General features: G+C 44.9%; 1 long non-coding RNA gene across 1 annotated transcript; it reads right to left on the minus strand.

Moving 5' to 3' along the window:
* Window positions 1–23,472: 23,472 nt before the first annotated feature.
* LOC125426884 lies at window positions 23,473–44,020 on the minus strand. The gene is made up of 3 exons (XR_007243590.1): window positions 43,891–44,020; window positions 25,432–25,595; window positions 23,473–23,488 (listed from the first exon to the last, which is right to left on the minus strand). It is a non-coding gene; the product is annotated as an uncharacterized LOC125426884 (long non-coding RNA).
* Between the last annotated feature and the right edge of the window lie 28,069 nt (window positions 44,021–72,089).

The raw sequence follows: 72,089 nt of genomic DNA on the forward strand, positions 1-72,089 counted from the left end.
ACCTTTCATCAGCATCTGCTTAGAAACCCCAAGAAGTTTGCTCACACTTTGAGCAAAAGAATGTTGGGGAAGAGAATATTCATTTTTTAAAAAACTACCTATGTATGGTGCCGATAATGCATGTGAAGCACGAGAAGGTATATCTTTGTCCTGAGAAGCTTCCAGTTTGAATGCCATTAGACAGACAATAAAAGGGAGGGGAGAGAAACGGAGATGGGTGAACGTAGAAAGAATGCTCGTTTGATCAGGCTATAATGGTAACCGATCCAACTTTCTCTCTGGAACTGTTTCTCGTAGGGCAAAATTGAGTAGGACTCTATACCATTTTACGCACCTGCTTCTATATAAATGCAACCATAAACGAGGTGGGAAGAATAGCTTTTGTTAGCTGATGTTGCCCAAAACTAGTGATGCCAGTGGGAGAAGGAATAGCAGAGCGGATGGAGATCAATACAAGACTCAGAAATAAGCTTTTTATTGTGTTTCATTGAAGCATCCCTTTTCTGCAGCCTTCAGTACAGTAGATCATATCATCTTGTTGAGAGGTTTGGAGGCCGAAGTAGGTGTCAGTGGATGTGCGCTGAGCTGGTTCAAGTAAGTCCTCATGGACTGGACTCAAAGGATTGCTATCGGAAACAGTTATCATCAGAGTGGGACCTAACCTGTGACATTCCACAAGGCACAATTCTATCTCTATGCTTTTCACTCTCCATGTAAACCCTTAAGACCAGGGGTAGGGAACCTGCGGCTCTCCAGATGTTCAGGAACTACAATTCCATCAGCTTAAGACAAATCATTCATAGCTTTGGGGTTGGTTGTCATCAATATGCAGATGATACCCAGCATTATATATCCTTCGTCAAGTCTCTTGGTGATGCGATAGAGGTCCTGCTGTGGTAAACTGGCTAACAGCGAACAAATTGAAACGTAACCCTGAAAGGTGGAGAAATTGAAGTACATTATGCTCCCCGCTTCTGATGGAGTTCAGCTGACCCTTGCCGACTTGGTTAAGAGCCTTGGGGTTGTACTGAACCATGCCATCGCTGGAGAAGCAAGTTAATTCAGTTGCAAAAAAGTATGTCTCCCAACTCAGCCTAGCCTATAAGATGTCCCCTTACCTTCATATGACTGATCTGACCACCTGGATCCACATCACAGTGCCATCCTGACTAGACTACTGTAATGCACCGTACACTGAACACCCCTCAAAATCAACTCAGACATTCCAGGAACTGCAGAACAACCCGGCTCAGCTATTATCGGGACTGTACCTTGCCTCACCAAAAGATAGGACCCCTCCCCGCAGGTACCTACACAACAGCTTCACTTATCTGAGCAAGGTGTTCTGCAGGTGCTAACCTACAAATGGGCAAAATCAGCAACTGCCTGTGCATGCCTTTTCTCCATTGTGGCCCCCACCTTACAGAGTGGCCTTCCTGAGGAGGCCAGGAGGCTCCCGATCTCTGGTACGCTTTGCAGCACTGAATTATTCAAGAGAGGTTTTTCTTTGCAGACAGTGGAGCTACACTAAATGCTTAGATACATTTTAGGGACTTTGTTTAGTTTACTTTGTTTGGGCTAGTTAGGATCCTGCTATGAATTTTTTGTATCATTTAATGTATCATGTTAAGGTTTCAGTTCTGTTCCTAATCCTACTGTATTGTTTATTGAACACCTCATCCTGTTGACTGTATTGACTCATTCTGTGTAATACACTTTGAGTCCAAGTGAGAAGGAAGAGAAGAAGAAGAGTCTGGATTTATACCCCACTTTTCTCAAAGCAGCTTACAAACTCCTTCCCTTCCACTCCCCACAACAGACACCTTGTGAGGTAGGTTCCAACCAACTGTGACTCGCCCAAGATCACCCAGCAGGCTTCATGTGGAGGAGTGGGGAAACAAATCCAGTCCACCATATAAGAATCCATTGTTCCTGTGGAGGAGTGGGGAATCAAACCCAGTTCTCCAGATTACAGTCTACCTGCTCTTAACCACTACGCCACACAGGTCTCTTGAGCTGGGTAAAAAGCTGTTGTATAGATCACTGCTGGTAGTCAGCGGCATAGCACCTATGGGGCGGGGCGCACACGATGCCCTGGGCAGAGCTGTGGTGGAGGTGTGGCTGGGCCATGGAAGGGGCGTGACAGGGGCGTTCCGGGGCAGCAGCAGGGGCTCGGGGTCAGGCATGCCCCGGGCACAGTTTCCCCTCACTCCACCTCTGCTGGTAGTGAATGTTATGATTAGATTGTTTTACATAATGATTAAGCTCTATAAAGAAATGGGGAATAGAAATTCTGGAAATGAAGGATATGACTATTTCAAAGTTAAGCCCTTTGAGTAATGTTGAGGAGTCCATGAGGCTTACAGAGATGTTTAAGTTTATTTGGGTTGTGACCCTGCAGTTCAAGCAGCATGAGATTCTCTTGCAGCTGCTTTCTTTCATTTCTCATTTCTTGTCTCAGGTACAGGGTGGCAGATGCCTTGGGTTGAGTTTCCAGCACCATATTAAGGAGTCTAACTCTCAGCCATGAATGTGGGCTTCTGGGAACAATGCAGGAATCCAGAGTTGACCAATAAATGGCTTGAGATATACATGGTATAGAGACCTGTCAGCTAAAAGCAACCTATAGGCTCCATACGCAAAAGTGAACAGTGATGCAGTCTCAGTGTCTCTTCTCCTGCTCTTAAATTTCCTTCCAAAAAGTGAGCATCCTTATAAAGCAAGTTTGCTCATTTTATTTATGCAAAAATTTAGTGTCCGGGGAATCAGTATGCCATTAGTCTAATTATCCATGCATGACATATACAATTTGATCCTTTCAAAATGAAATTACTTCAATAAGCAAGAAAAGGAAGTTGATTAAAATATGTAAAAATATTTCCCAAAACAGGATATGTTATGACACTACCCTTCTGTCATTCTTCCTTCTATTCTTGCCTTTTTTTTCCTCTTCTTTCTTTAATACAGTTATAATTCTGAGTTCTGTACTAACTTTCCCTTTTTGTAGCTAGAAGAAGAGCGTAGCTTTGCTTTAAATGCTGACTGCCCTGATTTGCCCTGATTTGAATAGGCCCTGTGGTCTTGTAACTGTGAACGCTAAGTATCTCATTCCCACGAGAAAGGGTTGCAGCAGAACTTTATTCCAGCTACTGATACCTGCTAATGTGGGGCAAATGGGAGAAAGTAGGGCTCATTCCGCACTTGCAGAATAATGCATTTTCAAACTGCTTTCAGTGCTCTTTGAAGCTGTGCGGAATAGCGAAATCCACTTGCAAACAGTTGTGAAAGTGGTTTGAAAACACATTAATTTGCATGTGCGGAAGGGGCCAAGGTTGGAAAAAGATAAAAAAATAGTGCAAATGCAAATGTCCTGCAGCCAGGTTCCTGTGCTCCTTGCTCCCAGTGCCTAAATAACGGTCATCTTTTTAGTTACTATATTTGCAGAAATTCAGTGAAGCTTTCACAGGACTTGGGGTTATATAATTTCATACTGACAATAGTCCAGGCAATTAATCATGAAGACTCATGAAGCTGCCTTATAGCAGAGCAGAACCTCCGTCCATCAAGGCCATTATTGGTCTTTTCCTTACGCTTACAACGTTTGTAGTCCACGAATGCCTTGATTTTTCCATGGAGTTCTGCACAGTTTTTCCCCTGTTTTGTTCTGGAAACATTTCCAACAAGCTTTTGCTTCATTGTTTTTTAAAACACTTTTGCCACAACGTTTTCCCCTGAAACGTTCTTGAGCTAGCTTCCCTTACTCTGCGATCACATGGATATGATATTTTATTTCCTATCAAAAAGCCTGGCCGTTATCTATACTCACTGTGTGGTTGCCCACCCTCCCCCTCTGCACTTGGTCTGACTTCTTTCGCATCCCTCACCTTACTCCTTTCCCCCCTTTCCTTAATTTTTACCATTTCTTGCGTTTTTTTTTGGGGGGGGTTCAGATCATCAAATCAACAAAGCTGTACAGCATCACTAGAGCTCATGCATGGAAAACAACAACAAAAATGGCCACCAGAGTACAATGCTCTGAGGAGGGGAGCGTGGACAAACGTTGCAGACAACAATGGGATCGAAAACACCTTTAAAATGGGGTAAATGTAGTATGCAGAAAAAGCAATTGTCTAGTCAAACTGGAAGTAGTTCTCCAGGATTTCAAGTTAAAACCTTTCACATCACCTATTGCCTGGTCCTTTTAACTGTAGGTGCCAGGGATTGAACCTGGGACCTTCTGCATGCAAAGCAGAGGCTCCTTCACTGAGCCATAGCCAGAGGCATAGCTGGGCCAGAGTGCGCCCGGTGCGAGCCCCAAGGTCTCATGGGAAATGTAGTTCCCAACAGGCCATTTTCAGCCTGAAGAGAACAGGCTGCTTCTCCAGCCTGCACTGTTTATGGAAGTGGGGGGGACACACCAAGGGGGGCACCATGTGGGCAGGGGCACCGTGAGGGCGGGGGCAATTTTCTTCCGGCCCCCCAGGCGCGCACCCGGTGCAACACACACACACCGGCCCCCTGGTAGCTTCACCTCTGGCCATAGCCCCTCTCCACTTCATCAAGTATGCAGTACCATCCCAAGCAGAGTTATATTCGTCTTAAGTATATAGATTTCAGTGGACTTACAAGGGCGTAATTCTGGTTAAGATTGCACCATTGACCGCTGGAATTTTCAGATAAAGGCTTGGATGGGAGCAAATTAGCAACATTTTCACAGGCTGACTTTTGATGGCAGGCTAGAGTCACTTTGCTTTATTTATCATTATTTATTTCTTGCATTCATTTATACCCCTTTCTCTCCAGTGGGGACCCAAAGCAGCTTTACATTGTTCTGCTCCATTTTATTCTCACCAGTTCAAAGAGATTCATGCTGTGTAGCTGAAATTGTGACGAGTTGTTGATGCTCAACAAACTGAAGGTGGACATCCAGGTTTTTAAAACCTTTTCCACAGTTATTTAGTTGCCATGTCGTCCTTTTCTGCTTCTCCCCAAAAAGCAACATTTCTCTTTCGCTGTAAGATTCACCGACCTCCTACAGTGGCCTTCAGCACAGAACAAAAACTCTGAGTGCCTCAGAGACTGTATGCTGACTAGGGAAGAGGCTGTCAAAACAGTCAGCTCCTTGGTCTGCTGATCTTTGACAGCTCGGAGTTCCAGACAAACTCTAAGGATACCGGAAGAGGGAAACAAAACTTATAGATGGCGTTATAATGTGGCTTTTAAATAAGGCACGGGTGTGGGGTTTTTTTTTTAGCAAAATAGTTCAAAAGCATATTATTAAAACTATTTCTTGATTTCATTCCTGTCAGAATGAAAATAAAGGCAGAACCTTTCATTCACTATCTTTGATGATCATTTATTATTTGCTGTTATCATGTATCTCGGGGCCAAATATGCCCCACCCTGCACAGATTAAAAAATCTACCAGGGGGCACACAGGGCTTAGATATTTCCGCAAGCCCAGAAGAACCTTCAGCTTTACAGAAAATGCCTTATTAAAAATACTTTGAGTGTGAAATAGGCCAAAATTATGACGATCAATGAAATATAGCAGGCAGCTGACAATTATGAAAACATGTAAAATACAAAAACACAACACTGAGAGACCGTAAATCATCAACATTTAACAACTTCTCACTATAAAATGACAATTCCACATGAAAACAAACCAAGCACAATAAAAATCTAAGCAGTTTCCGGTTTGTTTTCAAAGGCACCCCTCCAGAGAGCATGCAACCAGAATGTTACCAAAGCATGAGTAACTGACATGGGATCTGCTGCTTCCAGGACCAGTCACAGTTAGTAGGCCGACTTAAACGGGGAGGGGAGCATCTCTGAATGCCTCTGCTACCTGTTTCTCAAGCAGCAGGGTAAAATTCAGGGGTACCCTGCACTGCAAAGCTGCTTCTTAAAGGAGAAAAGGGTGTAACTTCCAGTTTGCTTTCACCCTCAGTCAACAGTACTGTCATTTCATCTCAATTCAGCCTTATTTTGTTTCCCCACAACCAACCCCCCAGACACTGGGCTAGTCTCTACTCTTCCTTGGATTTGGATGGAAAACAGATTAGTTTTGTACACCAAGGTCCGTTCCTCATGGGCCTTTGCAGGGGCGGCACATATATGATGCCGGTGGAGCCCCAGGACTGTTCGCACACTCCCGTGCAGGTGGTCCCAGAGCCGCTGCAGCCCACAGAGGTGTCTTCGCATGAAGGTGCCTCCATTGTGTTTGTAAACTTGCCTTCTCTTGTATTGTCAAAGACTTTCACGGCCGGATTCAGCTGGCCGTGGTGGGTTTTCCGGGCTGTGTGGCTGTGGTCTGGTAGGTCTTGTTCCTAATGTTTCATCTGCATCTCTGGCTGGCATCTTCGTGATACATCTCTGAAGATGCCAGCCACAGATGCAGATGAAATGTTAGGAACAAGAACTACCAGATCATGGCCACACACCCCAGAAAGCCCACAACAACCAGTTACCTTCTCTTCCCTGGGCAACTCCACAGAGACGAGGGGATGCGCCCCTGTGGCCAAGGCAACGCCTTGGGGGTCAGAGGACAGGAGGTGTGTCCCCTTGTCCCTGTGGAGCTGCATAGGGAAGAGAAGGAAAGTTGGCAAACAAAATGAAGGCGGCGCCTCTGACCCAATACAGTTCACTCTACATCGGGTTGCAAACAGTGTTTTTAAAAAGATCCGCTCGTTGAGTGAGTTTCAAAAACAGTGTTTCCCCACCAGTTGTGGGAGGACAATCACGGTGTTGCCTTGTTGCAGAGGCAGCAGCTCTGCAAACTGCGCCCCTGAGGCACGGTTTTTGGCCCATGCGGAGTGGGCCCAAGTCTCTGGATGAACTCTCCCAGTGGTTTAATGTAGATATTAAAAAGCAAGGAAATGAAGACTGCATCCTATGGTGATCTTATTTTTATTTGTTTGTTTTTTCACCATCAAGTCACATCTGGCTTATTTTCAAGGCAGGAGATATTCAGAGGTTGTTTGCCATTGCCTGCCTCTGTGTCATCACTCTGGTATTTCTTGGAGGTCACCCATCCAAATGCTTGCCGGGTCAACCCTTCCGATATCTGATGCGATCAGGGTAGTTTGGGGTCCCCAGGCAAAGGAGATACTGTTGTAGCTACATCAGGACAATAGTCTTCCAGAGATACTTCCTATCCATTGAAGGATGATCCAGCAGTTCCTTCCCCACAGACAAACAGGAAGCTGCACTGAAGGTAACCCTGGAGTTGAACACACACACACCCTCAAGCACCTTGCCCAGAAAAGGTAGATTTGACATGGCAGAAAGTAATTAGATCACAGGGTGCAAGTTGGGCTCTTTAATACAGGTCTAATAAATCATTACGATTTTGGAAAAGACTCCCCTTGCAAAGAAGCATTGATTATGTGTCTTACCCATCTTCACCTCTAACTGAAAATCCTACATTAATCAAGCTGGCCATCACATGGATGTTTGCTGACATATTTTGGCAATGTTCTCAAGGATAATAAATAATAAATACATGATCTGCTGACAAGTTGGGAAATTATGGAGATTCCTGGCATTTATAGAAGATGTTCTACAAAATATCTTTTGTATATGGGAAAATTGGTCTCCGAGGGGTTTTCTGTTCGTTCGTTTGCTTGTTTGTCAACCCTTTTATGCTACTGAGGCAAGGAATTGTTAATTAGGAGTGATTGTTTTCAGAGACATTTTGAGGAAGGGATAGGTATAAGCCATCTGTGGTCTGGAGGAGATACTCTCTGCCCTCAAAATATGTTGAGAAGTTAATTTCACGCAGGGAAAACTGGCTAAACAACTCGGGTAGGAAAACACTGTTGTGACATATTTGACTTTAACTGCTATGCCCTTTGGGGAAATCAAAAAAGGGAAACAAAAAAGAAGGGGAGCTAGGATGATTAATTTTATTATTAATTAGGCTGTTACATTTATTTGTACAGAGATTGATGTGCATGTGATAATAAAGTCATGTAAGACAGCAAATCTTTTGCCCTAAGGCATGAACAATCTAAATGTGATCGGAAGACAGCGAAAAACTCAAGTATGGCTATGCGGTAGAAAAAGGTCTTTTTGCTATACTTAGGGTTTCCAACTCTGAGTTTGGAAATTCCTGAGATTTTGGGGTGTAGTCTGAGAGGGAAGGGAGGGGTTTGGAGAGGGGAGGGACTTAATGTCAGGGTATAAAGTCACAACTCCATCCTCCGAAGCCACCATTTCCTACAGGGGAACTGATCTCTACAGTCTAGGAGCTTTCCAGGCCTTTCCAGGCCTGATCTCTACAATCTAGGAGCTTTCCAGTGTTCACAGCTGCCAGCTGATGGTGGGCCGTCTCCCACTGATTCCTGCCACTGCCCACCAACACTCACCTGTTTGGCAGGCAGAAGCAAGCCAGCTGAAAGTGGGGGAGCAATCAGTGCATGCATGATGACATCACTTCCAGAACATCGTGGAAACCATAGAATTTTGGGGGCAAGTGCTAGTGTTCTCCCGTCCTACCCAGTGTAATGCCAGCGCTTCTGCATTGTGCTGGAAGTGACATCATTGTACTCGCATGTCAATCACGACTCCCTGTACCTTCCCCCGCCCAAGATCTCCTGATAACTGCCAGGAGGGATTTGGCAATCCTACCCCACCTGGAGGCCACCAACCCGACCAGATCTACGAGGGGAGTTGGGGGTGCAATGATGGAGAGGAATGGGATGGAGGTTTAGAATGCTGAGTGGAAGCGGCATTTGGAGGCTGAAGAAAGAGAAAGGCAGAAGACGGTAGGAGAGGCAATTGAAAGGGGAAGTAGGCGAATGGAAACAAAGGCCAAACAAGGAGCTGGGACTGAGAGAACAGCAGGAGGACAGCCATGTCCACACCATCTCTATCCACATCAGGGTCCAAATGCCAGTCATATCGTTTGCCTGCTTATTCAAGTTAAGGAGCTTTACTCAAGGGAGCATGGGCTTAACCAGGAAAGGGGATGGGTGCAAGGAATGGCTTGGTGCCCATCCCTTCCTTCCAGGTACCATCTCCCCAGCATCATTTTGCTTCACCTTTATCTCATTTCACAGCCTCACTTGATTTAATGCAATCCATGGAGGCCTAAAAAAGCAAGCAGCCGAGAAAACAGATACATCCAATGGTAGCAGAAATAGACAGACAGGCAGGCAGGCAGGCAGGCAGGCAGGCAGGCAGGCAGGCAGGCAGGCAGGCAGGCGACACTGATTAAAGGAGGAAAGCATAAGTGATGGGAAGAAAGGCCAAAATAGAAATGGAATGCACAGGAGCATTTTTAGTGGGGCAAATGGATAGCTGTGGAAATAAGTAAGGTGTTTTGAAGCTTCGGAAGCAGAATGAAGGTCATCCTTTGTCTTTTAGTCATTGGAGTGTTTTGAAGGTGGGGAATTATAAGACACATTCAGAATCTACTGTATTATTTAGTTTAAGTCCTGCACCTAAATACTACCCACACCTACTCCTGAGCACTTCAATATGGATTTCAATAGGCAAGCCCTTGAAGGCAATGGAATCCCATGTGTGATCTGACACAATGCCACAAGCCCATGGTATTGCTTACTGGAGGTCATATATATACTTTATGATTATATTTTTGCTCGCAGATATGCATTCCTAGTATTTTTGCCTGGACATTCTATACTATAGGATGACAGCTTTAAATTTTTCTGTACTCTGTAATCTGCCTTCCGTCACAATGAGAAAGATGGCAAGAAATAAACTAAATAACTAATGTCCCACTTTCTCTAGCCCAGTAATAAAGCATGTAGGAAAACTGGTTCTCTCTGTCTCACCTTACTGCTCCATCTATACACGATGGAGGAAGCCCTCCTGCCGTAATTCAGCCACTTCTGCAAATGAACATTCTCGTCACAGCAGTTTTCGGTATAAGAACATGCAATGTATCAAGTAGCAGTCCTCTAGATGCTTTCAGTTCCAAGCTGTGTTAAACTGGCTTAGGCTACATCATGACACAAACAAGACTGGAGAAGTCAATCAAATACAAAATCACTGAAAATGTCTGTTTAGTTCCAAAGGCACTGCTGATGAACTGCTGTCTCTCCCTAAGGAAATGTGATGCACCTAGAAATGTAAGGCATGCATATGACCAACACACATTTATGGGACTATTGTTCAAAGACACAAATGTGCCCTCTTTGACTCATCCGGCAGGAATGAAATAAGGTTTCCAAGGAAGCACATATGTTCCATTGTTAGTGTTTGATTTCTGCTACAATAGCCTCATGTGATTGCTTTCCCTCAGCTTTTAACCTCTGTTAACTCTGTGCTCCTTGATAATAGGCATTACAAGAAGATGAGGTGAATTTGTGGGGAGGGAAAAAAACTGGATAATTTATATAGCATCCAAGTGTAGAAAAGGAAGCTGAACATGATCCTGTGACTCCCTTCCACCACCTTCATCCAACAGAGATTTAGGTCAAGAAAGAAAGGCTTTTCTTCATCAGAAAAGGTCATTCTCCACTGGAGGAAGTCTTTCTCTATTAGTGGAAGATGTAGCTTAAAAAGTCCTAGGAGCCAGAACAGCACAAGAAGATCAAAGGATTCAAGCCTGAGAATTGTATCATATATATGTCATATCCCAACCACACTGCAATCCTTGAACATAAATTCCCATATTTTTAAAAGGAGAAATGTAGAACCCTCACACAAAGATATATACCAAAGTACAGATTGAGAATTTGACAACTTTAGATGTGGAAATACCTTCAGGGCTTATAATGTCAGGGAATTAGTAATATATGCCCCATTAACTGGAGAAAGCAAATGATCTATCATCCTGCTTAAGAAGCAAACTTATCAAGAGCTAAGCAAACTAAACAACTTCTCAAGGGCCTCCAGTCTATTATTTTTTTTATTATTATGAGTATTTAATTTTGTTTACTATCACAGCTGCCAGTTCTTTAGCTGGTTGTGGACCTTTCATTACAATTCGAGCCCATACCAGAGGCCTAGGACATTGTAATGTATCAGCATAGTATTTGAGTGGATCCCAGCAGGACTGCCTTTTGAATCTGAAAGATGTTGATTTTGTCAATTTGAAGGTGTTTCAAGTGCAGCTATATTATTTTTAGAAGGGTGCCCTGGGTGCCTTCAGGTGTTTTGTACCGTAGCCGCTGAATCTCTATCTTCAACTAATGATATTTAGTGACATCATTTTTCCCCTTTTTTTTCATTTCAATTATATTTGTACCCCACCCTATGCCTGAAGGGCTCAGAGCGGCTAACAACATGATAAACAATACATTTCAACAATATAGCAATAACAAACAGTAACAGTAATAAAGTACATAAGACTAAATAGAACCAATTTCAGATGGCGACTACGCATTTCTGGCTATACAAGTTATAAGAACAAAAACAGCAGCATTAACAGACAATTCAAGTATCAACTAAATCCATACAATATCTAATACGTCAATATAAATCAATACATTAGCAACATCAGAGTAGCAATTATGATGATGATGCAGCAGAACTTTCTACATGAACACGTGAGGAACACCATATGAGCCAAACACCTGAAGGGTGTGTGTCTCTCCTCCCAAAATTATACCAGAAAGTCCACTGTTGAGTGTATGTAAAGTGCCACCATTTGGAAGCCAACTCATGAGGACCCATAGGGGTTTTTCAGCCAAGAGACTAACAGAGGTGGTTTGCTATTGCCTTCCTCTGCATGGCACCCCTGCAATTCCTTGATGGTCTCCCACCCAAACACTAACCAGGGCCAACTCTGCTTAGCTTCTGAGATCTGATGAGACTGGGCTAGCTTGGACTATTCAGAACATGACATGTCCATTGTTACAAGGCTCTACTCATCCTTGACAGCAAATTTCCAGAAGTATCAGATCAGCATATCCATTTTTGAAGGGAAAGCTGTCCAAATAGTGCAGAAGCATAGAGGGAAAGAAACTTGAAACTAGATAAATTCCTAACAGAAACAAGGCCTCCGTTTAGATTTCTTGATTTCCTATTACTTTACATTTTTAAAAAGTCAGAGTAGGTGATCCCAAATGTATGCTGCAAATTATATGAGCCAATTCCAATGAGTTCTTTCCACCGTGAACAGTCTTTTCTCCCAGGTCTCTGCGTACCTCATAATGTGGGACAGAGCAGTCATCTGATCCAGAAGCAAACAGTATCTTGCTGTGCTGCTGAGCCTCTTCTACTACTACTGCTTGCCTTGTCATGACTTTTCATATTATTGGGAAATGTAATTGCCTTCTTCTACTGCGTTTGGGACTTAGCAGAGGCCACCCAGGGAGTTGCCTTGGGAAAATTATTATCCTTAACATCCCGTTACTGCAGTGGAATGTCAACTCAGTCTCCTGAGCTCAAGCCAAACCCTCCGCAGCTCAAACCAGGGTCGAATTCAGTATTCGGCACAAGGTGCCTGCGAACAGGGAGACAGGCTAACCGTAGCCAGCAAGTTGTTTTCATGGTACAAGCTGCACGCAGCTAGTACTGCCTTACGCCTCTGACTTGCATGCATGTTTTACATGGCTATAGAAGGAGCAATCAGTCAGCTCCCAGGAATCTTAGCAACAGCAGCCGCGTCCTTTGGAAAGGCTTGCTTGCAGCAGCTGAAGCAGTGATGAGTCAGCAGCCTGGTTCTCTCTGGTTGCTTGCTGATCCCTGGCAAGGCTGTGAACCCAAGCCTTGACTCCCTTGTTTGGATCAGTGATTTCTTGCTGGCACCAGCAAAAAGAATTCCTGAATCCTGCTGGCCTTGGCATGGGAGAGCGACCAAAAGGAACTGACAGGTGCAGTCAAGAAGCTTCCCCCCCCCCCCCAAAAAAACTTGTTGGCTTAAAAACAAACTCAAATAATTAAAAACATAATTAAAAAAACCCTAATTGATGGTATCAACTGATTATAGAGCAATAACAGAGTTCAGTACCAGCAGCCATGGAGTGAGAAAGGTTTGTCCTCAGGCCTTTGTACAGGAAAACAACTCAGTGGGTTTCAGGATACGTTTGGGGCATGCCGTGACATCACCAGAGGATTTGTTTATTTGGTGAAAGTCTAAAACTGCAGGCTTTGGTTTTAGGCATTCAGATTTCTCCTTGTTTAAAACAGTGCAGTGAACTGGGCTGGTCTCAAGTCAATGTCTCCTTTGAGAATTTCACCTCCGAATTCAGCTGGAACATTTGATTCACACTGATGCTGGCAGAGGACATTTTCACAAGCAATCAGTTTTACTTATGCTTCTCTCTGCATGGGAACGTAATAGTAAATCTGCTTCAGTAAATCTGTTAGTCTTTGAAGTGCCCCCAGGATTCCTTTTGGGACTTGCTTCGACAGATTAGGATGGCTACCCCAGTGGAAATTGCTACCTTTTTGACCTCACCATTTGCAGTTTTTTTTCTCTGTGCCTGCATATGTGTGTGTGTGTGTGTGTGTGTGTGAGTGAGAGACAGAGACAGAGACAGAGAGAGAGGTGGTCATAATCTTTAAAGTGCCACAGAACATTTAATGCAACTATTTGCAACATGGATATATGTCATGCACAGTAACAGGCTGCTACTTATAAATAGCTATGTGGAAATAATTACTCTCCAAAGTATTGCTTGTGTTAACATCATTTGACATTTCTAGTATATTTCATACTACCATTGCACTAACAAGAAAAACTGAAGGCCAAATTGCACATTACATACAGTTAAATGGGTTTTTTTCCTAATTGATTTCTTCAAAAAAAGAGCACTTACTGGATCTTGAGTATAGTAGAGGAAAGGTGTCATAACCCTTCCCGTGGCATCCACTGGTTCACCCAAAACTATCTTACCTCCAAGTTGCTTCCCAACTATGGGAGTCCCTCCTGGTTGCCATCCTCCAGAAGAGGACTAGAGAGCTCCTGGAATTATTGCTAATCCCTAGACAGTATTGATCAGGGGTCTGCAACCTGCGGCTCTCCAGATGTTCATGGACTACAAATCCCATCAGCCCCTGCCAGCATGGCGGGGCCAATTGTTGATAGATATGAACAAGCCTCCCATAGAGTCGGAAGAGGTCTGCAGACCTGCCTCGAGCATAGATCATGTCACCAGGGGGAAATGATTGCTTTAGAACACAGGCGTCAAACTCGTGGTCCTCCAGATGTTATGAACTGGCAGGGGATGATGGGAACTGTAGTCCATAACATCTGGAGGGCCATGAGTTTGACACCTGTGCTTTAGAAGGTAGAACTGATGACATTATAGTCCACTAAGTTTCTGCCCTTCCCCAAGCTCCACCCCTAAATCTCCACGATCGTCCCACCCTGGAGTTGGCAATTCACTTCTCTCTTTTCCACCCTCTTTCCACCAGCAGTCCTCCATTCAAAATTCCCGCCTCCTGCAAGTGCTTTTCCTAAAAAATAATAATAATAATCCAGAGAGGGGAAAATCATTGACTTTCAGACAACAAATATTTTGACCCTGAGACTCAGTAATTTGCCTCAGTGTGATAAGTGACAGTAGATGCATAAGAGGAGGGACTCTGCTGCAGTTGAGGGGTGCAAGCTTTACATCTGGGTGGGTCTCAGGTTCAATCCTGGCCATGCTTAATACAGTAGGTAACAGATGTTGAGATTCACCTCTCTTCAGTTAAAACCCAGGGAGTAGTAGCCAGCTGAGGCAAGGCTGGGCTAAATAGGCCAATGGTGTGACTCGGAGCAAGGCAGCTCTGTTTGTCTGAGCTCACACACTTGTGCTCTGGGCAAACAAAACTTTTTAAAAACCTAGAAGACTGATTTCATACTCACATGTTAGACTCCACCATTCAACTGTAAGCATACAAAGAAAGGGCAAGGAAAAGTCCCATTACAATGATTGGACAGTGACCTCACAGAATGGTTATAGGATGCTGAAGTTCACGCTGAAGTAACTCCTTGTTTGTTTCCCCACTCTTCCACATGAAGCCTGCTGGGTGACCTTGGGCTAGTCACGGTTATCTCAGAACTCTGTCAGCCCCACCCACCTCATAAGGTGCCTGTTGTGGGGAGAGGAGGGGAAGGAGTTTGTCAGCCACTTTGAGACTTCTCATAATTGAGAAAAACAGGATATACATTCGAACTCTTCTTCTTGAATATGCTGAATCAGGTGGATTTTGAACCCATCTCTGCCTGCCTGCCTGCCTGCCTGCCTGCCTGCCTGTCTCTTAGGATTTAGTGGAGAGGCTGTAGTTCCGTAATAGAGCATCTGCTTGGCATGCGGAAGGCCTCAGGTTCAATTCCCTGGCACCTCCAGTTAAAAGGATCTGGTGGTACATGACGTAAAAAACCTCTACATGAGACCCTGACGAGCCACTGCCAATCTAAGCAGACCAACCTTGGTGGATCAGTAGTCTGATTCAGAATAAGACAGCTTCATGTGTGTGATCAGGAGATTTGTCCCGGATAATGATTGCATGATTTATTTACAACGGCATTTGGTGAGAATTGGAGCACTCCATATGCTAATGTGTTTCTCTCAGTTTTTAAAGGATGCTTCCATATTCATAGTGCTGCCGCTGAACACAAACAGGAGGAAATCTAATCTCCATGCTTGTGGCTCCCCGAACTAGGAAAACCGATGAGGCCTCTGGGGAATCCAAAACTGAACCATCAGGGATTTTCATGACTGTATTTCTTTATAGAAAGGTTCAGCACATGTAGCTTATTTGTGCTATGTCTGGCTCTTTGTCAGGCGCTCCCTTTCCCAAATCCCCTCTGAAACAAAAACATGGATGTGCAGAATCTGCCTTCTCAGCAGCAACGGTGGCCCCACCACACCATCTCAAGCCCGCTTCCTCAGAGCGGGAAATGAGTAAAACATAAATGGTTTGGAAAGAGCCAGGAGGGGCCTTTCTATCCCCCCAGCTCCTGGCAATGGCCGTGTATAGTTACAGTTTAATCTTGGAAATGTCAGACAGCTGTTCCCGGTTGCTAGGAGACCGGCGCACATTATGCAGATGTCGGGGACCTCAAATGTCTGCCGGAAATTGCAGCCTGCGTTGTGCGAGGAGAGGCACACATTTCCCTGTCTGGGGAGCCCAGCAGGAACCCACATTCTTCCCCACACACGCATACCCCCCAATCCTGAAGAGGTTGGGGGAAGGGGTGGCTACCCAGCCAGTACATTTTGAACAAGAAAAGTGCATACAAAGAATCCAGAATCAAAGGTGAATCCTGGCTGACTGCACAAAAGAAAAGCAAACTGGCTGATGTTCTGCCCTGTTCTGCCCAGGAACTAACTTCTTGAGCACATCTGCAGTCATCTTCATAAATGATTATTGAATTGCTTTTTTTGTATTTCCAGTATGTGCAACATGATTTTAAAGCCTACATCGGCTGGCATGTGCAGTGGGCTTTAAAATAGCTGGCTTTTAGCTGCTTAGCATTACTTACCCTAAGTGATAGAGCATTAAAAACTGGTCAGACCTGTGAAAAATCCCTAGTGGAAACCCTGCCCTGCCCAGTATGAGAACAGGAGCATCCCCCAGTGTTCATAGGCTGGGCTTTACCAGCTGCATATTTCTTCGTGGGGAATGCATGACTTGTGAACATCTAAAAATGTACCCTCTCAGCAGACACAATTAGAGAACTAGACCTTTAAAGGAGGAAAAGGACCGTGAAATGGCAGAGCATTGGTGGGAGGGAGACAATTGGTGCTTGAGTGCGGTCTTGTGGAAAAAGTCATTCCCTAAAATGTTTAATTTTACAGACACTGAGATAGATATTGGGTAAAGACACAGATAATTGTTTTCCTCGCCACTGCTGATGTCACAAGCTCAGAGTATGAAATTCAGCCAGGCACATTCCAGGCAGCACTCTGGGTATATATTACATTTTCAAGTGATCAGTAAGTGGGCTACCCCTTCCTCTGGTGAGAAGGAAAGCATCAAAATCTCCTGGAACAACTGAGTAACAACAGTGCATTTGCTGCACGCACACACACAAAGGTTGCAAATGGAACAAAATTAGTACAACAGGGAAAGAAACACAAAGATGCTAGTAAACCTTGTTTGTTTGTTTAAATCCAGTGTTGTGATATATTCCAATTGCATGGATACTGAGAACCATGTCTGTTCACGTATATGTGAATGAAATTAAACATGTAATGGAGTGTAACCATATAATAAAAGAATTGAAATTATTTAGCTCAACCTCCTGCCAAGAAAGAAGATCATGAACACAGAGAAAAAGAGAGAGAGAGAGAGAGAGAGAGAGAGAGAGAGAGAGAGAGAGAGAGAGATCCAATACTGCCAAACTAGCAATAACAAGCAAATCAGAAGATTCCAAGTAGAAGCTATCCCAGTTATGTTAGAAATTCCACCCTCAGGCTGGCCTGGTCCAGCAAGTCAAGACCCACCCTTGGTGGTGGTGTGAGCATACAGTGTCCCCACAGGGTAGAAAGGCAGAAGGGCAGACGATGCAGGTTGTCTCTAAGCAGCTCTTCAATGAAGGGACAGGATTTTGGAAGTAGAAAAGTGAGAGGCTTGGAAAAGCAGAGCCAAAGGTTTTATATGTTGCCTGGTTTAGAAGTTTTAATGAGATTGAAGGAGTTCCAAAACAGCAAGTGCGTAAGGCTCAGGTGAAAGGAGGAGGTCTCTGTCCAGTGATTTCAGTGGTGGAGGAGCAATCCTTGGGAATCAAATTGAATTTAATTTCTGTCTTGCCAGGATGCTATTTTTATCCTATTTTTCCATTGGGCACTTACTACTGGAGCCAAATTCTGTTGGTAGCATTTTTGGAATCTTAGCAAAATTCATGTTCTGATTGGGGGAAATTCAGAATTCTGTCTGTTATTGGTTGGTTTAGATATTTGTAAAGGTAAAGTAGAAGTTTATGACCAAAATGGTCATAAAGAAGTAAGGAGCATTATGGGGGCAGATGGAGTGATGGGGAAGATGGGATGATTGAATTTCCTGGGCGTGATGACTGAAGGGCAAACCTATTTAGCACAGGCTAGGAGATGCCTGAGGATGTGGAATGGTAGTATAATCTGATCTCATCAAATCTTGGAAGCTAAGCTGGGTTGGTACTCAGTTGGGAGACCACCAAGGAAGACTTTGCAGAGGGAGGTGATGGCAAACTATCCCTGCTTCTCATTTGCCTTGAAAACCTTTTAGGGGCCACCCTAAGTTGGCTGTGACTTGATGGCACATTACGCCCACACAGGAATTGCCTGCCCTACCCTTGTCAGATCTCAAAATGGTCAGCCCTGGTTAGTACTTGGATGAGAGACCACCAAGGAAGTCCAGGGTCACTATGCAAAGGGCAGTAATGGCAATCCACCTTTGTACATTTCTTGCCTTGCAAGCCTTATGGGGTCATAAGTCAACTGTGATTTGATAGCACGACATATGTGGGAAATGACCCTGTTTTCACTTGTAATTGGGTTTCCATGGATAGCTGTATTATAAGGCAAATTCCTGGATAGTTCTAGGAAGTGGATTATTGTTCTGCAAAAACTTGATCATTAAGTATGGCCCAAACCTTCAGGAAGCTGAAAAATGGAACCATTGACAGGGGAGTGTCCAAACCCCCAGGGATACCTGGTTGTTTCATTGTTAGTTTAGTTCCCTTTGTAGCATGATCTTAATTTCTCAGCTTTAAAATAAAACATGGAGTCTCTCTTGCAATCCCAGACAGTATATGGCCTAAAAAGTCACAGATGTGACCCAAAAATGGCTCTCAACCCAGGACTGCTTGTGGGCATTGCACAGAGATTATCTTGCTCAAACTGAGCATATGAAGTTACACCAAATCTCAGACAACTCTCCAAGATCTCAGACAGAAAGGTCTTTCCCAACACCTGCTCCCAGAAACTCTTTTACTGGAGATACCTAGACCTGGGACCTTCTACATGCAAAACAGGGACTCTTAATACAGACCTATTGCTTCATGGATGGCACAGAAGCACAATATAGTATTCTGGTATGATTCACAACAAAGCAGCCTAGAGACTTCCTAGCTATTTAGCGACTAATCGGGCAGGAGTGGGAGAGTTTACTGACCAAAGTCTCTTGAATGTGACCCAAAACGATAAGCTATGTCTAAAACAACCAGAGCAGTCAAAGGGTTTTTACACAGTCATGGGAATGCTTCACATAATAACTAGGATTTGTCATAATTTATTAATCTTTCCTTTAGTGTCTTTTGGATATTTCCCCCAAAATATTCAAACTTGAATTGCTTTTTTCTTACTTACAATCCCCCCTAAGCGCTGCTCTATGCTTTCTATGGGAGTTTAGTACCAAAGGCTTGGATCCAGTGCTATGTTTCTGTGGGTGGATGAAGGTTTGTGTTATGCAACTTTCTTCCCTCCCCACTTGTACTGCAGCCTGAAACATCCCCTCTCCAATTTCTGTTAACTGGCAGGAACAGCATTTCAGGCTGAAATGGGGGAGGGGGAGAAAGTCATACTCTGCAGGGGGAAATACTTCCAGCCATGGAAAAATTACACTGGATCCAAGCCAAAGTCACTCCCTCTTCTTTATTACATTCAGTTTACAGACAAATCACAGTTCTTCAGCCTAGCCTAATATTGAAGACCTGAGTCTTTTGTCTCCCTCCCTGCTTATAAGAAAACCCTTATTGTTTTACACTAAGAGTCCCTCAACCCCAGTATCTTGCATTTGGCCTAGGTTTATTGGAGAAAATATAAGAAGCTTTGAAAAGCACAGCATAAAATATTGGGATCCTGTACTCTCTATATGGTCCAAGGGGCGCTGAGCACCAGACACAACAGCAGGCTGAAATGCAGAGGAGTATTTGTTGCTAAAATCTCCCCCGGTTCTTTTTGCCACCACAGCCTAGCCTTGGTAGAAGGCCACCCCAGGCCCAAGCTTAGGAACCAAGACGCAACCACTACCCACGCATAAGTAGCTAAAATAGCACCTACACCTCCCCTCCTCCCCCAAGCTATGAAAATTCATCTTTCACATCTGCTGAGTACTGTGCCAATATCATGCCAAGGTAATTGTAACTGGGGGAGAGGAAGAAGAATAAATGGGGCCAGGTAAACAGCAGCAGCCGCAGTTGCCATGGAGACTAGAATGAGCAAGAGAAGTGAGCAGATTAATCGATAGGCCCGCACCTCATCTGGCTGCCATCCACGTGCTGCTACGAAGGGAAAGGAAAATCAAAAAGCCACAAGCAGGCTGGTTGCGGCCTGAGTTTCAATATGCGGCATCCTTGGCGCAATCAATACTTGGTTGGTAGGAAGTAATTGGCCGTCTCCCATTGTGCCCAGGCAAAGAAGAGAAAGAGATGTCCCCTAACCCTTTTTCACATGTTCCCTGCTGCAATTTATCAATGGGTTTACTGATCTGGTTGATTTGCTTGTTTGCTTAAAATCTGCCCTTCTCTCCCTCCAGCTTCCATCCTTTTCAGCCGAGCTGATGACTTCTGTGTTTAAGATAAGCATGTGCTGTAATTGCTAATTATCCACTACTATGCTGTGATTATTATTCAGGTTATTGCTATTAGTATTACTCTGTTTTTATTCATTGCCAGCATAGTGTTATGATCCAAGTGTCTGGGTAACATATGGGAGACTTAGGCGTTTTCCGGACGGACATAATATCCCAAGGAAAAACCGGGATCATATATACCAGGTTGTTTCTATCTCGGTTTCTCCCTTCGCATGGCTGCCCATCAGCGTATTCAGGCTGGGAGGAAGAACTCCAGGTGATTATGCATGCCCCCGGTTTAGTTTCATTTTCCACGCCAACACTGCCTCGCATGCGCGAACTGTCCCGTTTTTCTGACGTTCTGATTGGATGCAGACGACAAGGCGGGAAAAATAAACTGGTCCGTCTCCCATGGTGTTTGCATGGAAGTGGGAGCAGCACGAGTTTTTTAAAAGAACCGGCAATTTATCATTTTTTGGAAACCCAAGGTAAGGGAAATCTCATGGGGCAGGCCCAAGAGACCCAGAAGTCATGCAGAAGTCATGGCCGAACAGGGATGTTTCACCTCCTTATCTCAGGATATTGGGTCAGTACAGAAAATGCCCTAGAGTCAAATCCTCACCCTGGTATAGAAGTTTGATAGGCCAGTCACACACTCTCAGCCTAACCTACCTCATAGGGTTGTTGTGAGGATAAAATGAAGGAGAGGAGAATGATGCAAGCCGCTTCAGGTCCCCACTGGGGAGAATCTAGTAAATAAAGTCAATGAAAAAAATTAAGAGATATTCATCTAATGTGGACCAGATGCTCAAAGGCACAGTGACGTGAGGGAAAATGCCCTCTGGGATTCTGACAAGGGACCCTTTTTCTGTTTTTGCTAGGGTTCTGTGTTTCCATTATTCTAAGATGTGTGGAGATTCCCCATTTTAGTTCACAGACTTATGTAGACAGCATGTCTCCATGTTCCTAGCTGCATTGGGAAAAGAGGTGCTCACTGGGATTCTGAGAACCAGCAGGTGAACAAAAAAGAGAGGTCTAAAACTGCACAAAGTTGTGCGTGACAGGCCTTCACAAGAAATATGTGTCACCTTGCTGATGCCAATAATGTTCATTTAGCCATTTGGACTAGTCAAAAGGAAAATGAGAACTGGAATAACCCCTTTGATTTGAATAATTGGGTCTGTTGAATTATCATATCCAGCACCCCAAAGACCTGCATTTGGAAAATGTCTTCGAGTAGAGCTGTCTTGAAGGTGGAAGCTCAGAATTAGAAGAGTATCATTTGAATAGTAGGCTGTGATGCAGCAAAGAAGCCTCGCTTTATGATTAATGGATGCCATTAATTCCGGAGAGACGCAGTCATTGCCAAGCAGTAAAAACTCAGGAGAAAGACCAGACACCAGTCACTGTCTAGTGAATGAATAAGCTCGGATGCAGGTGAATTTTCGTACTGTAGCCAATTGACTTGCTGAGGAGAAAGGAAGGTTACTCAAGACATACAGCTGGTCACCCCGAAGTGAGCGAGCTGGGTATACAATATTTTTTTTTACAGAATAAATGGTGATAGCATTTGCAGGCAGTCTAGCAAATTGATAGCGTACAAGATTGCAAACTTAAGCACTTTGAGGGAAGGAACTGCCAGGGCACCCACAGCATAACATCAGCCATCACGTACTTATGTAGAAATGGATAAAAGTGTTCATAGGACTGGAATGAGCCCTGAATACAACTTGTCAATGCCCTTGTACCTCTTTTATGTAGCACAAATATGCCTAATAAAGGTCTTTGTAGTGTATTGTACCTTTTTTTTAACACATCATGAATAGTCTGAAAAAATAATTGAAGTTTCCCTTCCTTTACACCCCAAAATGAGCTTTTGGTCAGTGGAAATATTAACAGTTCCACAGAAGAGCGACAGCCTGCTTTGAGAAGCTCATTCATTGCAATGGGTGTACAAGAATCAGGGACAAGTTGTGATTAGCCACCACAGCTCAAGCAAAATCCAAAAAAAGAATAAAATCCATGCAATACCTTTTTATTAAGGCCAGCTGAAATTACACAAAACTGCAATAAATTGATGTTACACAGGCTTTTGGGGGAGGGGTGTTGTTCAATATGAGCTATGGCACTGGACTGCAAAGATACCCCTTCCTTCCCCCACCTACAGCAGCATTCTTATCATGCCAGACTTTTGCTGTGCATGAATGAGCTCCCTACAGGAAATGAGTCCACCCTTCTCACGAAAAGCCCATCATAAAGAGAAACTGACTGAACTGGTGTTTCGAAGCACAGAGAAAGAAGACTATGGGACGAGCCGTCCCATTTGGATTTCATTCATTTGCTCTAAACAGCTTATAAATCTCGGTTTCCCTGACTCACCCTTTCCAATTAAAAAAAAGTTTGCATTGTTTTAGTCTGCTGAGCGTAGGGGATTCCTTCAGTCCATACAACATGGGTGTGGGAGGAGAAGTCACCCTCAAATTGCAGTATGTTCAGCATTGCTGAGGCACTAAAGCTTCAAGCACATCAGCTTATGACTCGAATGAAATGCTGTATTGATTTTTTTGCTAAAAAAGCTCAGAAAGGCCATCACTATGTGATTCTGTGGGGTACGTATTTTTCAAACCTAGAGCTCTGCCTGCACAGTTGAATTGGTCTCTTTTTCTTCCTTATTGGCCTCCTGCCTTATTTATAAGTGAACAAGCACCACATTGTTGTTATTTGGCTCCTTGCTGGATATTCACGTATTTCAGTTATCCTTAAAAGCCACATTAGTAGCACAGAACTAGAGACTTTCCAAGACTATTGCAAAAAAATGGTTAAAGTTCAGGAAGAGGAATCGTCTGAGCAATACCCCAACAGCAGTCCTTGTCCTATGGGGCAAAGGTACGTGCATGGTGCCTATCCTCGGCACTGTGCAGCAGCAGTGGCCCCAGGGGCAAAATAACCAGCTGCTGATGTCATTATTAAAAGCACAGACAGGACTGATTTTAAGGCAACAGATGTACTTCCCACCTGGCTCCTGACTAGATGTTATACAACCTACCTTGTACTTGCTGTTGCTGCCTTCGCTTCTTTGACCCTGCAGGGAAAAAACAGGATTTTTATTTGGTACTCCCATCATGGTATCTGTTTAAGTCATGTTGCCTAGAGGCCTTTGCATCCCTTTGATTGTCTCTCCTCATATCTGTCCTGTAAGAACAAAGAGAAACCCTGCTGGATTGAACCCAAGGTCTGCCTAATTCAGGATTCTGTTTCAAACTGTAGTCAACACAAGGCATCTGGGAAGCTTACAAACGGAGCATGATGACCAGTGGTTTGTCCCCAGCATCTGGTTTTCCAGAGCTGGACTATACATGGAGATTTCATATAGCTATCAAGGGCAATAACCACTTGATAAGCATATTATTCCTGAATTGGTCTAATTTCTTTTTCAAATCCATCTGAACGATTGGCCATTACATCATGTGGCAGTAAATTTCGTTAGTTAATTATCAGACAATTAGTATTGTGTTGAGGTCAGTTAAAAGGTTTAACTCAATTTAGGGTTTAACTCTGCTTAGGATGGTGCTGAGTAGCTATTGTGATCCTAGAACCATTCCGGTCCTGGCACCTGGACTAGCCAGGCTTTCTGAAGCTTGACATGGAAAGCTGAGGCGGGGGGGCGGGGGGGGTGTCATTTCCTGGATCTTACATGGCTACCAGGCACTATTCACAGAAAGAGTTCCAGAAAACTTCACAAAGGTCTGATCCCCACATAACATTCCAGTAGGGAAGTTTTCAAAGTTTTTAAAAGTCTGAACAAAAGCAAGGAAATAAGTGGTGCAGAGTGAAACAAATTCTTGATTTTACATTTTTTTTCGTTTCCCTCTGCAGCATTTGTCTTCTTGTCTTTGTTTTGCCTTGGTGAGGCCCTCCTTTTCTTCTTTTTTGAAAAAGCTGTCCTTAAAAGTAACGTAGCCTGTATCTGCCGGGATTACAGTCTGCACAGAGGGCCAGTTCTTGCAGGATGTGAAAAGAGAGTGCTCATATCTCCCATGGAGGAAGATGGAAGTGCTTCAGAGATATCTGCAGCCTCCATCCTTCCTTATGGGAGAAGAGTGTAATTTGCTCTTTTGCATTCAACAGAAAACAATGGGAAGTTGAAGGGTAAGCACGCTTCCCTAGTCCCTTTTCACCAGAGTGTCAAGCAGGGTAAGAAAAGAGTTGCAAGGAGAGGTCAGTAGTGAAGAAAGGATTTCTGACTGACAAATGAAGGATTGCTCAGGAGACTGCCAGACAAGACCTTCCCCTAGTGACTGAGAAGGGAAGTGGAGAGGGGGAAACCACTTCAAGCAAAGAGGGCGGGCCCAGCAGGGAGTCTGTGTGCAGCTCACGGTTGTTATGTCATATTGAATATATCCAACCATAGGCCTTTGAGCCTTGCCATACATTTTTGCCCTCCTCTCTTTTGTCTGAAATATACTTGCTTAATACCATGCTGAACCGCAGTAGTTAAACTGTTAGTGGAAGACCCAGATTTAAATCCCCACTCTGTCAGGAATCTGAGGGGGTGATCTTGGGGCCAGTTGCTCTTTCTTAGCATAACCCACCTCACAGGATTATTGTAAGGCTAACAGGAAGGAAGGAAGGAAGGAAGGAAGGAAGGAAGGAAGGAAGGAAGGAAGGAAGGAAGGAAGGAAGGAAGGAAGGAAGGAAGGAAGGAAGGAATGTGCACCACACTGAAATACTGGGAGGGCAAATGAGATAAAAATGAGGTAGGTGGCTGGATGCTCTGCTCATCTTCTTGGTGTATATATAACATATAGCATATAACATTACGGACTTTGTGTACCCTCCCCTTTTCAGTATGGAGGTTGAGGTGAAAAAGCAGCGGTCTCCATGAAGCAAAACTACCCATGAAAAGATACTGGAGAACAGCCATCAATGTGAGCATCAGGGAGCAGGAAAAGTGAAGACTAGCATCAGCATAGAACAGTCACATCTAACCACACTGAAATATGGATGGGTTTTAAGCAGTCCTACCGTTTCCATGGAAACAGCATGTGTGAGATCTGCCTTTGAGAGACTTCCAAAGGTGAAGAGCAGGCACACACTTGCCTCATGGGGTTCCATGCTACTATGCAGGCTCCAGCATAGCCAGTTTTCCTCAGTGGAAACGGAGAAGGCTCTGCCAAGTTATCTTCTTCCTAAAATCGAGAAAATGCTTCTTTCATTCAGCTCTCCCCCCCCTTTTTTTGTTTCTTGTGTCTCTCCATAAAATAGAAGGATTCTGAAAAATATGTCGACCTGGTTCGTGCATGATGCCAACTGAGACAAAAGCACTGTTCTGTGGGACTTTGTCCTCCCACGGGGTTGCCACCCATAGTATACAACACACCTAACCCTGTGTAGTACTCACACATCGCTCTTGGGCAGCACAAGTCAAACGACACACTGTGCAAGCACAAAGACCCATGGGAAAATACTCTTGCCTCACCAGGCCTCAATTTCAGGCATAGGGGTAGAAACTAAAATGTCTTCCCTCTATGCCCAGCTCTTTCCTCATATCTTTCTTTACAGGGCCTTCCCCCACTTCAGTTGACATTTCAGAAAATTCTTTTCCCATCTGACACTCAGAAGATATCAAAGTTCAGTCTCTCTGCTGTGGTACATTTTATTTCTGTAACAGGATGCGTAGCCTGAAAATCCACCCTTATGACCTCAAGTGTACGAGCAATATAGCTGTAGAGTGATGCTTTGTGTCCTTGCGATGTGGTGTTACATTGAGTCTGAACCAAGATATAATTCCTCTAAATGAATGAATGAATAATTTTTTTAAATGGCATGTCTTCACACAAGCAGCAGCAAACTCACATTTCTTTCACAGTGCGCCATCAGCTGAGCAGCAGATTTATTACTTGTATTTGCAAACATGTATTACATTCCCACGCTAAAGATTCTGTTTATTCAGATATTTCTATTCCCCTTTTCTGCCCAGTGGGGGTACAGAATGACATACAACATAGCCCTTCCTCATTTGTTTTCTCCTTACAGCAACCCTGTGAGGTAGATTAGGCCCCAGCATAATTTAACGAACTTCTCCAGCAAAATGTGGATTGCAACCTGGGTCTCCCAGGGGCTAGTCTGATCAGATCTCACATGTGCATTTTACGGAGTTATACGTGACACAGTCCTCAACAGTTGGGAAAGAGTACTTTGTTCATACTCAGAGACACTGCTCAGCAACTCTACAAATGAAGGGAAACAGAGGCACATAATGGCAGAACTTCCAGAATTTAACACTGGCATTTGAAATGTCCCCAGGTTTCCCAAATGGGAAATGTTGGCTCAGACAAAGCACAAAATGTTTTTTTTTATTTTCTACTTTTCTCACAATGTAGTTTGATGGACTAAATCTAAATGCTGTTTTCTCCAGGGGAAATATACTTCAAAAGGAGTATACAGGATGAACCAAGAAGAATCCTGTTTTCCGGTCCCTGTCTCTGGTAAATCAGAGCCCCCATTTTGTCTTTTTGGACAAAATGCTGTTCACAGATTGAGCTCTGTCTTCGTAGTCTGTAACAGTGAAATCTTTGAGCAGGAAATGAGTGCATCTTGTTTGTGTGTGCTTTTTATTTATTTAAAATGCCTATCCTGCATTTCCCAACCAGTGCAAGTCTTCAAGGTGGTTTACAAAACACAGGATGATTTTTGCACCATTGACACTGCTGAGTAAATTAACACAGCAGCACATAACTGACAGAGTGGAGCCTTCCACACAATATGTTAATGCTATGACTTTGGGCATGAGATTAGGGACTAGAATTTACAAGTATGTCTCTATTCACGCCTGTGAAATGTTGGGGGTGGGAAAGATTTAACCTGTCTGAAAGATGTTCTATAATATATTGATATTTTTGTAAAATATTTCTAGAAAAGTTGCTGACGGGGAGCTAATTTACGCCAGAGCAAAACACGTTTTTGGTCACCTTGGTTTACTCAAAGTCACCAAGCGAATTAAAAGAAAAGATTTTTGCTGAAGCATAAACCTCTCCCAACCCTCAGTGAAGGGAGGGTCTAGTCTGCATTGTTGTGCAATAAACTACACACTTCTTAGAACAGAATGACCTGGCATCCCCTACTAAATTTCATCACAGCGTATATTTATACTGTGTTTAAAGAGAGTTTGCATGTAACAGATTAGGGATTTTGAGAATGTATTACAAAGACAAAAGGTACAGCTGGCCAGGCTTGATGGGACCTAAAAAGGTTGTTTCATTCTGTAAATACACACACACACACACACACACACACATATGTACATTTATGTACATATTATGTATATTAATTAAATAAAGCATAGCTATACATACACATACACAAACAGGGAGCAGAGCTAATAAGATTTAGTAAAGGAATGCCAAACAAAACAGTTTGGTACTCTAAAGGTACTACAGCACCGCTGCAGAAAACTAGCTTTGTGTATTGTCAAACGCTTTCAGAGCCAGAATCAACTGGCCATTGTGAGTTTTCCAGGCTGTGTGGCCATGGTCTGGTAGCTTTTGCCCCAAACACTTTGCCTGCATCTGTGGCATCTTCAGAGGCATGTCATGGTAAAATGTCTTCTCTCCATGGCAAGAAGATGCCAGCCATAGATGCAGGTGAAGTATTAGGGGCAAAAACTACCAGACCGTGGTCACATAGCCTGGAAAACGCACAACAGGGAATACCTTAGTTTTGTTGAGGGGAGCTAATTGCTGCTACTTTGCTTATCTAGAAAGGGTTGCCAACCTCCAAGTGGAGTTTAGCATTCTCCCAGAATTTCAACTGATCTCCAGGCGACAGAGATCAGTTGCCCTGGACAAGATGGCACTTCAGACTCTGTGGCATCACATTCCTACTGAGCTCCCTCCCTATCCTACACTCTGCCCTCCTCAGCACAACCCCCAATCAGAGGCAGATTGGGCATTAAGGAAGAGACCCAGTAGCCCTATGGCCTAATGAGCTGATCTCCCCACTGGGGCTACCCTAACCCTGGGGTGACACACACACCCCCACCAGGGCTAGCCATCTCAAAGAGAGGCGCAGGCATAAGCTGGAGATACTGGGAAGGAGGGCTCACAATGGCAAGGGACGTGCCCACCTTTGCTCTCCCTAGTCTTGTCAAGGGATGGAATGTGTCCATCAGGCCTGGCAAAGGCTGCTTAGCCTCACTGCAGGGCAACTTCAAGGGCCCATGCAGTCTCATCCCACCAAGCCTGGGCCAGGCACCCCGTGTTCTAGGCTAGTGATGGCGAACCTTTTCAAGACCAAGTGCCCAAACTGCAACCCAAAACCCACTTATTTATCCCAAAGTGCCAACATGGCAATTCAACCTGAATACTGAAGTTTTAGTATCGAAAAAACGGTTGGCTCCAAGGCACGCGTCACTCGGGCATAAGCTTGGTGGTAGTCGGTGGCTTTGCTTTGAAGCAACTGTGCAATGCTTCGAACGGGTGAATCATGACCCTAGGAGGGTTTACTCAGAAGCAAACCCCACTGCCAGCAACCGAGCTTACTCCCAGGTAAAGGATCATGCTTTCATTCTTCCCATGAAAATCAGTAGGGTTTAACAGCGCTTAACAGGGTTACCTACACGGCTTCTCAAAACTAGGTCTTAAGTTTAATGCTAATAATCTCCCTGAAATAATTACACTATTGTCACATGATGAACTCTGTGCACGCGTGCCCACAGAGAGGGCTCTGAGTGCCACCTCTGGCACCCGTGCCATAGGCTCGCCACCACTGTTCTAGGCTAGCTTGGCATGCTGTCACTTCCTCCTTTTGGTGGGCAAGGTGGGTGGCCAAGACAAGGTGGGCACAGCCTCCTTGTCCATGGCTGTTCGTTCCCCAATATGCTCCTGCCCGCAAATCTCTAGGGATTTCCCAAGCTGAAGTTGGCAACCTTATCTCCAGCCAGGGTCTGGTCTGCTTGAAGCACTGGGGCCACATTGTACACAAATGAGAAAAAGAGGTTGTGCAACCAAAGTATCAACAATACACAATTTGCACAAAAACGGCTTGCAGTCCACAATCAAGTTATCTAACAGTTTACTAGTTAGTAATGTGAACCAAGTTATCTAACAGTTTACTAGTTTACTAGTTAGTAATGTGAACCAGGTCTACCATGGGACTATAGTACAAATCATGCCTCTACATCATATATGTGAATTGATACAGTATACATCATCAACAAGCTTCTCTAATCTGAAAGTGGGGTGCTGTCTGGTTTCCGGGCTGTATGGCTGTGTTCTAGCAGCATTCTCTCCTGACGTTTCACCTGCATCTGTGGCTGGCATCTTCAGAGGATCTGATGCCAGCCACAGATGCAGGCAAAATGTCAGGAGAGAATGCTGCTAGAACACGGCCATACAGATCAGAAACCACACAGCACCCCAGTGATTCCAGCCGTGAAAGCCTTCGACAATATATTAATCTAAAAGTGGTTAGTGGGTAAACTAGTAAACTGTTAGATTACTCGGCCTTTGGACTGCAAGCCATTTTTGTGCAAATTGTGTATTGTTGAAGTACTGAGGCTATAGGAAGAGCTAAAATCTACAGTGCTTCTTAGCATAACCTACCTGCTAAAAATTGGAGTTCAACAGCTGCTGGATGATGCCCAGAATTGTGCCCTGCAGTCCACTGGAGTGTCCAAAATCCGGCTGGCACTTGAACAAATCTGCCAAACCATTCAGATTATAAAGCTGTGTGTTCCTGCATGGAAGGGGGTCGGACTTAATGGCCATGGTCTCTTCTAACTCCATGTTTCTATGATTCTAAAGCTCAGCTATGTGGGCAAGGACTCTCTCTTTAATTGCCCTTGATGAGCCTCTGAGCTTTTAAAAAAACTTTGCAGGAGTACATCTTCTCTGAAATGTCCCCCTCTTCTTGTCCAGTTGTGAGCAGAGGAGTATTACCACAAGCAGGGCTTCTGCCCTGGTACAGGTGGAGAAATCTGGGTTACACACCTTTAAAAGTTGTGAGTCTTCAGAACAGCATTTACCACTTCTGCCAACTTCAAAATGTAAGGGTGAATTGGGACTTAAAACCTAATAAATAAACATTTCAGCCATGTAGTTTTATCTTGAAGTGTGTGGAAATCCGTTAGATGTCTGAGCTCAGCAAATCAACCGGGCCCCATCCATATTTCATCTTTACTTTGTGAGCTGAAGCAGCAGCAAGCAAAAAAGGGGGGGGGGGAGGGAGAGAGACAGTTAATTGGAAATGTTGCGTCTGCTGGATATGCAAAAGGCATAAATATTTATACCCTGAAGGCTGACTTTTGGGTTTGCTCCTAAGGAGTAAGAGAGAATTAGATTTTGAAGAGGAAGGGTTTTTTCCCCCTTTCCTTTCTCTTCCTATCAGTAAACGTGAGCAGTTTTTTTATCCCCTTAAATAGGAGAACTCTGGCCTTGTGTTCCTTTTGCTTTATTTATTCAATCCTTCCGACTTCAGTAGGAACTGCATATCCTGCTTAGGGTCTTTCAGAGATTGAATGCCTTGGTTCCTCATTATGGAGTGAGAATGAGAGCACCGTGCCTGATGGGGACAGGTAAGAATCATTAGTAAATATAAAGCTGGCAAGATGGACTTAGCAATGGCTCAAAAATACCTGCTTTTTTACAAAAAAAATCCATTTTCAACTAGCATACAGGTTTGTCTTTGAGGACTGAGCAGCTTAGGGAAAAACAATAGTTGTATATGTATGTGTGTGTGTATATTTACACACACACATATATACACATACATACACACATATATACACACATATAATATATAATAGTTATGTATATATAATACACACACACACATCCCTAGCAATAAGCTGGTTTTGTTTCATTTCGTAAAGAAAAAAGGAAATCAGCCAGCCCAAGATATTTAGCCGCAGCCAAACTTCAAGAGAGAACACAGACTTGTGGGAAATGTGCTATCACCCAAAAACTGATTCAAAGCTGGTATCTTCTGCCTTACTTCTAGATTTGTGGAAATGAGCATACTGTGTTGATGTCCACAGTGTAGAATGGGAGGTTGCCTTCCTTCCCACAATCTAAGAAATCAAGGAACACCCAGCTCTGCATTGTGACTGGTGTCTCTGATCACATGTGAGTTACTTATATGAATGTTATGCTACTAGGTTCAGTTCAGACTTCAGGTCTGATTGATCAGTGTGATCATCAGAACGCAGGCCACTAAATATGGTTGAGAGCCAGGTTCAGTTCTCCACTCCTCCACATGAAGCCTGCTGCATGATGTTGGGCCAGTCACAGTTCTCTCCGAACTCTCTCAGTCCATATGGAGGCAGGCAATGTCAAACCACTTCACAAAGTCCCTTGCCTTGAAAACCCTATGGGATCACCACAAGTCAGCTGTAACTTGATGACACTTTCCAACAAGTGATGACAAATCACAAAACTAACTTTGGTTAAACCACGGTTTTGCATCATGAACTGTCAGTGTAAATTACTCCTCTTGCTGCATTGTAATGAATTCCAGAAGTAGTTGTGTTAGTCTGCTGAATGAAACAACAAGAACCAAGACTCTTATGGCATCTGTAAGGCTAATGTATTGTGATCAAAACTTTCATCAACTTTGTCTAATGCATATACGGACAGGGGTGTCGCACCAACAGGGAGGAGTGGGGTACGATGCCCCAGACGGAGCTGTGGCGGAGGCATGGCCAGGCTGCGGAGGGGGCATGGCGGGGGTGTTCCAGGGGCATTCCAGGGTGGGGCAAGGGCAGGCAGCGGCGCAGCAGGGGTGCAGTGCGAGCGCCCCAGGTGGAGTTTCCCCTTGCTCTACCTCTGCATACGGACTTGAGTTTTATCCAGAGGCATCCCAGATTTACTGGATGTCTTGCAATGAGCTTTGGAGTCCATTGTTAACTTCTCTCTGTCCTCACACAGTATTTGAAATCTAGAGCCACAGTCATTCTTAAAGATACCAATAAGATTCAGGGGGAAGTGCTGCAGGAGCCTAACTAACATGGCTACTCTGGAATTATCTTTCGCTGAAACATTGAGATGGCCAACAATTGAATAAAAGCAGCATTCTAAAGTGCTGACATTGAAACAATAAAAAAAAGTCTTAGAGAAAGATCGGCAACACAAAAGGGCTACCTTCAGTTAAGGTTTCCAGTCTGTAAGCAGGGGACTACAACTGATTTCCAGGCTATGGTCATGGTCATCAGTTCCCCTGGAGGAAGTGACCGTTTGGGATGGCAGATTCTGTGACATCACATCTGTATCCTGTCTTCAGGCACTGCATCCAAATCTCAAAAAAAATTCCAAGCTGAGCTTGGGAACCATGCTTTTAGTGCAGAGTTACTCTAGTTTAAGCCCACAACAGGTTTATACTGGAGTGTCTCTGTATAGATCTTACTGAGGACTTTGCATATACCAAGCTCTGCACCAGTCCTGAGTAGGGTTCTGAGCATCTGTTCAGGATTGTTTTCTTACACTGAAATCCTAATCATACCCTTTTATTGACTTTATTGCCCTAGAAGGGCATAACTGCTTGGAATGGTCTTTTAGAATACCAGACAGAAATGTATAATCATATGCCTCCATCCCCAGCAATTTCCAAGACAAGTTGGCTTTACACTTCTCTCTAAAAGCCAGTGTTAAAAGTTACATCTCCTGGAAGATCATTCCACAACCTCAGAAGTACAGATATAGAGATTCTGTCCCTTGATGCAGGAACTGAATACAGCTTCAAAAGGAACGAGTGATTTCCTCGTTTCTCATTTCTCCCAGTTCACCTTGACAATCCTGTTTTGCTTTGTTTCTCCCTTGTGCCTATTAACTTCATCTTCACGCAATTTGTTTTCAGGCTGCGATTTTTTTCCCTGTTAAATGCACACATTTTAAATGTTTCTTTTTATTATTGGTACATAAAAATGCTGTACGATGTACCAATGATAGAATGGTGCACAGCATTAAAATGATGCAGAAGAAAAAAACTAATTAGGAATACTAGCAATAAAAAATAGGCGTAACAAATAGGGTCGCAGCAACAGCGTACGGAACCAAAAATAAATAGAAAATAACATATTCCTGCATCCTACAGGGAACTCAAAGTAGGGTCCAGTGAGAAGCAGCGGAAGGGGCACGTTCACACAGAGAGAAACATTCTCACAGACTTCTTTGAATGAATATGATTTTCTTCTTTGCGGCATTAATTTGTCTGGCAATTTTTGGCATGCAAAGGTTTTCAGCCCACTCACATTTCACTCATACCAACAGCTGTGCTGCTTCCTTTTAGGATGCCCCTTAATGAAGCTTCGGATTTTGGAACACAAATTTTCACAGTATTGAGCAGCGCATATTTGAAAGCATAGCTGAATGTGCAGTGAACTCAGCATGGAAGGTACCCGGATCAGGAGGGTTCCTCCTTAGTAGCATACTTTTTCACTGGAGAATTAAGAGGTTTTTTTCTTTATTTCTTTTCATTGGGGACAGCAGACAGTCCTGACTGTGTGTGAAATTACCTCCCTAGGCTTAATGCAAAATATGAAGGAAATTTCAGTTATGCTGTATAAGCATGGCTGTCTATGAGATCCTGTCATCTTTCTTTTCCTTTGTTCCACCTTTTTTCAAAAGCTGTAGAAATTCAGGGCAAGATTCTAATTTTTATATTTTAAAAAAATCTTCCTATGGGATTATTTCTTTGGTTCTCACTTTTCTTTCTGTTTCCATAGCAACCACAGCTGGCTCATGTGTGGTTGCCATGGTAACCCCAATGCCCTTCCTCCCCCTTGCTTCTTTAAAGGATGCAATGAAATAGGAATTAGATTAGCATCCCTTGCGCTCTGTGTGGAGCAAAACCTGTCCTGAATGTTATGGGGCTGAGGTAAGATACTCTTGACAGCAACCAGACCCTTTCCTGCATTTAATTTCTGTTCTCAGTCACAAAAAACAGGCTATTACGCCTTCTTGCAAACAGAAGCACTAGCTGAGAAATGGAACAATTGAATTTTAGCACTTGGAATTGGTAGTAAACAGGATTGCAAGAAGGACCAATACTATTTTGTTCTCTCTCTCTCTCTCTCTCTCTCTCTCTCTCTCTCTCTCTCTCTCTCTCTCTCTGTGTGTGTGTGTGTGTGTGTGTGTGTGTGTGTGTGTGTGTGTGTGTGTGTGTGTGTGTGTCCCTACAACTTAATGGATGGCCTTAACCAGTGGACAACAGGGACAGCTACCCTGGCCCATGCTGGGGGGTCCCTGACCAGCTACTACCTTGCCCCCCCAGACACAGTGGGAGCAGGCTTGGTGTCAGGGGCCACTCACACCCACTCCATCTTCCTGAGACAGCATGGAAGAGGGAGGGAAGTGTGGCAGAGGGCTCAGAGAGAGGGTGGAAATTATTCCAGAGCACCATGCTGGATTTTTGCTAGGTCCCCCAGAATCACTAAAACCAGAAAGATAGAAAAGACTACATTTTCATGAATTTTAGTGGTAACTAAAAAGAAGGGTGTGCACCAAGTATTCTGCAGTCTCCACCATCAGCATTCCTGTGGTGGCCAAACTGTGGGGTATTTAATCTTAACCATGACAGTTCACACAGAGAGGGATACTTTTAAAAAATGACACCCATACTGTAAACCACAGTCTGCTGGACTTAATCTGGGATATCTACTCACCTCTCCTGTGGCCCAAGTCACTAATGACCTCTATACTATAAGTCAGCCACTCAGGAAGGGGCTCTGGCTCAGTGGTACGGCATCTGTTTTACATGCAACAGATTCCATTCCCAGCATCTCCAGTTATAAGAATCAGGTAGCAGATAACATGTAAGATAACCACCTGAGACCCTGGAGAGCAGCTGCCAGTCAGAGTAGAGGATACAGACCTGGACAGGTGTTTGATTTAGTATAAGCATGCTACATGAATTCACCAGCTGAGAAACCAAGCTCTCACCCCCGCTCCAGCAGTGCAGCCCTATGCACAGTTGAGGTCAAAGGGCTTAGATTGAAGCAAGTCTGTATCCCCACCCTTTCCCCTTTTCTGCCCCCCCCCCTTTCTCCTTTGTTCCCCCATTTACTGGGATATTGATGTATGCTACACCTTGGTAGGACTGTGACGTCTGCCTCTTGGATCTGCTGAAATGAGTGAATTGCTGGAATGTTTTAATATTTTTAGGTGTTTTGTTTGTGTGTATTTTAAATTATGTTGGTAAGTTGCCCTGAGCCCAAAAGGGGAGGGGCAGCCTATTAAGTCTAATAAATTAAACCAATAGGATTGTACCGCAACTCTCCTGCCTCTTCCCACCACTGCAAATTTAGCCCACCACTAAATTTAACAATGGGACAATTGCTTCCACACGGGGGGGAGGGGGGCATGTTGCCAACCAGCTTGGTCAGGTGAGCAGCCCCCACTCAACTGGAAACAGCAACCCTCAAACCAGCTGTCCATTTCATACCAGCCCACTTTGGTATGGAAAGCAAGTGAGAAAGCATGCACTGGAGAAAGCTACACAGAAAACATGCCAAAGTGGCTCAGAGAACATACTAAAGTTAGCTCCTTCTGCTCTGACAAGGCTTTGCATGCTTCCTGACAGAAGCCAAGGGGAAAAAACCTGCTCAGAATGCTAGAGGGAGACAGTGAAGGGACCTCTTTTCCTTTCCTTACTTGCTTTGCTGATCCTTACTGCACAAATCTTATTAGTTTTGAGGTCAAGCCAATAGACCCGCTGGCATTGTGGTGCTTTCGTTCTGTGTTTTTCGTGTCTGGAGTGCCAACTGTTTTCAGGGGTGGGTGTGTATCTGGCCCCTATGCATCTTCTCATTCTCTATTGATTCCCATTTACCTGAATCCTTTCATGAGCTCTCATCAGAAGATAAGAAGAGTCCTGCTGGGTCAGACCAAAAGCCTGCCTTTTGTCTGTCCCAAATCTACCACCAATCAATGTTATTGTCTGATTCTCAGTACTAAGCTTAAGAGGGTGGGAGAAAGAGAGCTCTATCCACTTTCTTGATGCAGTGCATAATTATATCAGTTTCTCCACCCGCCCCCATTTCTCCTCCCATCTCATTCATGTTCTTATCCCATCAGACCAGAAGACTGTTAATTTCCTTCCAGCCCCAATTCCTGTGCCTTTAACAGCAATCTGATATACAGAAAGTTAGCAGTGCGAAACTTTTCCTATCACGTTATCACCAAGTTGGAGAGCTAATGCTTAATTAGAGACTTGCTTAATTTCCCTCCAATGCTATGGAACAGTCTCCCAAAGGACATTAGCAGATTTGCATCCCTTCTGCAGTTTCAGAGGGGGTGTAAAACTGAACTTTTTTGACTTAGATGGTTGTGTTTTTAACACTTGACTCTGAAGGGCAACCATTTGGTTGCCATTTTCTTTTCTTTTCTTCTGGCTGTTTTAATGCTGGGGTGCTGAAGATGCCAGCCACAGATGCCAGTGAAACGTCAGGAGAGAATGCTGCTAGAACACGGCCATACAGCCCGGAAACCACACAGCACCCCAGTGATTCCGGCCGTGAAAGCCTTCAACAATACACTGCTTTAATGCTATTCGTTGTTGGTTTTGTGGTGTATTGGTTTTACCTTGGACTACAGTTTTCTGGTGGAAAGGCAGGCCTATGAACTTTTTAAAAAGTACTCTCTGTGCATCAGTCTGCTATTAAAAGGCAAGATCAGAGTCTGAAAAAATTTACCAATCCTGACAGTGTGAAGAAGAAGAAGAAGGAGGAGGAGGAGGAGGAGGAGGAGGAGGAGGAGGAGGAGGAGGAGGAGGAGGAGGAGGAGGAGAAGAAGAAGAAGCAGCAGCAGCAGCAGCAGCTATGCCTAGCACCTCCATTTTTCTAAGTCTAATGAGATGTGGCCTTTTCCGATTCCTGCTTTGAAATGAGGCAAAAGGAAAGCCCAAGAACTGAAATCATATAGGGAGAATGACAGGGGCGGAGCAAGGGGGAACTGCACCTGGGGCACGCGTGCGACCCGTGCTCCTGCTGCAGCCCCGCCCACCCCGGAACGCCCCCAGAATGCCCCGGGCACGCCCATTGCACACACACACACCGCCTCGTTGGCGCTATGCCACTGGCACATGACCACACATAAAGCTGCCTTGTACAAAATCAGATCATCAATCCATTAAAGTCCCTATTGTCTAACCAGACTGGCAGCCACGCTCCAGAGTCTCAAGCAGGAATCTTTCACCTCACCTACTGCCTGTTTTTTTTCAACTGGCTGTGGCCATGGGTTGAAACTGGGAGCTTCTGCGTGCAAAGCAGAGGCTGTTCCCCTGAGCCACAGTCCCTCCACACACCACCCACTTGCCATTCTAGTCAGCATCGTGGCCTTGCCAAAGGACTCACTTCATCCTAGTGTCCTTCAGGAGAAGGCCAGATTTTTCTTGAGGCAAAGGATAGCTGCAGGATCTTAGCCAGTAGCCAGTGGCAAGGACAGCTTGCCTGGGATTGGTCTCCATGACATCTACAAGTCTCATTTTCACTGGGATTCCGTTCCATTGTCTTAATAACATCCTCGTTTTTAGACTCTCAATATCAAAAGTTTCCTTAGATATTCCTTCCCTCCTGTTTATTGGTGGTGCAAGATGAAGACAAGCTGCAAGGATGGAAACAGATGTTTTCTGCCTGTGTCTGACTCCTTTATTAATGTGGTTATGGGATGTTTCTGGTCGACAGGAAGTTTACAAGATGGAGTGCATCCACTGTTCCTTCTCCATCCATGCAGCCACAAGCCCATCTCCACTCTGTAGCTGGATTTTTCCCTCCACACTGTCTGCATTTAACACTATATTTAGTAATGTATTTGTGGACGTGGCTCTGCCTTAACCCACACTTTTTACAACCTGCCCTCTGCTATCAGATCAGGTTAGATTTATGAGCCAAACAGACAGAATGATTTACAAGTAGGCGGGATGAATTTACTGGGAATGGGGAGGCACAGCTATGGGTTCTGACTTTAGAGGCTCTCTCAGAGCTTGCTGTAGGTTTCCCCTTCTGCAGAGAGCCTGGAGAGCCAAAGTAGGGTGTCCTTCATCCAGGACCACCTGTTTGTTCCCATGTTCTGTCCTCCTTCCCATGAAAACGTTCCTTGCACTCTGTCAATCGGTCTTTCCTTCCCTCATTTCCTAGCTTATACGCATGTGAATGAGAAGGTACAGATTTCCATTCTCAGTCCCCTCACACCTGTCCTTTCCCACCACCTCTGAACCAGGTCAGGCTGACCCTAGTCCATGGGAGCCTTCACAAGTGCCCCACAGTTACTGTGCCCTACAGTTACTAGTGGTTTCTAGAGAAAGCTTTATCCTATTTAAGACTTGTAGACCAGGGAAGTACTCTGCATCCACAGCTGCCTCTGAAGACTTGGATAGTGATCTATGAAGCTGGGTGTCATGCTCATATTGGGAACAACCAACTCCAAACCTCCTGATGATCTCAGCCAAAGGTTTTACATGTATGACAAGAGTATCGAGGATAGAATGGATCCTTAACACCCTATACATCAGCTCCCAGCAGACTGATTCTGCCACTACAAACAGACTTCATGGTGTACAGGAAAAGAGATTTTGTGGTGATTTTTTTTCAGAAAGATTGGTGTTTTGTAATAAGAACCTTACAGATGATCATGTCATAAACCTTTATGTACTACTGTTTCTATTCAATTTCACTACAGTTTCATAACCAGTTACTCAGTGCCCAGACCTGGATAGCCCAGGCTAGCCTGATCTCTTTGGCTCTTGGAAGTAAAGGAGTGTTGGTCTTGGTCAGTATTTGGATGGGAGACCACCAGTGAAGCCCACGGGATGTAGAAGCAGGCCATGGCAAACCACTTCTAATCATCTCTTGAAAACCGTACAGGGGCAACCATAAGTTGGCTGTGACTTACAAACTCTTTGCACGCATGCACACGGACGCACACACAGAGTGTCTCAGCGGCTCCCAATCTGAACGTATGTTCATGTGTACAATTTGTGCCCACGGGGTGTCCTAAAACTAGGTCTAGGTGTCCATTTGGAGACACAACTATTGTTTTCAAAATGCCTTGTGGCATGTGTAGCAGCAGTAAGAGCAAAATGGAGACTCATTCCCATTTCAAAACAACCAGGAAGGGGAGGTGTATTATTCTCACCCCTCCTGCCAGTGTACAAGCAACAACTTCTAAAGCTGCCTGGGATATTATCAAGCACCTTTACTTGAACGGGAGGATTTGAGTTCTACAGCTCAGTTCCCTGCTGCTTTGGGGGTAATCGGATAGAAACAACCATCAATACTCAGCAGAACACGGGCTGAGTAAAACTAGAGGAAGGCACACACATAACATCCAGGAAAGATCTGTGGCTCAGTAGTGCAGCAGATACATCACACGAGAAAGGTCTCTCATTCTGAATTCACCCTCCCTGTTTAAAAGATGTCAAAACCCAGATATCACAAAAAGACCTTTCTCTGCTCAAGATCCTGAAGGGCCACTTCCAGTCAGAACAGATAATATTCAAGTCCAGATTAAAAATTCTGCCTCTTACGCCATTCTGGGGAGCTTTAGCCAAGCTCCCTAAAATGTGTACGTGCACCAAAACAAGATGCAGCTATGACGGTTGCGCAGTTTTCATGCCTTTTATTACAAAAACATAGTAGAAAAAGAGCCCTCGGGCCAATAAGGCTCCAATGATTTTTTTCCCTCCATTTGCAATGTGCTATCAGGTGTTGCAGATCAGGCCCAGCCTTGAATAATTCTTTCTCTGTAACCTGGATCAATAGCTGCCTTTGGGCCAGTTTGTGCAGGCATGTACATCACTTTCTTTCTCACCATGCAGTTATTTGACCCTTGATGACTTGCAGCAGAATGTGTCAATTGACTCCACTGAAAAGTATTGTTGAAAGTGATAGGAAAATTCTGTCTGCGGAGCGCGATTTGAGGTAGCTCGTGCCGGCCCGGCAGATGATTGCACCGAAAGGAAGGGTGATTTATTTGCTAAAGACAAAGAAATACATTTGCACACGCAAGCCTTTGCTTGGCACAACATGTGATAAGCACGCATGTGTGAACAAGGCATAACTCACAGCTCTGACACAGAAATTAGTCGGAGGCACCGAAGTAATGTCCTGTGATGCGGACTGAATTCTTAATCAGACCTCCGCCACCAAAGGTGACAGTACAGACTTTTCCGCCCGCCTTCCATTTCTCCTTGGTTTCACATTGAGAAGTTGCAAGCGGAGGACACGGAGACAATATGACAGTCTTCTCGAGCCAGAGCTCTGCTCTACATTATTCATGCAATTCTTTCCCGTTGCACACATTTGTGTGAGCCTTCATTCAAGCAGAATGTTTTCGTTTCCTTCTCATCGTTTCCATTTTGTTTCTCTGTTGTAGAAATGAGGGGGGTTATATAGGAAACTTTAAAAAAAATGATAATGCTCTCTCTACCTCCTTCAAGATAGGGAGCTCATCTTTTCAATAAGAATTTGTTCAATGAAAGGAAAGAGGGAGGACAATAGCCAAGGCAGGAGGAAGACCTCATTGCTGCCCAACACAATATGTGAGCCCCACAGATTCAGAGACACATTCAAATGTTTACTTAAAACATACTATTTTGTGCCATTTGCTCAGATGTACAATTTAAAAAAAATCTTGGAGATGTGGCGCCGAGTGTTTCTCTGCCTTGTTTCCTTTCCCTGCTGCCCATCCCCTTTCCCCCAAGGCAGGGGATTGTATAGCTTCCTAACGCTTTGTGTGTGTGTCGTGCTCTCTACTGTTGGCAGTTATTTAGAAGGAAATGGAGAGTATTGCCAGTCGACAGTTTCTTTCTCTCCCTTATTAAATTGTAAAGCTCCCATCAGCCTTCCGATGTGCTCGGCTTCTGTCTTCATCACTCAGGCAGTGATACTGCACTGTGGGGATGGGGAAAGCTGCAGCATGAATCCCTGGGGTGGTGGGGGGGGGGACGAAACTGCTCATCAGAAGAGCTGGTATCTAGGCAACCAGACTCCCCTGCCTGAGATGAGAAGAAACAGCTGGGAGCTTTGGAAACCAGGAGAAGCTACTGTAAAAAGAGCTCAAGGGGAGGAGGAAAAAACTGGAGGAGAGAGAGCCCTGCGTTATTTTAGGATGGCTATTTTTGCCCTATCACATGCCTCACATTTGCCCTAGCTAGGGATGGTCACCCCTGCCAAAACTTTGCACAGAAGACTATTAGGTCTCTTTGCTAGCACTCCTGTCCTGCATGATAAGAAAAACAGGAACACATCCCGCCCCCCTCTCTTCCTAGCATACAGTGACAAGCATAGCGTCGCTATGCTAAATGAATTTTTCATCAAATAAAACCTATTTAGCTATGGCTCAGCAGTAGAGCACGAGCTCCGCATGCAAAAGGTCTCGCGTTCACACTCCCTGGCATATCCAGCTAACTGGTTTGGTATAGCAGGTGACAGGAAGGTCCTCTCTCTGCCTTCGACTCTGGGCCCCTGCCATTCAGAGCAGACAACACGGACTCACCGCAAAGCAGCATCACGTATTCATTTGCTTCTGGATAAGTTAATGAGGTTTACATTTCATCCAGAGAATAAACAGGCAGTCCAGGAACATTTGAGTTAAGATATGAGGAAAGAGCCTCTGAATGGGGCAGAGTGCATTTTCCTCTTTGCTAGTAAACACAGAGAGTTCTCATCCCATAATCTTCTGGAAAGACCTTTGGGCTCAAATCATACACTCCTCCCCCCCCCCCCCACACACACACACACCCCAAACTTCCACGTGTACAAACTATTTACTTCCCAATTATCCCACCAATCTCTGGAGGCGCAGCATGGTAGAGGCACAAATCACATGCATGCCATGTTCCTCTCCCTTCCCTCCTTCCATATTATATCTTCAGGAGTCCCCAAACACAAGTGTTGTTCCATGGCAGTGATTCCAGATTCTCCTCCTGTGGCCCCCTTCACACATGATGGTTAGCCTGTGCAACTTTTATGTGCAGATGCAGAATATTGCCATTCATAGAGCAGAGAGCTTGGTTGACCACGGTGGATGAAATAAGACATTCCGTTTAATGTCAACTCAGGAATTTCCTCCAGTTTTGCTGTCATTCATCTGTAATAATCTTCACATTTTAAATGGATTAATAAGAGGCTTCCTAGTAGGGAAACTCTGTATGGAACAAACCAGGGCCCAGAATGAGGTCTCTAGGGGAAAGGAAAGAACTCTGTACACCAATGGAGGTGGGCAGCAGCCTGCCTGAGCCAAATCCTGCACCAGACAGTGGGGGTACACAACTTTCTTGCCACAGACTGACCTGTCTGAAGCCGCCTCATACTGAGCCAGACCCTTGGTCCACGAAGGTCAGTACTATCAGCACAGACTAGCAACAGCTCTCCAGGGTCACCAGGCAGAAATAGGTTTTTCCTGTCTGCTATTGCCAGATCCTTTAAATGAGAGGTGCTGGGGATCAAACTTGAAACCTTCTGAATGCAAAGCAGAAGCTCTAACCCTCCCCAGCAGCTGGCAGCCTATACAAACAAAGCGTTCCTCACTGCTCCAGTAGACTGAAATAGGTCAGATTCTGCATGTTGCTCTCAACCTTGCTACAGGTAAAGGGTTTGTGGCTCAGTGGCAAAGCATCTTTTCGTGCAGAGAGTCCTAGGTTCAACCCCCATCATCTCTGTTTAAATGGATTTGTTGGTAGGTGATCTTTACCTGAGACCCTAGGGAGCTCCTATCATACAGGGTAGGCAGTAATGACCTACATAGACCAAAGATCTGACTCAGTGTAAGGTAGTTTCAATCTGTTCCATTTGGCATCTAGTGTGGTGTTGCTCTGTGGAATTTGAAGCCTGTGTTCCAGTCTTGCGTTCCCCATTTTAAATTGAAAATGTTTCTTGCCAGGGATTCCCCTGCCCCAAGGCTTTGTCTGATGGTTGGGAGTGAAACTCAAACCCACAAAACTCTTGTGCCTTATTTTATGTTTTGTGAGTCATTATTGTGTGCTTTCTTCCTCATGCAAGTAGTTGTCCTTCAAAATTTTCATGCCACAGCCCCTGTACTACCATGTTGTGGGCAAGGAGCTATGTTTGGACTGATGAAAATATCCAGCTCTGATGCTTGTGGCTATAGATATTGGCTGCTACCATCTCAACTGCTACTGTACGGTTCGCACAGCATTTCTGCTGTTACTTGCCATGTATGAGTAATGTGTAAGTGTCACCTGGAGCAACATGTTACTTGGCAGGTGTCAACAGGGCCACTGGGGACCACATGGAGTACTTAAAAGTGGCACCAAGTTGCCCTTCTCCCCGCCCCCAGCCTTGAACATAGGATACCGAGTAACCAGACTGGAGCTTAAACCAACATCTTTTGCTCTTAAAACATGCCCTGTTTTTCTTGCAGTTTTGACCATGATTGCATGCAAGACTCGACTACCAGACCATGGTGAACCTCCTGCACATATATCTCCCAGAAATCTCTTTTGTGCTTCCCACAACAAAATCTGAAATGTCACCTGTGCCTTTCCATATATTGTCACGTCTTTCCTTGTGCTGCAGAGTGGCCTCTTCTCATCCAAAAATGAGCAAACAGGCCCTGGCCTCCACCCCTTGCTTGCGATGACCCTTCCTATGCCATGCCCTCAGGAGAGCTGCCTCTGACTGCCCTGCCAGTCTTTTCTGTTGCCCTTCAACCCTTTTGCTGACGAATTCACAAACTGCCATTTGCCAAGAGAAGAGAAACAAACCCAGGGGGCCTCGGAAGGAGCATTCCAGAGCTAAAAATAACTATAGGTCAGCTGTGAACCAGCCGGAGGCTCTTTCCCCCTCGTGCTACCCCCCCCCCCCCCGTGCTTTACCCACCCACCCCCTTCCCACACACACACAGCTGGTGTTCCAGTCACTATGAGGACAAAGAGTCCCGTGACAAATGTCAGCTCCATCAACAATCCCCCCCCCCTTCTTCCATGGCCGTTCTGCTGCTGCTGCACAGCAACAGAAAGGAGGAAGGAAAGAAAATAAACAAAGGTTGTCTCAGATATACCTTTCACTCTGCTGTCACCTATCAACCAGCTCTTGAGAAGATTTTGAGATCATACACCCATCAGGTCTCCGTCAAATGTTTGTATGTATGTATTAGAAACTGTTGCATGATATACATTCCTTCCAAGAGTCCTTTTAATTCCCCTTGGGCTTCGTTCGGTTTGTTTGTGAGAGAAATAAACCTCAATTTCTTCAGCTTGTGCGATTTCTCCCTCTTTCTCCCAGCCAAGCTGTAATTGAAGATTTCCTGGTTTAGGAAACAGACCATCTCGTGTATTTTTATCCCACCTTACCTCCAAGGAGCTCAGGGCACTATATATAGCTCTCTCTTTCCTCATCCTCATTTTAACTTGACAACAACTCTGTAAAAAAGTTAGACAGAGAAAGACTGATCTGAAGTCACCCAATTTCGGGATACTGTCGTGACTGAGTGTGGTGTAGTGATTAAGAGCAGCGGATTGTAATCTGGGGAACCAGGTGTTTGTTTCCTCAGTAATCAGGGCCATAAACAGTAGTGGGATCCAAAAATTTTAATAACAGGTTCCGATGGTGGTGGGATTCAAACAGTGGCGCCACCGCACACACGCACCTCCAGTCCCTATTGGGCAGGGAGGTTGCTTTAGTAACCCTTTCTCGGCAGTCAGAAAATGGTGAGAACTGGTTGGATCCCACCTCTGGCTATAAACCAGGGCTCATTCCGCACATGCAGAATAATGCACTTTCAAACTGCTTTCAGTGCTCTTTGAAGCTGTGCAGAATAGCAAAATCCACTTGCAAACAGTTGTGAAAGTGGTTTGAAAACACATTATTTTGCATGTGCAGAAGGGGCCCAGGATTATGAAAGATAAAAGTATAATCTGGTAGCAAAGAAATCTTTCTTCTCATAAAGGGAAGCTATATCTTCTTGTATTGGTTTTCCTTCCTGTTCACAAATTTGTTCACAAAACAGAAAAAGGGAGCTTTTCAGTCCCAACATCTTCCAGCCCTTAGCATACCATACAGAAAGTAAATTGGCTTCCTAGAGGAAACTGTCTCTGAGATACAAGAATCAGTAAATACATGTCATATTTTGAATGGTGTTTTATCAGACAGTCATATTTCCTGGGATCCTGTTGCGGCCTTTATCCCCATTCACACTTCAGTCCTTAAGAGGGCTGCTCTTGGTGGTGGAAAGTGACATCAAGTCACAGCTGACTTATAGCGACCCAGTAGGATTTTCAATTAAGTCAATTTCAGTGGACTTAATTGTAAATCTGGGTTTGGATTGCAGTGTAATAGCGCCAGTGAAAATGGGAAATAAAAAGGATTGTATTGGCAACAACATCTTGCATGGCTGGTTTCATATTTTATATGAAATCCCAAATGCTGGCTGCTGCATTTGGAAAAAAAATAAAGTACCCTGGGCTTAGTGCAATAGCAATTTCTTTGGACTATGCCACTATCTATCCTTATCCATGTCTCCCTGCTGTTAAACAGGGCGATTAGCCAAATTTCTATGTGCTATTCATGCCTGATGTATTGAATCTGAGCACTTGAAACCAGATAAAAATTTTCTCTGAAACAGGACCGAGCAAGATATGGAAGGGATCCATACTTCTTTCTTTAAACAGCCAACATGGTGTTATGGTTAGAATGTTGGCCTAGGATCTAGATACAGATTTAAATCCCTGCTCTGCCATGAAAGCTTGTTAGGTGACCTTGGGCAGTCACGCACTCTCAACCTAGCATACTTCGCAGGGTTACTGTGTTAGGGTTGTTGTGTGAGATAAAATGCAGAATGATGAAAGTGACTTGGATAACAATTGGGAAGAAAAGCAAGATATAAATGAAGCCCTGAGCTGGCTCTCTCCTCCCACATTTCTCCACACCCTCCCATTGGATGGCGGCAGTCCTGTCCATCAGGGCCCCTGCTCCACCCCCTCTAAACTGGTAATGTTGCACCACTGTTCCACATCTGTGGACTGGCTCTTTGCTCTGTCACCCTGGAGTTGACCACAGCACAGCAAACTACTTAGGAAGCACCTCAGCTGCACCGTTGCTGCATCATCCCCGGCCACAGCACGGTTGGTCCCCCCTCTGAATTGCTCTGCCCATGTGTATTTTAGTTGTTAATTGTTTTAATTAGGTTTTTGTTTTAATGGTTTTTAAGATGTGTGGTGCAGAGCCCTGTCAGGAGCCCTGTGGTGCAGGTGGGGTATACATTTTGCAAATCAATAAGTATTTTCCTTGAACTGAACTCTTTATCCCCCCCCCAAAAAAAAAACCCACTGACTTTAGAGAACCAGTGTGAGAGACTGCCTCTCCTCCATAGCCTTTCATTCTTTATCCAGAGAGCTGCTGCCTCAGCCTCTATCTGTACCAAAGTCTTGGGCTAATATTTCCAAGGCTGATACCCTTAAATGTTCCTCAGGATCGAGTAACCATTTAAAAAAAAATCAAAGTTATATCCAACATGTCAGCAGTAAAGTTTTTAATTGGATGATAAAGCACAATTTGGAACAAAGATATATCAAGAAGCCAAATAGGGTTGTTTTTTAAAAAATAGGCTCAAATAAATGTTAGTCTGTGAAATGCCACTGGACTGTGGTTTTAATTTGCTTACTGAAGATTAACATAGCTACCCATTAAGATTTTGTGAGGTGGTTGTGCAAAATATCAAGATGGGTGAATTGGTGGCACTGGAAAGATAAGAGGTTAGTACTGAATCCTGAGAAGGTGGGCAAGCTACCCCCCTTTAGAAAGAAGAGCAGAGAGATGAAGAAGCAAGATGATACAGAGAGGGGGAAAGAGATTCCTAAATGTTGCTGGATCGCCTTGGAGCACAGGTCTTTCCATCATCCTGCCTCATACTGTTCCCAAACAGCCTTTTCTCTTCCAGCTCATGTGATTCAGTGAGGTGTGGTTGCTTTATGCCCCTCAGTCACTGCCTTTGTCCTTATGGGCTGGAGTTTTCTCACATTGCCCTGGCCCATATTGATTGTGTAAAGCAAGTTGCAACCCCGAACTGGGGTAATAATAGAAAATAAGCTCCATACCAGTCCTGCAGACCTTGTGATCACTGCCTCTGAGTCTCCTTCTTTGGAGGTTTTTAAACAGATGAACATATGTTGGGAGTGCTTTGATGATGTGTTCCTGCATGGCAGGAGGTTGGACTTGATGGCCCTTGTGGTCTCTTCCAACTCTATGATTCTATAATCCACTGGGCCAAACACAACTCATCATTCACATGCTGTGACCTTTTAGAGGCAATCACTGGAGTCTAGCATCGGTGTCAAACTCGCGGTCCTCCAGATGTTATGGACTACAGTTACCATCATCCCCTGCCAGCATCATGCTGCCAGGGGATGATGGGAACTGTATTCCATGAACATCTGGAGGGCCACGAGTTTGACACCTGTGCAATATAGTGTTCATCTGCAATCCAAACATGATCAGTGATGGGGGGGGGGGGACGTGATTGGGCTTGGAGGGCTACATACATACTCTTCCCCCAACCCTGGCTACCTCATCTCCTCTTTCCCCACTTCTGCTTCCCAAGAATTAAAAAGTTAATTATTAAAACAGAGAAATTCACACTGTGAGATAACTTACTTAAACCAAGAGGAAAGGCAGGATATAAATGTTTAGATAGATCAGCGGCTCTCAACCTTCCTAATGCCGCGACCCTTTAATACAGTTCCTCATGTTGTGGTGACCCCCAACCCTAACATTTATCTATTTTACAGATGGAGAACACTGATGCAGAGAGTCTTAGGCGACCCCTGTGAAAGGGGTCGCGACCCACAGGTTGAGAACCACTGAGATAGATGGACAGTTATCCAATGTCTTTGCGACCATTAAAGAAATCTTGCTCAGTGTTTCTTAAGCACTGCCAAGCCATCCAGATCTGGATAAATTCACATTTATACAGTCTTTCACTTCCTCGTGGGAACTGTTTTTCCTCTCACCACCCATGCATCTATAAAAATTTTGTTTTTCAACTGGTTGTTGTGGGCTTTCCTGGCTGCGTAACCATGGTCTGGTAGATCTTGTTCCTAATGTTAGGAACAAGATCCACCAGACTACATCCACACAGCCCGGAAAGCCCACAACAACCAGTTGAGTCCGGCCATGAAAGCCTTCAACAATAAACTGTTTTTCAAACTTTTAGACTAATTTTTGTTTAAATGTGTCTTGGGACCCTAATGTCCAAATGCAGGCAGCTGGGCAAATTGGTGTTTGCTACCATGACTTATCTAAACCAGGGCCGTTTCCTCACTTTTAAAAAAAAGCAGAGGCAAAATGGTTTTGTAAGCTTCGGGTTATTTTTTGAGTCTTGCGCCAGTCAGCTCCCCTGCAAGGTAGTGCATGCAGGGGTTTCCCCATAGCCACTGTTCCGAACAGGAACAGAAGTATTGCTAGCCCGATGCTGAGAAGGTCGCTGAGGAGCAGCAGAATTAGAGCGGATGCGTTATTAAGCCATGCTCCGGTAGTGGGGAGTGCCGCTGGAACCCGCGTTACTTGGAGAGAGTAGCGCGCAACAAAAGGTGAGTGGGGAAACGGCCCCAGATTAAACTGAGGTTTATTTACTATCTGAATAAGCCTGAAATCCTCCGGCTCATGTAATCCTCTCCTCCCCCCTTCACACCATTCAGCATGCCTAAACAGCAATAACCGATAATGTACAAAGAAATGCACTTTTACTGTTACTCAAGCCATATTGTACATTGGAATAAAAAAGTTATGACCTGTAGGTGTGCTGTTCAGTCTGTGCCTTTGTCAACAAATGGAGGATTTTAGTTTGCATGGCTTTTAACTAGAGCATTTTATGCCACTTCAAATACTACACTTTTGGGAGTACGGTTAAGACACTTTAAATGCTACACAGCATGAATGTGACAGGCATATATCACCAAACAAATATTTTATAGAGATGCATACACCTCAGGAAATCACAACAGATTATAGTTCCCAGCCAAGTGCATACTCAGGGACAGAACTGGGTTTCTAAAAACAATATCCATAGAACCGCTCTTTTCAGAAATGCAGTTGGATCCTGCAGACCATTTCCACTAATGAAGCTGGGGTGATTTGGCCAATATTTCCCTCCTTGCACTGCAGCCCTCTGCCTCCCCTGTCATGCAGTTTCTGAGGGGGTCCCCTCCCCTGTCTCCCAGAAGAACCACTGGAGAGCATTTAGGGCTGTGGGTAGGGAGGGTTCTCCTGCCCTGCCGATGTCAAACCCTCGGCTTGAGGAGAGAGACAGAAAATTCTGCTACTGAAAGCCACCAAAGAAATAATTGGATCTCCTCTAGTTTGCTCTTTTTTTGTCCATTCATTGTTGTTCTTTAAAGCTTCTCTAGTGATCAGAGGAAAAGCTGATTGTTGCCATGAGGGCACCCAGCAGTCATAACACTGAGACCCCCTCCCCATACTATTTTACAACTCTGAATATTCCTTGGTCCTGCAAATTATCTCATAGGGTTAAACATAAAGGGGTAGATCCAACCAGCTTTTCCACTAATGAGGGAGGATCGCTTAATGGCCACCAAAGAAAAGGCTGTGATGAGATTCGTGGGACTTGTGAGCACCAAAGCCACGTGGGAGAGGGGCAGCAATAAGGAGGGGATTGGGGTGAGATTGAGTAAAAAGCTGACTGGATCCAGTCCACTGATATATGTACATTTCTGTGTGCTTCACATATAAGCCTTTGGGTGTGTGCAATGAGAATAAGTTACTAGTCATGTAAAGAAGGAGCTTCTTCCTGTGGTTAAACCCAGGCTTTATAGCTCAGAGTATGCACAGGCTTGACAGATAAGTGTACATGAAGGCCATTTATGCACACATGGTCTCCTTCGCTTTGAGTATACATTTCCATCAGGTTTGATTCTCGGTTATGCACACATTTTCCCTTTGTCAGCAGTCACTCCACCTTCAGAGATCAGCAGTCACTCCACCCTCAGAGACCAGAGAATACCTGCCATTTCGGAAAGCTCTTAAAGTGTGGTTTTTTTCTCCTTTGCAGGGAAAGTGAAGATCACCATGCATTTAGTTTTCTACAGATTTTCTTGCTCCTCCCCTTTTTTCTGCATCCACGGCACACTAGCTCCTCCCACTCTTTAGGCCACCATTTCAAGATAATCAGAAGGGCTTCCTCCTCTCCCTACTCCGGTAAAGGTTGATTACTGGAGCAGTGAGCCCAGTGAAATTGACAAGGCTTGTTTAGAGAAGTAACATTAGACCAAAGATGCCCTCCACCCCTGAAAAGCAGGCAACCTCTTCAAATGAAGGTTGCGTGGAAACAACAAAGAAGTGGCCAGCTGGCAAAAAGGTGGATTGGGTCAGCTAGGGACACTTCGCAGTAGGGTAGCCTATGTAAACAAAAACAAAAAAAAACCCAGCACAGCAAAGTTAGAGAATCCTCTGCTTCTCAGCCGCAGGGTAAGTAGTGCATGCATTAAACTCACGGAAAAGCAAAGACACTTGATAAAGGAGCCGTTGGGGTCATCCTGGTATTCTTGTCCCCATGGTGCAGACAGCTCAGCACTGCATGCTGGGAAGAGACACACGGCTTGAACAACAAAAGAATTTCTCACTTCAAAGACCAGACCGTTATGGTGAGTCACAGAGATCGTGACCTTACCAGGGAGTTTTAAGGAAATAACCTCAGAGCCAACCAGGGTCAAATCCCAGCTCAGAGTATGTCACATCCTTTTCTGTAACCTTTTGATGGCTTCCAGTTGTACACTTCCTATACCCAGCCAGAGTCCTACCACACAGCATCACGCTTTGGCTTGCCTGTTTTCATCCTCGCTGCCCTTCTCCCCAACTCCTGGTTTCCTTCTCCAGAAAGCTCTAGCAAACTTCCTTGCCTGGTTTATTTTTCCACATTCTCTTCCCAACAGCCGGACCCTAGATAACTGAGCTTCAGAAGTCCCATCGATGACAGTGGAATTGACTTCTTAGGATCCAAGCCAATGACTATTCCTCCTCGTTTAATGAACGGGACTTGACAAGTCTGATTTCTAATGCCCCCTCCCAAAACATCTGAACCAGAAGGATTGGAAATGTTCACATCTGCAAAGGTAAATTTGGGCTTTGCTTTCTCCTCTAGGTCCTTCTCCCTCCCCGAGCTCTCAAGCAGAGGGGAAGCGTGCAGGCGTGCTCACACAGAACTTTGTCAGTGTTAATTACCAGAAGCCGGGAGCCCAGCAGTCATCCTGTTGACTAATTTGTCAGATGCTGCTGACTCAGCCCTTGTGAGGGCTGGCTTGAAGGCAGACGCAGCCGAGTGCAATGGGAAGCAAATGTCTCCACTGCCCTGTCATGCCAGAGGCTGCCTTTGCTGTAAGTTGCCCCCACCCATCTGTTCTTCACCTGGGCATGACGAATATTGAAGATCTTCATCTGGGGTCCAGAGACTGTTTTGATCCAAATGCTCAGACTCCAGGAACAGCATGGGATGGGGCGGGGTTTTCTTCAGTCCATCGCTTTCTCTGTCAGGCGCACAACACCACAAGGCTTATTCCTGTTCAGCTCCACTGGAGAGGAAAAAGGAGAAGTGCTAGAGAAGATGGGAATGAACTGGTTAGTGCAGTATTTTCCCCCTTCCCTGTCACCTCCTTCCCTCACTTGACAGCCATCATGGCATAGTGCAGGGATCTGCAACCTGCGGCTCTCCAGATGTTCATGGACTACAATTCCCATCAGCCCCTGCCACCAACTGGCCATGGTGGCATGGGCTGATAAGAGTATGTATCCCACTGAACATTTAGGCTTTCGTTCTGAAGCTAAGTGGTTGGAATGCTGAACTATGATCTGGGACACCTGCATTCATATCCCCTGCTTACTAGGTGACCCTTGGATCAGTCACTCTCTATGTAGTCTATTTCACAGGATGGTTATTGGGAAGGACAGAATGGTGTTGTATGCTGACTTGAGTCTCTGTTATGGGGAAAACTGGGGTGTAAATATCTAAATACTCTGGATCATATCCATTTGTTGCAGAGACTGATGTCTGGAAAAACCTGGCACCAAAGGAAACAACCCTCATTCACCAAATAATCCTTGCTCATATTTTATTTTGGCTTTAGCCTTGATCCAGAAATGCTGCTTGCTGTGCTGAGTGAGCATCCAAGCAGAGGACAGGCAACAAGTATGTAACTTAGGCTGATGAAACAGTTTGTGCACATACAAGGCAAGAAAGTGTGTGCCAATCCGCTTTCTACAGGAGTCAAGTAGCCCCATAAAGACTAATTCGTATTTCAGCATAAGCAGTCATGAGTCGGAGCTCATTTCTTCAGATGAATGACATGTCCAACCATTGAGCATGATTTTCACCTATGACAGGGAACAGAGGAACCCCTGTGCAAGGGAGGGAAGAGAAGGAGAGGGGTCCGGAATCTGAACCTGGCCCATCCACCCTACCGGAGGGAGGGAGGGAGAGCGGAGGGAGGGGTGGCATGCAAGGGAAGGGGAGGGAGTGAGGGGTGACATGCAAGGGAGGGGAGGAAAGGGGAGGGGAGGGGGCCCGGCATCTGGACCTAGCCCACCCACGCACCCTAGTGGGGGGGAGGGAGGGATGGCATGCAAGGGAAGGGGAGGGAGTGAGGAGTGGTATGCAAGGGAGGGAAGGGGAGGGGGACCACTGTATATAAAGAGAGACCACTGTAAGACAAAGTCCAGTTTGAAGGAGTAATCCATCCATACAGAGTGGATGTGAGACACTGCCAACCAATTCCATTGACTTCGAGACACTGCAGGAATCAGAGATATTAGCAATGTCTCCATTCCAAGTGCAGAAAGAGATGCCCCAAATGTTTCTGAAACACATCCACATTTTCCTCTCTGGATGCTGCCAAAGCTTGCTACGAAAAGCCTTGGGTCTCCCTAGACAAAAGTTGCCCAGCCAAGAGCAGCAATTTCAGAGACAGGAGAAAATGTACTTCTGCTCATTTGAATATTATGCACGCAGGCTACTTGCATGAAAACAAATCAGCATGGTGCAGTGAACACCGTCACATCTGGCAGATTTGAGCTTCAGTCTCTCAACCATGGACTTATTGGATAGCCTTGAGCAAGCTGTGCTCTCTTTCTCTGTAACCAAAATCACACATGCATGGCAAAGTCCAGGAAGGTTTTAAACTTCCCCGCAATGACTCAGAGCCCCTGTTCAAGCACAATGAGGACTGCCTTTCTGTATTGCTCATGTATACACCAACAGTGAGAGAAGGGCTGACAGGCTGTGTCGTGAATTTGTTGGAGCTTGCATAAGGGAAGTTCCCAATGAATGGTGTCTTGCTCTCAAACTGGAAAGTTCTTTGCCTGTGAAAAATGCTTTATAAAGATTTCTGTGGTGGAGAGTGCCATCATATCACAGCTGCCCTGTGAGCTTTCAAGCTAAGAGTCGTTAGGAAGTGGTTTGCCACTACCTGCCTCCAGGTGGGCCGAGGGAGTTCTGAGGGAACTGTGACAGCCCAAGGTCATTCAGCAGGCTTCATATGGAGGAGTGGGGAATCAAACTCAGGCCTCCATATTAGAGTCCCCAGCTCTTAACCACTATACCACACTGGCTCTCTCACAAAGATTTCAACCTGCCCCATGAAGGGTGGCTCTGGGGCAGTTAACAGTGAAGGATTAAACTGTACAAAAAATATAAAATTGACAATTGTTGATGGTGTTTTTCTCTTGACTTTTGCCTCAGAAACTTAAGGCAGATTATAGTGTTCTTTAAACTAAATATCAATTAAATGAAATGATTAAAACAACCACTTCTGACCATCTCATATATTATGCCCTTCTTGGCCAATGGAACTACCTGTTAAGAAAGGATTTCCTAAATACCTTTGTCTTGAAATGCCACTAAAATGTTGACTATGTTGGGAGCCTTCCTGACATTTTCAGGAGGTCCATTTCATAATCCAGGGACCACTGCAGAAAATGCTCTGGTTTGAGCAGGCGACATGTTTTCACCTTAACAAGGCCTTGCTAAAAGGCATGGAGCTGCTATACCACATTGGGAGAGGTCGTCTTGCAGATATGAGGATCACAAGTCATCAAGATCTTTCTAATTCGTAAACATCACCTTGAATTGAGCACAGAAGCAATTAGGCAGCAATGCAGGGCTTTCAAACACATTGTCATAAGAAGACCGTTTGCACAAGCGCCTGCTAATAAAGGAGCTGTGGAGTTCTCTGCTTTGGGAAAAATTAAAATCCCCAAATGGAAGAATTGACAGCTAAAGAAGCTACATGTTGGGTTCCAGAAAAACAAACCCCAAAGCAGCAGTCCCAGAGCAGACGGCATGCAGATCTTCACCCTCCCCCCACAAGTCTTGGTGAAGATATATGTTTTAACTTAGTGCCTGAAACAATCCAAATCATGGGCCAAGAAGAAGAATTGGTTTTTATACTCTGCTTTTCTCTACTGTAAGGTGTATCAAAGCAGCATACAATCACCTTCCCTCTCCCCGCCAACCCCACTACAGGCAGCTTGTGAGGTGAATGGGACTGAGAGAGGTTGGAGATAACTGTGACTGGCCCATGGTCACCCAGCAGGCTTCATGTGGAGGAGTGGAGAATCATGTCTGGTTCTCCAGATTAGAGTCGATCACTCTTAACCTCCACATCATGTTGGCTTTCAGAAGACAGATGTGAGGAGGAGGGAGTTACACAAACAAAAGGACTCTATCTCTGATGGCTGCCTACCTTACTTCATCAACACACGAAGCTGCCTTTCACTGTGCCTATCAGGGTCATTACCGTCTACTCTTGCTGGCAGCAGCTGTCCAGGGTCTCAGGTAAAGGTCTGTCACATCACCAACTACCTGATCCTTTGAAAACTGAAGATGCTGGTGGTTGGAGCAGGATCCTTCTACATGCAACTCAGATGCTCAACCATTGAGCCACAGAACTCCCCAAGTGGAGGCATACACTGAGGAAATCTAAGGGCGTTTCCCCACTTACCTTTGCTGCCCTTTGCTGTGTGCTACTCTCAGCGCGCGGCATCTCTAGCGCGCGCCCGGGCGTCCCCACGACCCCGCGCTCTGCGCAGGGTCATCAAAAGGCGCCGTTTCGAGGAGCGCCAGGGATGCCGCGCACTGAGGGGGCGTGAGAGCGGCAGCGTTGGGGTGGCTGCGTTGTCGCCGCCCCTGTAGTTGGGAGTGCCGGGGGACCCCGCGCTACTTGAGGAGAGTAGGGCCTAAGTTCTCATGCAGATTTATATGGGAAGAGGAGTAAATTAGTTACCTGGTGCAAGTTGGCTGTAAATATTTTTTCCTGGGGGTGCAGAGCACTAAATCACCCCTCTATGTCTCTACCTCAATAGATAACTTTCTCTGTGTGTGGTTTTTTTCCTGAGCCCACTTTTTTCCTGAGCCTTTGTGAGGAGTTACTGCCTGCCAAGAGAGGACCACCTGCCTTCAAGGACGGGGCAGGGACCAAACTATTCAGTGCTCTTGTCAACCTGCCTCTCCTAAAAAAGACATCAGGTTCAATTTAGTCTCTCGTTACAACTTTAAAAGATTTCTACTTGCTGCCTTGCAAAAGTATTTCACCACAAAAACCAGAATACAAATTCTTAAAATAAACAAAGAAATGACTGAAAGTATGAATGTACCCAATTTGACTGTTTTGGTGGCCATACCAGGCTAAATTTGAAATGAAATCATCAAACTTCCCCTTGGCCATTTACACACTTAGTGGTCTCCTTCACATTGAGTGTACATTCTCTTCATTCTTGGTCACACAAATGTTTCCCCTTCTTCAGGAATCACCACATTCTCAGATTAGAGAATCTGAATCTCGTTTCTGAACGCTCTAAAAGTCAGACTTTTTCTCTGCCTTCGCAGGGAGAGTGAAGGGAATCAACATGCATTTTGTTTCCTTTGGATTTTCTCACTCTTCCCTGCCTTCCCCTGCCTGCACTACAGTTTCTCCCACTCTTCCAGCCACCACTTCAGAAGAATTGAAAGGGCTGTTGGTCTGGGGGGTTCATTTTTACACTGGCTTCTGCAGTAGACCCTGAAATTGACATAAAACTTACATGGTCTAGCACAGGGGTAGGGAACCTGCGGCTCTCCAGATGTTCAGGAACTACAATTCCCATGGCCAATTGGCCATGCTGGTAGGGGCTGATGGGAATTGTAGTTCCTGAACATCTGGAGAGCCGCAGGTTCCCTACCCCTGGTCTAGCAAATTAATGCTAGGCTGCAGAAGATACCAAAAAATGGGGAGGAGGGGTGGCAGTCAGAGGTTTTACAGAGAGAATGAGAAAGCATGTGGAGGGCAAAATGGTGAATTGGTACAGCTAGGGATGTTTTGCAACAGGAGAATCCCAGATGTACACAAAAAAGCACAGGAAAAACCCACTGTGAAGCAAACAGCCATGGGGTAAGTAGTGCATACATAAAGGACCCTTTTTGCATGAAACATAGTCAGACCACCAGGATACCATTAGGACCACACTCTATCAGTTTTCTACCAGCATGGCCAATTGGCCATGCTGACAGAGGCTGATGGGAATTGTAGTTCCTGAACATCTGGGAGAGCCAAAGAGGTCTCTACCCCTGGTCTATATCAGGGGTAGGGAACCTGCGGCTCTCCAGATGTTCAGGAACTACAATTCCCATCAGCCCCTACCAGCATGGCCAATTGGCCATGCTGACGGAAACGATAAGAATTGTAGTTCCCTGAAGAGAAAACATGAGTTCTAATCCTATCTTTGCAGTTCTAAAAACATTTTAAAACAGACACACACTGATTCTCCAACACAGAGATATGCATCTTTACCTGCACATACAAATATACAGACAGAGCAAATCATCTTTCACACCTGTATTGTTGATGTGATACATGTAAACTCCCCAGTGAGATAAATAACAGGTAAGCCCCCTGGGTACGATGGTCCTGATCCAAATTGGGTGTCCATGTGCTTGAGAATTATATTTCAACAAAGAATTTCCAGCATATGTCTGGTTGGGCAGGACTTGAGAAGGATGCAGGAACACCATAATATGTAATTAGGCTGAGCTGGGATGTTCATCTCCACCACGAGTTCCTTTGATGGTCTTAACTAATTGCTATAAATTCCACCTGTAAAATGGGCACATAAATTCTGCTCTGTCAACTGGGGCTATCATAACTATTACCAAGTGAATGTATGTACAGGGTTTGACAGACTAAAAATTCACATGAAAGTTCTAAGGATTTTAAAGAGATTCATCAAAAGGTTTGGAATGAATGCCAGAATCGTCATCAGAAGATTCAACAATAAATTTTGCTTCATACTTTAGTGTGAGCTCTGTTATAAGGGAAGGATTTTTAACCTAATCTTCTGGAGGAGGATTCTGCATGAATAATAGCCTCTAGATTTGTCTATGCACATAAAAATGCTAAAAAAAATAGAACACATTTTCATCTCTGTAGTACCCTGGGACACCTAACCCTAGTAACACAGGTACCAAGTGTTATTTTGCTTAAGCATCTCCTAGAAACAAAGGATTTCCACAAGAACCATCCTACTTTGGGTTTCTACTTAGAAGCATGTCTGCCTATATGTACTAACATTTGCTTGCAGACTTATTCTTTCAGAGCCGCTATTCAAACCAGCTGAATAATTCATCCATAAACAAATACCCTTTGTGATTTGTGCAGTTCTGCTGACTAAGTGTAAATCCGTGCGGCTGGAACCTCATCCGATTCATTCATTTAAATAAACAGCCAGGCTTCCTTCTTCCTTTTATCAATTGGGGCAGATGATCCTGGGATGACCAGCCTGTTCTGCCCTTGGTAGAACAATAGGCCTGTGATGTACTGACTATGCAAACACTTGCCGTTTATCAAGCTCAGGATCATTGTAGTAACCAGGGAAGTTTCAGCAGCACCCAAGTGACCCAAGCAACCATTCCAGGCACCAAATAGACAGAGGATGGTGTGTGAATATTGCCTTCCAAACCTGCACCACTGCGGCCCATCTTGAAGCTAGCTAGGTCAGCATGGGAAAAGGTACATCCCTGCCCCACTTATACTGCTGGAGGACAGTACATGCTGCAGCAAATACCTTAGAGCCCGCCGAGGCTTCATGGGAAAGGGTTTTTTGAGGTGGCAAAATGTGTGAGCTCACTCCAATAGAATCTCCCAACCATTCTTGCCTTCAGAGGCAGTTGCCAAGCCCAGTGTTTTGGCTTGGGATCTGGTCCTTACAGAAGTCTTGTAAGGATCACCTCTATCACAAAATAGGCCAAAAGGGTCATTGGCAAGGGCGTTGTTATATTCCCAATGTACACATTTGTTTATAACCTAGGCAGGAGTTTCCTGACCTGACTTTCCTTCACTTGGTGCCCAAGTTGTAACAATCTCTTTATAAAATTATCTTTCCACTTTCATGTGTCAGCAATTCCTCCTGTGGCTAACCATTCAGCTTCTCCATGGAATCAGCTGAGCTGTTTAATGCTTAATGAAGGGGTTTCTTTGCACCTGAAGAACTGAGCTCTGTCTAACACAAGACAAATGTTGGTAGTCACTTATGGTTCCACTGAACTTTTGCTTTGACTAAAACAATCACCCCACTTGAATTAATCCATAGATTTCTGCAAAGCACTTGGAGATCTGGGGTGTTGTGTGGTTTCCAGGCTGAATGGCCGTGTTCTAGTAGCATTTTCTTGGAGATCTTCTGGCAGTTCTTCATTGCTCGATAGACTCTCACTATCACCTCTGGCAAAGATCCATGCCTTAGCATCATGTCCTCCATGTTCTGCTTTACCTTCCCCTTCCTGTCAAAGAGGCTATTTATGGATTACAGCGATCATGTAATCAAAACTCCCCAATGTGGCCCCCACAGAAAGGTGACATCTGCTTTTCCACCACACCCAGTTTTTCCTTAACAAGCCACCTCTTGCTCATCAAATACTGGCAAGGTTGTTTCTGCCACTGTCTTGTTTACTGAGCTGGGAGTTGCTTTTTACCATGTTCTCCCCACTAGCGCACATGCACACGGGTGCATACACACACACAAACACACACACGCAATTTGTTCCCTAAATACAGTACACTGTTTGGAAGTTTCCTTTGTCTGGAGATTTAATAAATACAGCTGGCGCTAGGCAGCTTCCTCTTTGACATCTCCCCTCCCGCTTCGGATGACTAAGCCCCAGGAATCTGCAGTGTAATTTCGGTCCCCTCTAAATAACACTTTCTAATAATCAAAACCAACCCGACTCTAGAGCAGCAGCGGCCTGGTGGTGCTGGAGTGTGAAGCCTCCGCCCCTCAGCAGCTGCTCCTCTTTGGCTGACACCTTTGTTTAGGCCTGTCAAAAAATGAAACGCAGCCCTTGCTCAACAAATAAATCCTCCACCCGCACACAATACAACCCCTGGCCAAATGGGGGAGGGGAGGTCAATATTTATCCTGAAGGTTGAAAGTAGCAAGAACAGGCCTGATTCCCTAGGATGCTTTTTCATCCAGATCCGCCCATCTGTCTTGTTACCAAACCCTGCAGTTGTTTGGAGAACAGAAATGTTGTGATGTTGTAATATTACAGGCAAGTCTCTCAACCTGCAGAAAATAATCTCTTGATTTCACATACAAATTAAGGCTCACAAACAAGAAAGATTCCAGCAAAGGTCACGAAGATGGGAATCTGTACTTTGCCCAGTTGCAAAAATATGGACTAATAGTGAGTGCAGTGGTGTATCTGCCAGAGGAACATGGGGGGTCAATTGACTCCGGGTGCCCCCATTAGATCACGTGGGGGTGCTTGGCAGGCCCGTGACAGGCTCCTGGCCCAGCTGCTCCAAGCAGCCAGGCTGGAAGCCTGCCACAGGCTGCCCCTCGGCTTGGCCCTGCCAGGCTGCTTCTTCAGCCAGCAGGGCCAGGCCAAGGGGCAACCCACAGGAACAGCCAGGCCAGCAGCCTGTCATGTGCCTGCCAGGCACCCCTTGGTCCAGTCCCAACAGGCTGCTCCTTCAGCGGGCAAAGCCTCCACCAGCTGAAGAAGCAACCTGGTGGGGCCAGGCTGAGGGGTGGCCCACAACAGGTTCCGCCAGGCTGCCCAGGACAGCTCCTGGCAGCTAAGGTAAATGGAGTGGGGGGGCAGGGGGCGTGGGGGTTGTGGGGTGCCCGGAGCAGGTGTTGGTCCGGGTGCCATTTCCCCCCAGTACACCTCTGAGTGAGTGTAACAGATGGTATCTCAGAACCTCCCTATTGAGTTGCTGTTTTACCTTGTCACAGAATGCTCCAAGTGAAGCACTGACCTGGTGCAAGGAAATCTGGGCTGCACAGCTGGACCTCCAGAAAGGAGGACAGGACCACAGACTGCCTTTGACTTGCACAGGGGTCAAAAGGGCCAGCACAGCAACCTGGGTCCTTTGCACTTTGCCGGCCAGATCACTGCAGTATCCAGGCTTTTCTGCATGAAAAAGGGAATGTGACATTCAAGGCAGAGCTAGATGGCACTAGATCCTTCTGCAATCTACCAGCTCTAGTCCTTCCTTCCCCAGCAGCAGCTGAAGTGCTGTGAATCTATTTTCAACAAAGAATCACCAGGGACTGCATTCAATCCAAACTAAAGTGAACACACTCCACCAAAGATAATTTTGGCTCTTGGCTTGGTCACAATTGCATGAATGGAGTAGAAAGGGAAATGTCTGTTCCCCACCCTCTAGAGCTAGCAGTCAATATGGAAGATTTACTTGCAAGGATAGGTTTTAGTAATAGTGGTAGGGGTTGGAGGGAGAGAGAGAGAGAGAGAGAGAGAGGGAGAGAATCCTGTTATTAATGCAGGCTCATCCTTTCTTAGTGCTATCTCTCCAAAGACAAGGCAAGGTTAAGCCAAACATGAAGAGATTTAAGGGGTTTGCAGTTTTATCCTACATTAAACTTTTGGCCTCGCCCCCTTCCAACACCCGATTAGGATTTTGCAATCTAAACTTGTCTGCGGGGCCCTGGCATGCCTCTGGGGAAGACCAGCTGCTTTTACAGGGCAGGCTATTTTTTCCGCTCTGCCCTGCCTTCTACCCTTTGATGCTTTCCAAGGTTTGAGATCTTTCTGTCCAGGGCCAAAGGAAGGGGAGATAACTCAGCCAAGGACAGCCTCTAGGAATTCACTAGATCAAACCCTTTGACAGGTCAAGTATAAAAGAGCAAATAGACGGACAGAAAGGTATGGACATGGAGTCCACCAGAAAAGCCAATCTCAGATTTTGAAGCAGTGGGGTGCAGTTGCTGGAGTGTTGAACTTGGATTAGGAAGGCCACATTCAACTCCCTATGCAGCCGGGGCATAGCTAGGGAAAATGGAGCCAGGGCACACTCCCAAGATTTCCTGCCCCCCCATAGGCCCTGGCCCCCCAGCCCCCCGGACCTCACTTAGCCGGCAGCGGGGTGGGGTGCCCAGCAGTGTCCTCTGCCTGGCCTGGTTGGGAAAGGGAGGAAGGAGGAGGAGGGGCGTGGGGGCATGCAGCTAAGCCAGAATTGTGGGGAGGTGATTTTCCACCCCCACATGACTCAACAGGGGCCCCCAGGGGCGTTTGTCCCCGGGTGTCCTCGTTGTAGCTATGCCACTGCTATGCAGCCACAATACTTATTGAGTAAATTAGAGCCAGCTGCTACTTTAGATCCTACAGATGATTTCCATTGATGGAAGGAGGAAGGATTTTGTTGTTGTTGTTGTTGATGACTCTTCCCTTCCACGGCAGGAACAGTCTTTTGAGGAGCATTTTGGACTACAATGGGAGGGAGAGGCACAAAAGTTGTGTTGTTCTGGCAGAAATCCCTTCCATTTATGGAAATCACAACCACTGTCTCTTGTTGTGCGGATAAAAATGCCGAGAACTCTTGGGAGAACAGATGAAACAAAATTAAGATTTATTTGCTGTCATACTGGTTGTTTTCAAATTCTCTTCTTTCAGGGAACTTCTTCTGTGTTGGCTTGGTAGTCAAGGGACAAGAACACGAAGCCCTTTGTTTCTACTGAAGACCAACACAGTGATCCCTTCGGAAACTAGGTACACTCAGGCAGACATTCAGTTCATACAGATCATTGGATGGGCTTGTTGATATTCACCCTGTGTGAACTGAAAGTGCAGTCCAGAAACTACCCCGATACTCCAGCTTCCCAAATACATAAGCATGTCAATCCATACCATGAAGTGGCCTACATATGCATGTCTGTGACTCAGTAGCCCTATACATGGTCTCATTTTGCCGCCAGCATTTGTAAAGAATAGGCCTTGAAGAGAACAAACGTTCTATGAATCACAACTAAGGATTCTGTGAGTTTTCTCTCCCTGGTTGGAAACAGCAAAACTGCTTTGCTGTCAGTGCAAACAAATACAGCCACCCTTCACAAAACAATTTTGACAGGTAGGCTGTTTGTGTTGCCCTGAATAACAAAAAATATCTTCATTACTACATCTGACAGTTAGCATTTTCTGACTTGAAACCAGCAGCCTTTCCCACAAGTATCCCAGAAGCAGAACGTGATGGCGAGGGCTCTCTTTTGCATCCTCAGCATCCATAATGTATCATGTGTATCCAGTGGTTCCATTTTTACCAACCAGGGCTAATTATGCCTTATAAACTTCTTTAAGTTGGTGTCAGATCCTCTTTATCAAACCCTCAATATTTGTGGCACCAATATCTTGTGCTTCCAACCATTGTTAGTCTCCCTTCCCCCCTCTCCCTTTCTCTGGCAATTTCTATCTATTTCCATTGGCTGCAGGGACTAGGGCTCCCACCTCTCTCCCTGGCAACCCGCGTCTCCCAAACAGTGCTTCCTGTAACCTTCTCTCTCTGATGAGCTTGACACAGATAGCAAGTGTTATGCAGCAACAGCTGCAGACAGTTTCCCATCAGTCTATTTTGAGCACATTGTTATGCGCTTGTGTGCCAGGCTGTGTTTGTGAGTGTGTATATATATATATATATATACACACACACACATACACACACTCGTATTTAACTTCACATGCTTAATCCAAGGGGATGGGGAAATCTGAGCAATGAAGGCTTTTATTATGGCAAGCCAGAAGGTATTGGAATGCCGACATTGTCAGGCAAGGGGCCCTGGGCGATGGAAGGGACCGCTGACCTCACTGTCTCACACTTGTGTTTTGCCTACTGTCGGCTGCCAAAGAATGCAGCTGTACTGGCTGCAGTAACCCTTTCAGGCCCTGGTGCTGGCTATTCCAGCTTCTCTTGCATTCTCTCTGTCTCTGTCTGTGTCTCTGATATGCATCAGGAGTTTTCAAACCATCCTTGCTAGTTAGCTGATCATGCAGTCATGTTTACTCTAGAGTAGCTCTCACTGTGTTAGTCAGGCTTGGTCTCAGGAAGCATTCATAGAATTGCATCCCTGGAGGCAGAAGATTTACCTTCCCTTTGTTGGAAAAATTTCCCTTGCAGGTAAAAATGGAGGAGAGGAAAATGATATGGGCCATTTTGGACCCCTATTGGGCTGACGGGCAGGGTAAAAATGAAGTAAATAAATGAACTACACACCTGTGAGCAACCACTGTCAAGTTCTTGTCCTCAGCTGCCCCAAAATTGGAAGAGACAAGAATTTTCAAGCAGGCTTAATTTCCAGAACTTTGCACTAAAGAAATGAACTACACAGAAGAAGGCCAATGGGCTGAGGGGCATATTATCAAGCAGTCTTAAACCTCACTGCCTATCTCTACAGGAAAGAAGAGCAAGGTATTTGGGAGATCTAAATAAAATTGAGCCAAGAATAACCCCTGCTTTGAATGCCAAGATTGCAAATGCTCTGCACAGGTATATAGTCTTTTACTCCTAAGTAGTCAGTCAGCATGCACATCTTCCAATCTGCAATTAAGTGAGGAATTTCCAGGTAGCAGAGAACATTTGCAGGCAGGTGCGACTCTGGAATTTCCCCTTTTAGTAATTAAAACACTGGTTGATTATCCACGTTCCTGCCCCTCTGCCATCTTTCCTAACACAGGTTTGAATCCTCCCCTCTCCTCCAGCCTGATGCCTTAAAATAACCCTTGAGAAAACAACTCAGGGATCACGATTAAGTCAACAAAAAGGATTCAGAGTCTTACAGGAAATTCACTTCTCCCTGGATAGTTTATGGCATGCAGTATTGCAGATATTTTATACTCTTTGTGACTTCACAGCTTTGCAGTTCTAAGGACATCAGCTCTCCCACATGCTTAATGGCATCATTTCTGCATTCCTGTGCGTGCTAACTGCTGCACGGATAAATGGGAGACAGGAGGCAATAATTGGTGCTAGCAGCTCAACTACATTTTACATTCTAGCACAGTTAATTGCCACGTTGTTGTTTTAGGGTGAACAGCCAGTCTCCAAAGCCATGCAATTGTGACTGCACAGATTCGCAGACACTGTGTGGCCCAATATCTAGGGTTGAGAGAAAATATTATAATCAACAATTTTATTCAAAATGGCATTACCAGGTCCTACGACAAGACATCTCTAAATTCCCCTCCTAAAATTCCTGGCAGACTCCCCAGCCTGTATATCCTCATACCACAAAATGTCTGCCGGTGGGTCTCCCTTGCCAGGAAATGTCTGCAGTGAATCTCTTGAAGAGACCCAGACACTGATATCAGCATAGGAATATCAGATGGGAGGGACCCACATCATAGACCATCTTGGGAAACAGCCATCCAGGGAATCCCTTTTCCAGAGATTTCCACCAGTGATTAGGAGGAAAAACCCATCTGCTAGCTGACTAGTGTTGGCACAAGAGTCCATGTCCCAGTTGGATCCCCAGCTGAGTCCTAGACTGGCCTAGCCTTGATTCTGGCAGCATAACATGCTGACCAAGGTGCTGACTTTGGACATTCATTGTGATGTGCTTAAAGACACACTTCCTGTCTGGTGGGCCCTTAGGTACATCCCCAATAGGGACAGAGCCTCTCCCTTTTGCTTTCTGAAATGAATCTTCCGTAGGATGCAGATGTGCACAATGGACTCTTCTTTAATGAGTTTGGGTTTTTTGCTGCTTCTTGCCAAAAAAAAGTCCATATTCATTTAAAGTGCCCTAACTTGGCCTCAGCAATATCATGACGCAGCTGAAACTGGTTGCCTCTATAATGTCATGATTCTGCCATGCTAATTGTGTGACCCTTAAATGGGTGAAATCACCAGTGTGACTAATCAAGGAAAGAAGAAGAATCAGCAGCCAAGGGGTGAAAGGGGTGAAGGAAACAATGGGAAGGGCACACAGAAGGACTGAACAGTGTGGAAATAAACACAAGTCCTTCCCCCGTAATAGCTGGATCTTGTGCAACAGCATCTGAATGAATAGCAGAAGTGGCAGAAGGAGAGTATATTGCAGCCTTTCAGATCAAGGAACAATCTGCATGCTTGGCACTCAACATTGTGGCTCTTTCTGGGTTCATTTCCTGGTCATACCAGAGCCTCCCATCACACTCCTGGCTTCCAGTCAGACTGGATTGCCTCCTGCCTGCTTTTGGTGGCCTGTCTAGTTTCTGAAAGCCCCAGACCTATTACCTGCCGCTTAAAGCCTTAAAAGCAATAACCCTAACATTTGGCACAATTGCATTAACGAATGCTGTAAGCAAGGAGGGGAGAAATCTGCCTTTTTTTCCCATTGTAGATCAAATGCCTGACACTGTACGTTTTCTCAACGTTCGATGGAAGATAATTTTGCATTTGTTACTGAAAGTGACCCTTAAACCATCGAGTAGTAAATAAACCAGGCAAGCATGCAGTAAGCGTAGTGCAGAAGTTAGAGTCTATCAACTAGACATCTTAAGCAACCCTATTCTCCAAGTGACAACTGAATCATAAGAAAAGGGTGTATTTGTTAACTTCCTCATCCAGAGTCAGTATATCTCTATATACCAATATCAGGAAGCAAACTCAGGGGAAAGCCTCAGCCCTTAGGCCCACTTGGGCAACCAGTTGGCAACTGTGTAAGACAGGTAGTATTGCCAGCTCTGGGTTGGGAAATACCTGCAGATTTTGGGGTGGGGCCTGAGGAGGGCAGGGTTTGGGGAGGGGAGGGGAGAGACCTCTAACACCATAGAGTCCACCTTCCAAATCAGCCATTTGCACCAGGGGGACTGATCTCTATTGCCTGGAGAGCAGCTGTAATAGTGGGAGATCTCCAGCCACCACCTGGAGGTTGGCCACTCTAGAGGCAGGACACTGGCCTAGTTGGAGCACTGCCTGACTCAGCAAAGCTCCTCTTATGTTCTCAGAAGGGTTGCGTAGTACGTGTATCCATTTCACTGACAAAATGCTTGGGGAGCAAATGCAAGCAAATAGGCCAAAAATGCACTCTTGCCAAGAATGAGAGGGAAATATTGAGAACTCCTTGAGCGATATCTGCATTGCTTTGAAGTCAGCAATCTGGAGCTGCAGGTGTGAAAAAAGGAAGGTCAGGGCTGTAGAAGGGAGGGGTGAAGGCAGATAAGCCACACCTGCCCCCATGTGTCAGCAACAATTAAGCTAAGCTCTTTGAAAGCTTCCTGCACCTGAGTGCCAAGCGCCACAGGACTTCACCAGGTAAATGGTCTTCCAAAAAAAATGGCCAAGCACTAAGTCAGTTTACCTTGTTCTGTGGAGATGTGAACTATATTAAATGTTTCCTTAAAAGATTTCCACCTACTTAAATGCATGCTTGTTAGCTAATCAAGATGCAGAAACATGGCCTTTGATGGGAATGATTAAAAGAAATTTGTACTAAATGTTTAGAACTGTAAGCTGGAGAACCTGTGCACTTGGCAGAGAATTCAAAGCATATGCTCCTTGCCACCCATCTGCAGTAGCTAATCTGTGAAAAACGCATCATGCTCATTTCAGCTGATGGGCTGAGGCAGGACAGTATTGGGCGTTGTGGGTTTTCTGGGTTGTGTGGCTGTGTTCCAGTAGTATTTTTCCAGTAGTATCAAGATGCCAGACACAGATGCAGGCGAAACGTCAGGAAAAAATACTACTGGAACACAGCCGTACAACCCGGAAAACCCACAACTCCCTAGTGATTCCAGCAGTGAAAGCCTTCAACAATACACAGGAAAGCATAGTTCTGTCATGAGGAAAGATAGCACCACCCTCGGTTAGGATTTTTCCACCTCTGGGACCACTGTAACGGGTGGGGCTCAATGGTACATCCCACGGTATGCATGTAGAAAGTCCACTGAATAAATTTGTTTACATAATTATATCTCGTCTTTCTCCCCAGTGGGGATAACAGGAACAGTGGGAGACCTCTCCTTGTTGCCTCCCAGTTTCTGCCACTGCTTGAACAAGCGAAAGGAGGTAATTGAGGGAGAAGGGAGTTAAGTAACTTAATGATGTCCTAGGAAGTTCCTAAAATTGTGTGGTTTTACCTTGGAGTTTTGGGAGATTCCTAGAAGTGCCAATTGATGCTTCAGCTTCCCATGCTCCGCCCCACCCCAAACTTCCAGGAACTGAGAGAAGAGGCTGGTAGCCCTAGGACGCAAAGTAATTTACATAATTCTCCTGTTCTCCCATTTTACTCCCACAATTGTGTGAAGCGGGTTAGGTTGAGTGTGTGTGACTGGTCCAAGATCACTTATCAAGTTTCCATGGCATCGTGGGGATTTGAACCTGGGTCTCCCAAATCCCAGTCTAACCACTATGCCACACTAACTTTTCAAGCAGCAGGTACTGGGAAAGTTTTTTCTCTACCTGAGACCCAGAAGAGCTGCTGCCAGTGAGAACAGAGAACACCGAGCTAGATTAATCAACGCTCTAACTTAGAGGTGTCCAATTGGCCATGCCAGCAGAGGCTGATGGGAATTTTGTTCATGAACATCTGAAGCGCCAAAGTTGGACACCCTTGCTCTAACTTATACAATTCACACATGGAGTACACAGACTGGGTTTGCGTATCATGTCAGATGTGATGTACAGATTCTGAAATCCCTCATGTGTGTCACCTGATTTGGACTGGGACCAGGGTATGCTTGGGGAAGGGCCTTCAGCCTCCCTACTCCAGTGCTATTTTCCTGACCTGAAATAGTCTGGGAGTACTATTGGCCATTTTGAGGAAGAGATGCAGGTTGGGATGGGAAGGACACAACTCACATATGGCTATTTCCGGGAAGGGGGAGCAGAGCCAATCTGTACACTCTGTATTGGGTGAACTGTGCTGCCTCAGGCAGGTGCTCGAGTACCCCTGCCATTCTGGCATACCAAAAAAAAGAGTATACTAATTCATCAGCAGCACAGGGGGAGGAGAAGAAGCAAAGACTTTGCAGGCCCTCAAATCACTTTCAGCCTGGTCCTCTTAACTGGAGATGCATGGGAATAAACATGGACCTTCTGCATACAAATTGTATCCTCTGCCACTGAGCCATGGGCCTTGAATATCAGGAACCCTACCAAGAAAAGGAATTGAGGCAACTTCATGCTAGCAACATTTTATTTTGCTTTTGTGGGATAATTTTTGTTAGGAAAGGGTTAACAAAAGTCTCCTTGCATTCCAGGGTAAATAGTGTTTTGCAGAGGCTGGTTACCTATGGCAACAGGGCGGGGAATATTGCAGCTGAATCTTCTGAATCACAGGCTTTACAGCCCATATGTTTATTCTGCAGTGAAAACACTTCCAGCTCCCCCACCTCTGATGCAAGAGTTTTTGCAGAGCCGTTTAAAAGTCACTGTGAGTTGGAAGCAAAGTGGCTTTTAATCAGTTCTCTGATTCAGGAAACAAACAAAAGGAAAAATCTTCGCAGAATCGTGTGACATTTATCTGTACCACATCCTTGGCCGGATATGGTATTAGACTATGCCCATCTTTAAATTGGAGAAAATCACAATATTTGTCACAGAATTGTTCTGAGGATCAATTAAAGAACAACGGCGCACCTGACTCCGGGGTGGGTCTGCCCATGCATCTTGCATAGGTGTGCTGGCATGTTCCTGAGCATTATGTATGACTGCATAAGCCAATCAAAAAGGTGGCCAGTGACTCAACACATTCTGACATTTGTTTCAATGACATTCATTTCAACAAGGCTTTCATGGATCTTGGGAGACAGTGCTGCCAAAGTGCAGGTGGATATATGAACAAGTCATGCAGATGTACATGCACATTATAAGATGCATGTACATAATGGATCTTTCTATTAATGTTCTAATTGAACTGTTTGGTCATCTGCAACCACAGTGGAACCCTATTCATCTAAATGCCTATTTGCATAAAGGTGTTTCAAGTTCCCCCATGTGAGGTCGATAAATTAGGTTAGTGGCTATGAATGGACATACACAAGAACTCATAACCTTGTGAATGCAAAGCAGATACTCCACTGATAAGCCCAGACCTCTTCACTGGGGAGCCAGAGTTGTCTAATCTGACAAACCGAGTTTAATTCCTCACTCATCCACATGAGTGGCATGCTCTAATTTGGAGAACCAGGTTTGACTATCCACTCTTCCACATGCAACCTGGGTCAGTCACAGTTCTCTCAAAACTCTCTCAGCCCCATGTACCGCACAAGATGCCTGTTGGGGAGTGAGGGGAGAAGAGAAGGTGACTGTAAGCCACTTGGAGACTCCCTTCGGTAGAGAAAACCGGGGTATAAAAACCAACTCTTTGTCCTCTCCTCACCTGCCTTCCTCATCCGTTTGTGATGGACAGAAGAACTAGAGTCCTGCAAGCAAAGAACAGGGCAGGTGAAAGAACTGATAGAGGAATGTGAATAGCTCCTGAAGTCTCTCACAGGGCCGTAGTACACACACAGTGGAAAGATTAGCATTATAGCTATTTGGAGAGTTATTTTGATGCAGAATTGACTGAGAAACACTGTTAATTCCAGACACATGTTTAAATTGCTTTAGAATTTGAAACAAAACATTGTTTGGGCTGCAGCTGGCAAAGACAGCTAGCCTTCTGGAATATAATTTATGGTTACGCTATCAAATTCCTATGACCTTGCTTTCTACATATCTCTACTGAGCAAGAGGTATTGTGTATGATGCAACAATCTTGCTGATTTCAACGCTGAGGAAAAATGCTTTCCTAGTGGAACCAAGAAGGTAGATGTTATTCAAGAGAGTTTCTGCTGGCTCACAATCCAAATCATTAGAAATAGCACTTGTTTGACTTGGTAGTAAACATTTAAATCATAAAAGCCTAATATTTGAGGCCAGTTTTAGAAGCTCTTTGAAAGGTGCCATTGTTCACTCCTGCAGATGGAACAAAGCACTCTGGGGAAAGAAACCAGTAGAGGTGTAAAATGATTTAGAAATTTATTCTTATCCCCAAAAGACAGACACACCAAAAGGGACTGACCCGTCTTTGCTAAACTCATCTTAAGTGAAGGATGGCTGATTATCTTTTTGTATTATCTTCATTCTTGGTGTGAAAAAGAGACTGAATTTTATTGATCTCCCTGTGACACATTTATCACAATTTTTTCTCCTGTAGCTGAAAAGGGAGGGTAGTACAAATTACTCGATGAACAAGAGAGAAATTGTGGAAGGACCTCATACCTAACTAAGAAGGTAATAGATCAGTTGCACACTATATTCATAACCCTAAGAACCAGATAACCCCCCCTTTTTTTTTTACAGCTACATTTATTCGCTTAGTACATTTTTATTCTGTTCTTTCTCTGAGAATCTAAGGGCAATATACACTGTTCTCCTTTCTTATACTTTATCCTCTCACAACAGCCTTGTGAGGTTATTTATTTATTAAGGTTAAATAGAGAGCGTGTAATTCTCTTTACTTCATGGAGTTGTCCAGGAATGCCCTTGAAATGCCCAGGAGTTTGTGATATGCTCATGAGATATGCTTCAATCACCTAGGAAATACAGTTAGGAAAGAAACAGGTTGATAGCTATATGTAGAATCGGCCACAGGCAGTATTTTTACTGGTTGGAATCAATTTTACTGATCAGAATAACCAGGGAGAAAAGCCAAGGCCTTCCAGCTTCTCACAGACTCTACTGCGAACTCGCCAGCCTCCTCCTCAGAAGTTGTTCCCAACCCACAAGATTCTTCCCTGGTGTCTGCTCTTACAGTCCAGATTCTTCCAGGCTCTGCCTCTGATCTGCTACAGTTCTCCCAGGCCAGTTCTGTGTTTGAACTAAAGGCTGGCACTGGCGGCCATTTGTTTCTCCATGAGATTCATAACATGTAATAAAGATTCCAAATAGGTTTGTCTGTAAATAGCTGTGCTCTTCACTGGTCCTCCCAGGCTCCATGACTTCACAAACGACTTCCTAAAATGTTCAGGTTTCCACTGGGCAAAAAGGCAAATGAACTAAACATTTTCTGTCTGCTGCTCCTTTTTGCAGAAATCTCTCTTTTATATGTCTTGTCTTTGCTTACCCAATTTGTTTTTAAAAAAAAAAAAAAAAGCTGCAGCTAGAGAAAGTAAGAAAGAGAGATTGGCTCCAAGGAGGAAATCGGAATGTTCTTAAGAGGAAAGGGGGGGTGGGGGAGAGGAGGTTTTGTTCGGTCATGTGCATTCTTTTCTCATTTTCCACCATTTCCTGAAAACAAGGCTTGAGGGAAGAAAAATCACACAGACACAGAACATTTTTCCATTAGCAGAGCAAGCAGGGAGAAGTAATGGACTTGGGGGAGGGGGATTGTAATCAGAGATCTGCTTAGTCTTCAGAGAAAGAAAAACGCCTGGGCGCCTGCTCTGCCATAAATTGCATCTGGTGGTTGGAGCTACAGCAAGTTATTAAAGTGACTGCATTAAAGT

The sequence above is a fragment of the Sphaerodactylus townsendi genome, linkage group LG02 (genome assembly GCF_021028975.2).
Source record: "Sphaerodactylus townsendi isolate TG3544 linkage group LG02, MPM_Stown_v2.3, whole genome shotgun sequence".
Classification (NCBI taxonomy): domain Eukaryota; kingdom Metazoa; phylum Chordata; class Lepidosauria; order Squamata; family Sphaerodactylidae; genus Sphaerodactylus; species Sphaerodactylus townsendi.